The sequence below is a fragment of the Glycine soja genome, chromosome 3 (assembly GCF_004193775.1).
Source record: "Glycine soja cultivar W05 chromosome 3, ASM419377v2, whole genome shotgun sequence".
Classification (NCBI taxonomy): domain Eukaryota; kingdom Viridiplantae; phylum Streptophyta; class Magnoliopsida; order Fabales; family Fabaceae; genus Glycine; species Glycine soja.
In genome coordinates this window covers 32,883,413-32,955,501 of record NC_041004.1, presented here as the reverse complement: position 1 = coordinate 32,955,501, position 72,089 = coordinate 32,883,413, and the positions used below count along the sequence as shown (strand labels likewise).

The 72,089-nt window shown below is 31.6% G+C and overlaps 3 protein-coding genes and 1 non-coding gene across 4 annotated transcripts; 3 read left to right on the top strand and 1 right to left on the bottom strand.

Moving 5' to 3' along the window:
- The first annotated feature begins 24,222 nt into the window (after positions 1-24,222).
- Positions 24,223-32,461, top strand: LOC114406495 (probable WRKY transcription factor 12). Its single transcript, XM_028369204.1, has 4 exons — positions 24,223-24,915; positions 25,155-25,231; positions 25,856-26,017; positions 32,131-32,461. Exons 1-4 carry the CDS (start codon positions 24,601-24,603, stop codon positions 32,291-32,293), a joined length of 717 nt encoding a protein of 238 aa, XP_028225005.1. The 5' UTR covers positions 24,223-24,600; the 3' UTR covers positions 32,294-32,461.
- Positions 32,462-33,417: 956 nt separating this feature from the next.
- Positions 33,418-36,327, top strand: LOC114405163 (protein MAIN-LIKE 1-like). Its single transcript, XM_028367806.1, has 5 exons — positions 33,418-33,631; positions 34,716-35,068; positions 35,164-35,823; positions 35,905-36,069; positions 36,151-36,327. The coding sequence occupies exons 1-5, from the start codon at positions 33,418-33,420 to the stop codon at positions 36,325-36,327; spliced, it is 1,569 nt and encodes a 522-aa protein (XP_028223607.1).
- A 2,766-nt stretch (positions 36,328-39,093) lies between these two features.
- Positions 39,094-40,086, bottom strand: LOC114405162 (protein FAR1-RELATED SEQUENCE 5-like). The gene has a single exon (XM_028367805.1). The coding sequence runs from the start codon at positions 40,084-40,086 to the stop codon at positions 39,094-39,096; it is 993 nt and encodes a 330-aa protein (XP_028223606.1).
- Positions 40,087-46,015: 5,929 nt separating this feature from the next.
- LOC114407938 lies at positions 46,016-46,103 on the top strand. Its single transcript, XR_003665745.1, has one exon. It is a non-coding gene; the product is annotated as a small nucleolar RNA U36a (small nucleolar RNA).
- The last annotated feature ends 25,986 nt before the right edge of the window (positions 46,104-72,089 follow it).

The following is a 72,089-nucleotide window of genomic DNA, read 5'->3' as shown; positions in this document are numbered from 1 at the left end:
TGGCTCCACAAATTCAATTTCAAATTCAAGTGAAATTTGAATTTCCCTCCAATTTTGTGTGACACTTAGGCTATAAATAGAGGTCATGTGTGTGTATTTTTTTCAACTTTGATCATTTGAATATTAAACTTCAGATCTCAAAGCTCATTTAGAGCACAAAATTTCGTGTTCTTCTCTCCCTCTCCCTTCATTCATCTCCTTCTTCCTCCAAGCTCTTATCCATGGCCTCCTATGGTGGTGAGCTTCTTCTAGACTCATCTTCTCCTTGAAGTGGCGTCTCCTCTCTCTCTTCCTTTCTCCATTCCGCTGCCATTCATCTTCCAAGAAGCAAAGGAATCCATTGATGAAGAAGATCCTAGGCCTACAAGCTCCAATGGAGCTTGCATCATGTGGTATCAAGAGCATCTTCATCTAGGTGATGTTCTTTTGCTTCCTCTATCTTTTTGTTCGGTGAATTCTCTTTAATTCCTTGTTCTTCATCTTATTCTCCATGTATATCCTCCATTGTCTTGTGGTTTGGTGCTGTTTAGAGTAGATTAAAAAAAAAATAAACCGATTAAATCTTAGATCTACACTTGTTCTTGCATTTCTATGGTTCAAATTTTGTAGATCTACTCTTGAATCTTGTTTTTGTGTTGATTTTAGGTTCTATCAATTTTCATTCATAATATTCTTGTTCTGAACCTTTAGATCTAAATTTTGTTCCAAAATATTGATTAGAAAAAAAAAACACAAAAATCTAAGTGTAAATCACTTAATCCATGTTGTCTTAGATGTTTAGTCATAGTAATTGTCACATTATGTTCTAAGTTTGTGTTGAATTTTATTTTGTTGATTGAATTATAGATACATTTGTTCATGTATTCTTGTCATTCTTAGCCTATCTTTTGAATTTTTGAGTCTAATTCATGCATGTTATTTAGTTCATAACATGTTCTAAATCAATTCCTAGAAGTAGTCTTGTTCTTGAACTTTTTTTTTTGCTTTCTAAGTTTCCTACATGATGCCTATGATGAAGTTGAGTTGTGGTGCTGAGTTGTGGCTGGATTTGTGAATCAAAATAAGTCTTAAGCTCTCTTTAATTGTGTTATTCAAGATAATTGAGCATAAGCAAACACAAATTGTAACTATCCAAGCCTTAAGCAACATAAACACTACTCTTGATTTCTAAGCTGAAATCGCTGGTGCTGGCAGCTTGAACATACGAACTTGTATAAATTACTGGGAATTGGTCACTACGTTTTTTGAGCTGAAACTTTTACTGAATTTTATAGACATCTGGACCAAAATTAGAAAAAAAGAACCAAGCGATTTGGATTAAAGGAAAAAATAATAAAAATCTCACAAGTTGTCAGAAAAATCAGTGTCCAGAAAAAAAAAAGAAAAGTGAAAGGAAAGTGTGCTTGTTGTTTTGGCTCAAAATTTGTTCTATAATTGGTGCCTATTTTATACCAATCCTAGTTCTGAAATTTCAATTGAAAATTATTGTGAAAACAAGTGCCAAAACTAGAGGTTTCTTGAGTCTTTTTTTTTTTAGAGTTTTTCTACTCTACTCTAGAGCCATTCTAGGTTTCTCTTTGAGTCCTAGCTTGCTTTTTTGTGCTTTTCATTGCTTTAATTGTTGAATAATCCTTGGAAATTTGTCTTGTTAAAACTCTATTGGTTTAGCTTTCATTTCATTTTTTGTCTTTGGTTATTGCTTGTCTCTTTGTTTCCTTGCTTGTGAGTTGCCATATAGGGAATTGGAAAGGAGGATTGGTGCCATATCTTGAAGAATTTGAGTCAAGAAGCAAGGGGCCAACCACCTTAAGAGCTATTGGACTAAGAAGCACTCCAAATTGAGTGAAATACTAAAGAGAGAATAGCCACCACAATTGAGGACTTTTTTTTTGTAATTTTGTAATTGGCAATTTGTTTTGCTTTCAAATTTTGTAACAAAAAGGCCTTTCATTGGAAGTAAGTTGGGAGCCTCCAATAGGTCACCCTACTTCCATTTGTGTGTAATAGTTTTAGGCAATTTTCCCTTAGGATAGTGAGTGTTTTGTTGGGAACCTTAAATGAGGTCATCCAAACACTCTTAGGATCTGCCTAGTTTGCATTTCTTGCACTTTAATTTCTTGCTTATTTTCATAGCTTATTTCCTTTACCCTTCATTGTCAAACCGCCTAGATAGCTTGCCTTTTACCAATTAGTTTTTACCTTATCTTTCACACCTCTTTTAGTGTTTATTATGGCTAGTTTCAACCATAGTTTATTTTACCTTTTGTTTTCAAACCCCCAACAAGAAAGAACCATAACTTTGGAACCAACATGAGTCTTCATTCTTCATCTAGTGTTAATGGTGAGGGTTCTACTCCTAAGGACCCCTTGTATAAGATATTAGATGAGTTGAGATCCCTTAAGTTGTGGAAAGAAAAACAAGAGAGAAAAGAAAAAGGTAAAAAAAGAGTGGAAGAAATAAGTCAGGATGAAAGAAAGAAAATAAGAGAGGAAGAAAGAAGAAAAATAATGAAAGAAATGAAACGAGAAAAACATGCCTCCTATAGTAGTCATAACTCTTGCAAGAGCCTAAGTGAAGAACTTCGTGACTATTATGAAGGAAGGAATAGGTCACATCTTAGACCTCACTCCCATAGGAGAGAAAATGAAAGAAAGCCTCAAGAGGTTAACATTAAACTCTCATACTTCCATGGGAAGGACAATGTAGAGGCTAATTTAGATTGGGAAATAAGGGTAGAGCAACAACTTAAAAGGAAGTCTACTTCAAAATCTTATGGCTCTCACTCTTATCCAAAGAAAGACCAAGGTCAAGGAATCTTAGGGGTGAGACCTTCTAAGCCCAAAGATGATAAGGGGAAGACAATAGAAAAGCAACCCCTTAAGGCTAGTATGCAAGAGAAGACTAGCTCCATGAAGTGCTTTAAATGTCTTGGAAGAGGACACATTACTTCTCAATGCCCCATCAAGAAAACCATGATTATGAGGGGCCAAGACATTTATAGTAGCCAAGATGAGGCTACTACTTCACCTTCCTCTAGTAAAAGTGAAGAAGCAAAAGGGGAAGAATCTAGTGAAGAGATCTACCCCCAAGAAGAAGGACAACCTTTAATGGTTAAGGAGGAGTGTAAGGAGGTAAGTGTCTCCTCCAAGAGGTTAGCTATGAAGGAAAGACATTTTGAAATAAAGACAAATATTAAAGAAATTTCCCTTCTTAGACAACCTCCACATTTTCTCCTTTGTAAAAAGACACTTGTTAGCATTGCCACATCTCTTAGGCTTGAGTTTATTCCTCAAGTAAAGGAGTTGTTGGATGAGGGTTTGGTTCGCAAGAGATTAAATCCTTGTGCTTTGTTGGTGCCCAAAATAGGTATTATTAGGCACCAAATCCCTAAAATAGGTGGTGTGATGAATGCTTTGGGTGGTGCAACACTCTTTTGTAAAATCACTCGTGCACCCAACATCTTCATGATTTGTGTACATAGGGACTCATTAGGTAGGTTTGTTCTTATTTTTAGTTTCAATACAAACTTAGTCACTCATATGGGACACCTTAGGTTTGTCATACTTTTTGGTAGGAATAATCACCATGAAAATACAGAAAAAGGTATGTTCTATTGCTTTGCTTTTCTTAATTTTTTAAATTGTGAGCAAGGGGTTCCCATGAACCCTAAGAGAATAAATGTCATTCCTGAGTGGCCCGCTCCACCAAGTGTAAGAAAAATTTGGGGCTTCCAAGACTTAACAAACTTTTACAAAAGGTTTGCCCCATATTTCTCTATACTTGTAGCACCACTCATTGAGTTGGTGAGGAACCATGTTCCTTCATGGGAAGATGCCCAGGAAATGAGTTTTCAGACCTTACCTTACTTCAACATACTAAACACCACTAATACATATGTTTTTGTTCTTTTTACAGGTGTTGAGGAAAAAAGCCCAGAGTTTCAAGAACCTCGGGATTTGAGGTCAAATCCTTTTCAAGGGGGAGGGAATGATGCAATCCTACCCCGCAAGGGCATTGGATAGAAAACTCCAAGTAGATTGGGCCAAAGATGCAAGAGAAGGCCCTAGGGTTCTTATGAGCCTTAGGGTAGATTTCAGGCCCATGGGCTAAGTATGAGCCCACTTATCTTTGTAAATATTAGATTAAGATTTCATTATTTGTGGGCCTTGTATTTAGGGCTCCATAATGTAGGTAGGGTACCCTAGAAATATAGGGTTTTTCAGCCCTTGTATTTTAGGGCACCTAGACTAGTTTTTGTATTAGGGGTAGTTTTGTAATTTCACATGCACTAAGTGGATATTTGATGTGTGTGGTTGGAAATAAATTTAATTGAATTGGTAGAAGCCCAATCCAATTAAATTTTAGAGGGGGAGGTGAGCGTTTGCTTACTACACCCCATTGCCACATCATATAGTCACACTTTGTGCATGTCCTTCATGCTTTTCATGCCTCATGACACCTAAGCACACTTAGTGGAGAATCTTGGAATTGATCTTGGATTAGTGGGCTGAACCATAACTAAAATTCACTAATCATAATTAGTGAAATTTTGGCTCCAAAGTTTGGCTCCACAAATTCAATTTCAAATTCAAGTGAAATTTGAATTTCCCTCCAATTTTGTGTGACACTTAGGCTATAAATAGAGGTCATGTGTGTGTATTTTTTTCAACTTTGATCATTTGAATATTAAACTTCAGATCTCAAAGCTCATTTAGAGCACAAAATTTCGTGCTCTTCTCTCCCTCTCCCTTCATTCATCTCCTTCTTCCTCCAAGCTCTTATCCATGGCCTCCTATGGTGGTGAGCTTCTTCTAGACTCATCTTCTCCTTGAAGTGGCGTCTCCTCTCTCTCTTCCTTTCTCCATTCCGCTGCCATTCATCTTCCAAGAAGCAAAGGAATCCATTGATGAAGAAGATCCTAGGCCTACAAGCTCCAATGGAGCTTGCATCATATATTTTTTAAAAAAATTCTAAAATAATTATTTGAAAAATCGTTTTAAATTGTAGATATTTTAAGACAATTTTTTAGAAAATAGTTTTAGAATCCTAATTTTATTTTTAAAAAAAAATTACATTCTAACATAGGTTTTTGGAAAACTATCTTAGATTGTAGATATTTTAAAATGATTTTTTAGAGAACCTTCTTAGGATTCTCAATTTTTATTTTTTTAAAAAATATATATTTTATGACGGTTATTTTTCAAAAAATCGTTTTAGAATAATATTTTTTTAAGACGATTTTTTAGGAACCTTCATAAAAAATTTTAAATTTCTACAATGTTAATTACAAAAATGATTTAAAATTGTCTTTGAAAGTACCGTATAACGGACGTAAAATTCCCTTCTTGCAAGAGTTGGTGCATTTCCTAAAAAAATTGTACTTTGTGCGTTATTGTGAAAAAAAATATATACTCTAATTATATAAAAAATAAACTTAAAAAGTAATTAATTTAAGAGTACATGAATTTTATCATAGAGAGACAACGCAGAGATATTAAAATGAAAAGAAAATGAATAAATAGTTTATGTACTAACGTGTAGTATATAAAAAAATAAATTATTATTAATTACAAATTGATATCTATTGTAAGTTGATTTTTTATATAATAATTTTTTAGAATGTCGTACTTGGTATGATTTTTTATTTGGGTGACTGTATAATTTTTTTTACACAACAATATATAGAAATTAAACTCAAAGAAATTTAAAACAATCCATTTATTTAAAAAATGGTTTTTAACTGTTTTTTTTTAAATGTAGAAAGAAAGTTTTTTATATCTGTGAAACCCAAGGGCAACTAAGGAGAAAGATTAAATAAGTAGGCGTACTTTGAAATAAGTATATTCTATTTTATTACGTAGATGGATTGTATTATTGATATGAATTATCAAATTAAAATGGCATGGGATTACACTTTTTCATCATTAATAGTTATTACTTATTTTTTTTAAAAAAATATTTTTACTAAATTTATCATGAAAGGGCCACTTTGATATACTCTCAAAGAAATCCTTACTGATTGCAATTGAAAACATAAAATCTTTAGAGGTCTAAAAATTGTGAACACAAGAACGATGGTTAAATGTTTAATAAATTAATAACATATCGTGCATCATCTAGATGCACTGGAGCAAATTAGTTTGGTGAAGATTGCTAAGTTGCACCTGCAGCAAACACATTCGTTTGAAAGCTTTCAAGAACCACCGTTGTTGTGAAACATTGTAGTATAAAGAGAAGTATTTTAATTTTTTTATTTGAATATTTTAAAAGAGGTTTGAGAGACATGGGGACCCATCAAATATCTAATTATTCACTCCACCATCATGAGATTTTGGAAGACTATGGAAATTGATTGGGGAGCCATAATTGCTGCATGGAATTCAGCACATTCACATACTACTCCTTTTTGCTTCCTCATGATCACTGCCTCCTTCTTTCTTTCACACTACCATATTGCTTCACATCGTATCCCTGTTTACAGAGTATTTTTTATTGCACTTTTGAACTTTGTATTTAAACATCACCAATATGTCGGGTCCCTAGGTGTCCTTTCTTATTTTCTCCTCCTTCAAGGTAAAATATGTTTTGATTTTGTTCATATAAGATGGCCAAGTTTACGTTGTAACTACATCAATAACAGTAGTTTTTTTTTCTTTCTTTCTTCAAATAGGGAAGAATACACTCTTTTAAGATTCTAATATGTCAATGATGTCAAATGTTTGATCCTTGGTCTGTCAAACTTCCTTTCATTTGGACAAAGGGATTGATCCACGTTTGAATAGTGGGGTCTGGGGGGCACCCCACCGATAAAATTTCAAATTTCTATTCCCTACAACTAATATTATAGAATTCTCCCACACCTTTCAAAGATACTCTACGAAGTTCCTCCACCATTAACAATGACACAAATTGAAGAAAAAGAGAGCATGAATTGGTCTTTCATCCTATAGATTTGTTTAACTAATGTGATTAATTAAATTAATTATTTTTATGGGACATGAATTAATAGAAATTATCTTATAATTAGAGATAGAGGAAGTAACAACTTTCCCTTTTAGTCTTATAGTTTAAAATATTTTATTTTAGTCTTTATGCTTGCATTTTTTTAAATTTTTTTGATTCTCACAGATAATGTCAGTTTGAAGAAACATAAACAACTTTAGACGAAATTTGATGATGTTTTGTTACATCTAAGTTTGTTTCGTCATTTTTCTTATTTTTGTTTATGTTTCTTCAAACGGTATTAGTCAAAACTTGATGGAATTGATCAAAAGGATAAAAAAAATTCAACCCCAAGGATCAAATGTGATGCCTTAAACTATAAGAACTAAAAGAAAAAAAAAATTGTTTCAACGATAAAAGATAAATAGACCTTAATATAATAATGTTGGGATGTTTTGGATAGTAATTTGGGGTGCTAACATAATTAGGCTTCTTTTTGCCACTGTGATGCTTTGGATACCTTTTATGCTTGATAAAAAAAATTGAGGGAAAAAATTGCACATTTTATTTAAGTTTAATGGATAAATGAACTAAGTGTATATAATTTTATATTGCTAATCAATCATAAATACATCATTATATGATTTTTAAAATAATTATTATAAAAATTAACATACTTATCATACTTGTTATTAGCATATAACCTATTTTCTCCTTTTATAAACTATGCAGTAAAAAAGTATTCATAAGATAAAAGGATATTATACTAAGACTAAGGATATTATCTTAATTAGGACTGATCGAGGAGTGTTGTAACGCCTTAAAATTTTGCTAACTGTAAATTTATGTTTAATGTATTTCTCATGTTATATTGAATATGTGATTGATTTGGATGAGTTGAAGTATTGTGTGAATTAGTCATATGTGATTTGCTTGATATGGATGTTGAGTTATGTAGAGTTTTATTGACTTGGGTTAAAATTATGAGATTTCAAGCTTTACCTAAATTTGTACTAGTAAAACCATAATCTTGAACTTGTTAACCATTGGATCGCCTTCAAATTTACACTGTAGGTTCGTAACTCAGGTCTTCACGTTTTGACCGTTGGGATTTGCAAAATAACACATTTTGACATGCGCTAAGTGTAGTTTCAACCCAAGAGGAATTGCGCTCAACATGAAATGTCGCTCTCAGCACAAATCCCAGCCCGAGAGGAGTTGCGATTAGTGTGAAAAGTCGCGCTTAGTGCCAAAAGTAGATTCTCACTTAGCGAGATTTGTAGAGTATAAATACGTTATTCAGCATGAAAAACATATTTTCACGCCTCTTTCTCTCAAAACTCCGCCCAAACAACCCTAGAAACTCCTCCTCCACCACCCAAGACCACTGGTGGTCACCACGAGTTGTCGTTGCTTGCCCATGAACCACCGCATGGAGAGGAACACTCTAATTGGAGCAAAATCCTCAGAATCCACCTCAAGGATTCTGTGGAAAACAAGCTCCCAATTCTTTCTTTCGCAGTTTCTCTAAGGTAATCTTGACTCATATTCCTTTTTGCTAGTTAGTTTGAGTTTCTCTTAGTGTCTCTTATGTTTTGGGTACCGTAATAAAATATTTTTACACTTCCTTTGAAAAACCCTTGAAAATGAGACATTGTAGAAGTTACCTTTTTATAAAATTGATGTTATTTTCGTGACCTTCGCTGAACCTCCGTCTCATTGGCGTGGTCAGAATTTCAAAATGACGTCTCTTTGTAGTAGAACTCAAAATTCCCCTTAGCCCTTTTGTTTTGATAGGAGTGATTGACCCTGAATGTTATTATTAACTTTGTTTTTGAAATCTATACTAAATTCTCTTTGATTTGGTATATAAAACTTTGTGTTTGGACCGACAAGTGGGAACGAGAGAGGCCTCTGAGTGACGCAAAGAGGAGCTGACAAAGAGCTCAGGATAGGTGATGAGAGTTTATTATAATTTTATGGCTTTGATATCATAATTGGGGTCATGGAACCCAATTATGGGAACGTATGTTTGTCTCTGTGCATGTTGGTTTTCAAGAAAAATGTTGTTTTCGATTAATGAGATGTGATACATTTGTTATAGATGAATGCCATTATTGTTTTTATTAGACTTATGTTGTCTGAAGACCTAAGGAGTGTAAATCTTAGGCATGAAATTAATATGTATGTATGTGCGGAATGTGATTTATCGATTATATTAATTGATATGAGACAATGTTGGTGTTTATGATAATATTGATATGAAATGATGTTGTTATTGATGATCATATTGATATGAGATGATGTTGTTATTGTTGATAATATCATTGAGATGAGATGATGTTAATGTTGAGGATGACATTGAGATGAGATAATTATGATGTTGATAATGACATTGAGATGAAATGTTATTGATGTTGAAAATGTCATTGTGATGATATATGTTGTGTATGTACTTGGGGGGTGCAATGACCATGATGGATATCTCTGGTGGGAGAAATATAGTGATTAAAGAGTTCTAAGCATCTCTAGAGGGGGATGACTTAGAATCTTTAATTATCCACAGTCAGTGCATTGATGTTGTCCATGTTTCATACTTCATATTACATGAAGTAGCATAAACTTTGATAGTAAATACTTGTAGTTTCTCATGAGGGGAAATACTTGTACTTGAGGGCATGTTACTTAGTTTAGAACTCCTTTGGTACTCAGGCTGATAACCAAGGGGGAGTTGCCTGTGCACGACAATGTGACCTCGATACTTGTTGTCTAGTTTTCCCAAGTAAGAGTGTCGCTGGACTCACTTAGGATATTTCCTGACGAATGGTACCACATTACATTTAAGAGTCAAGGTTAGGTGCATGCATCATAGTGAACATGATTGATTAGAATTGTGAAAAAGTTGATGAATAATTATTAAGTGTATGTTGGATTGATTGATAATTGTGTATGAGCATGGTACTTATTATTGTTTCTCTTGCTAATTATGGTTATTTGATAATTGTTGGTTTCTTTTTTAATAAACTCACCATTGTAATTTTTGTACTGTGTGGTTGGTGCCTATGATGATCGCAAACCTTTGTTTGTGGGAACAAATGGACAATAATAGATTACGTGGAGTGAGATTATTTTGTTGGAGCCGTCAAACCGTCAAACCGATGTGATGACGTTGAGATTATTTTGGGAGCGAATAGTGTTTTGTTAATCAACTCCTCTATAGTTGGTTTCATAGTTCTTTTGAATTGAGGATATATATCACAGATTTAGTTATATATATGAACTAATTTATTTTCCGTCATGTGAATAATGAGTACTGATTTAAAAATTAAAATTTACGCAATTTAGAAGAGTGATATCGTAGCCACGAAACGGGTCATTACAAGTGTAACAAAAATAATTTTACAAAAATAAAAAAAAACCATTTTTTCTTATATTGAGGTAGTTGTTTTTTTTAAAGAGAGATTCAGTAACTAAATACAGAATTCTATGAAGTTAAACATAAATGTAATGTAATATGATAAAAAAATCTCTCTATATATAAAATTTGCAGAAAAGGGAAAATGGCAATATATACTAACTTTTTGTTATTCACCTTATGCAAAAATTATGCTTCTTTGAATTAAAGTAAGATAGCGGATAAACAAAAATAATACAACAATTTATATTAGTTCAATCTCAACAATAAAATCTGCATATAGTTCGTAAACTACGCTTAAGAAATCCTCGCTCATCTCTACCTTTGCAAGCCTTCCTATGTGATACTCAATCACATTGACTCTTAAATCTAATACTTAATAATAATTTATGTTGATTAATTATTTTATTTAAAAATAAAATTCATTAATTTAAAAATTATGATAATTTTTTTAACTTAACTGAAATTTGATCACTTAATTGATCAAATAATTTGCGATGCATTAGTAAAATGTTAAAATATCTCTTTTAAGGCATACATTGTGCATTCATATATATCATACATTGATGAGAAATACATCACAACTATCAATATGATTGTAGTTATCCAAAGCCATAAAATACGGTAATTATTATAATAAAATATAAACATAACAAAAAGATACATATTATCCCTAGAACCTAAATCAGAGTATGTAGTAGTACTATCTTCTAACTACAAATTCATCCTACCTAACATAACTACGTTAAATAACTAGATTTTATCCGATATATTTAATGTTTAAAGTAATTAATAAATAATTAAATTTTATTTGGATCCCTAATAAATTTTTTATTATTTTAAGTTTCTAACATATTAAAATTTATGTTTTTAAGTAATGATGTATTACCATACTAATTGATCTTCTTAAAATTATCAATTATAATTGTGTCACGTTATTACTTAATTAATAACAAGAGATTTAAAACAAAAATTTTAATACATCAAAAATTGACAATATCTAAAAAATTTATTATTAGAAAATCAGAATAAAATTCGATTATTTACTGATGATTAAACATATTTTAGCCTATATTTAAATTTTATTTTTTCATATTAACATGTGGTTTTGAGTATCTTTATTTGAATTTTATTTTTTTAAACATTGAAAATGGACACAAATGTTTGCCAAAATAACGTGACAACTTTAACGTTTTTTAATATCTAATTGATGTAGTAATTTTATCTTAAATTTGATTTGCTTTTATTTAATGGAATTAAAAAATTGGACAACATTTATTAACAGTATGTTTAAAATAGGCTAGACCACAACAAAAATAATATATCAAATGCAGTATTTTACATGTGTATAAACATATATAATGAAATTGAAGCTTATATTTAGTCTTTTGTTATTCATTTGATGTGATTAATTACTATGTAAAAAGATATAAACAATTGCAAAAGGCCATCACAACTTTTACTTAATTTTTTTAATCCAACTAACCATCATAATTTTATCTTAAATGTTATTGTCTTTATTTAATATTTACTAAAAATATATTTAAAATATACAAAATCATAACAAGATTGATATATCATGCATATTATGTCTTGTACATGCATGAAACACGCATATTAAAATTGAAGTATAATATTTAACATTTGTTAATCACCCAATATGATTTTTCTAAGTGTGAAAACATACATAAACAATTGCAAAAAAATGTGACTAGTGTTACTTGGATTCTTTTGTTATCCAACTAATCTCACATTTTTTTTTATCTTGAATGTGATTATCTTTATTGAAATGAAAAATTGAGCAATATTTGATAACAATGTATTTGAAATATGTAAAATCACAATATGATTAATACATAAGCTTAACATTTGACCTGAGCATAGTCATACATAATAAATTGAAGTGCAGTAATTTTTAACCTAATAAAAAAAAACTTGTTTTTATAATATATTTAAATATGCATGCAAAATCACAACATCAAGCGTATATTTTATTTGTTTTACTGATATTTTATGTGTTAGATAAAATTAAAAAAATAATACATTAGTTAAGTCATAAGATAATAAGCAAGAAAAATATATTTATATTAATAGATAAATTAAATTTAATACTTTTATTAGGAGTAAAACTTAAATTACTTTTTTTATACATGTGTAAGTTATATTTTTACTATAAATATGAAATAAAGAATAATTAAAATCATTAGAACAATAGCTATGAAACTTGGTTCCGCTCGGCTGGTCGGATTGGTCTAATTGGGATCCGGTGGTCTAACTGGACCGGTTCCACTATTAGATTGATCACGCAATTGACCTGGGATGACCCGGCCAAACCCGATCCTTTAGTTACCAGATCTCAGTTAGACCGGTCCGACTCGGCCAATTTTACAAAAAATAAAATAAAAAATAGATTACCTCTATGACATTATTTTGATATCTTATGATTATCAGTTGTTATTTTAAATTTTGAAATATGGATCAACTTTTCTTATTCAAACAATATTAATTATATACTTATATATAATTTTGAAGATTAAATCATTGACTCACTACCTCGCAAGTGAATCAATGACCGGGTCAAATTTCATGCGTATGATTAGAACTATATTTCCAGTAAACTATTTGAACGTAAATACATTGTGTACACTGATTTATCTTTTAATTATTTATTAAATTCTAATAATAACCTAATATAAATTATTATTTCAATATTTATAACTATAAAATAAAATAATGAAATATAATTTTTTTTATTCCAACCCATTAAGGTTGATATAGTGATTAAGGTTGGAATAGAATGCATAAGGTCATATGTTCAGATTTCAATGTGATCATTATACACTATTTTTTTTATTTCAAATTATAAAAAAATGAAATATTTATACAATTTTATTTCTAAATTAAAATTCATTTTTTAAAATTACCAATAATTGAAAATAATGTTGTATTACAATATATATGATTTATTATACATTTAAAATAAAAGTTTATTATAAATTTTATTTATAATATAATTTATTATAAATTTTAATTATAATGTAATTGATTTATTTGAAAATATTTATTTATTATGAATTTTAGTAATATAAAATAGACATATTATCTTGTGTATTGCAAATACTAAAATACTAATTTTTTATTACTGCACTAAAATACTAATTGTGTTAATATTTGGAACCCATCTTAACACAAGATGTGCCATAGAGTTAGCATTCCTAAATTATGCAATCACAACCAATTCAATCAATAGAAATCGGTTAATATATAACTTTTTTTTTTAATCTATATTCTTCTTTTATTTCACAACGTTAATTAAGTCTCTTCCCACACATGACATGCCCCATTGTTCGCGCGGTCAAATTTCACTATTTTAGTGACTACACGTTTCTTTTTCATTTTCTACTTAACATTTAGATTAAAGTTTAAAAACTTTAATTTAGATTAGATTTAAGTTTACAAATTGAGTTTGTAAAAGGTTTTCAAGCTAAGTCATGATTACTTCTCTCAAATTGAATTTCAATACAAAAATTTACTCTTAAATATATTTTTTAAGAGGTAACCAAATATGATCAAACTAATTTTACTCTCAAACATACTTTTAAAATTATCCCACTGTAAATCCAAACACACCCTAACAATTCTCTTTCAAGTTTAATAAACACAAACCAATAATTGGAGGCTATCAAGGCCACCTCAGCTCGAAGATATGCAAGTTAAATTGAAATTCTACTCTTTTGTTGTCATAAACTCAATTATCTATCCCTCTTATTTGTGGTATTTAGGTTGCTTTTCAAAAGCCGCTAGCCTACTTCACATTGAAACTTGTTAACTTAATTGGAAACTATTTTTAGCATATGTGGAATTAGAGTAACGAAACTTTCGTGATAAAATTTAATGTCAGGAATTCCTCTTTATTATTAATTAATAATAATATTTCATCTTATGTGTGGTATTATCACCGTATTTACTGACATTAACCGAAAAGGTGAAGAAAAGTAGACTGAACACACCATCTTTTATATATTTTTTTATAATAGTAATAATAACTAGCATCGAAACTCTTGCAATATACCTTTTTTTAGTAAAAAAAAAAAAGAATGAGAGAGAAAAAATTGTAGAATAAAATATATATTTTTTAAAATAAAATAAAATATATTAAAAAACAATAAAAATGTAAACTATCCGACTGCTTGATACGTGGTGAAGACCGAACAGTTTTTATATATCTATACACTATGGATAAAGAAAATTGATATGCTTGGACCGACCAATTACATCATACATGTAAGATCTTCATATTATATATTCCTTGGAGATAAATGATGCTATTAAACTCATCCATGATAAAACAGAGATGGGGAGACACGCATATATAGAAAGGGATAGTGATTTGAGGGAAACCTGCTGAGACCACTATTTAGATAAATGCCATTTTAAAACAGATCTTTCTCAACTTTTGGAATGTACTCGTTTCTAATATTTTTCAGATTTTTCTCTCCCGGTAGGGAATTTTCTTTTAAAGAGAAGAGAAGTTAGATTTTTTTTTGAGGGTGAAATTGAGGAATAGTTAGATCTTAATACTTATTAATTTGTTTTTCGTTTTCAGTTATTCGGCTGAATGTAAAATAAATAATTGATTTCGTCTCTCGCTATTTTAATACCGTAAATCTTTTCTTTTTTTCATAACCAATTAACCATGTTTAAAATGTGAAAATTCTCATTAGCATAATGCTTAACCACGGAATTGGAGAGTTAGCTAGCTTAATGAAAATTGAGATGGTTTGGTTTATTGAATAAAATAAAATATTTGAGCATTTTTTTTAAAAGTAAATGAGACTTAAATATTTTGATAGACACTGTGATTATGTTTAATAAAATGAAAATTAGAAATTTTTAAGTTAACATATTAAATTATAAATGTTTAATAAAATGACATATTTAAAAAATATAATAAGAAAATTAAATAAATATTTTAAGGATAAAAAAGAAATAAAATAAAAAAATTAAAAGATACAAACTAATGTTTAAAAAAATATTACTTCTAGTAACATTTTAAAATATACTAAAAATTACTTTAAAAAATTTATTTAATGAAACAAACTTTTCAACTAACAAAAAAAATTAAAAATTAAGTAAAATAACTTCTCAAACATAATCTATATAACCTATACTTATCCTCTACCATTATGGTGGCAAAACTTTGCCTTTAAGAGAATTTAAACTAACAATTTATTGAAATAAGATAAAATCATTTTGTAGGGTAAAACTCTCCCTCTAAAAGAACTTAAACTAAAAATAACCTATATAACCTATATGTATCCTCTACCATTATGGTGGCAAAACTTTACCGTTAAGAGAATTTAAACTAACAATTTATTAAAATAAGATAAAATCATTTTGTAGGGTAAAACTCTCCCTCTAAAAGAACTTAAACTAAAAATAACCTATATAACCTATATGTATCCTCTACCATTATGGTGGCAAAACTTTACCTTTAAGAGAATTTAAACTAATAATTTATTAAAATAAGATAAAATCATTTTGTAGGGTAAAACTCTCCCTCTAAAAGAACTTAAACTAAAAATAACCTATATAACCTATATGTATCCTCTACCATTATGGTGGCAAAACTTTACCTTTAAGAGAATTTAAACTAATAATTTATTAAAATAAGATAAAATCATTTTGTAGGGTAAAACTCTCCCTCTAAAAGAACTTAAACTAAAAATAACCTATATGTATCCTCTACCATTATGGTGGCAAAACTTTACCTTTAAGAGAATTTAAACTAATAATTTATTAAAATAAGATAAAATCATTTTGTAGGGTAAAACTCTCCCTCTAAAAGAACTTAAACTAAAAATCTTTAATTAATCTAGAATAACCCTGCGTCATTTCATTCATAATTTACTTCAAAGATTTTAAGTCTCAATCTTTATGAATGACAATAAAAAAAGAGAGATGACAACATTTTACACGCAACACAAAATGATGAGATAATTTATTCCTATAGAAGGAGTGAATCTAGTATTTATGGAAGATATAAGTATTATATATATTGTCTTATTGTACAGAAATTGTTGAACAAACAAAAAGGTAAACTACTCAAGAACATTTCGTTTTCAATATTAAAAGCCAGGCTAGGCAAGGAGATCTGAATGAAAAAATCTACTTCACTTTTTGGATACAATCCCCTTTCTGCTGAGGATTCGATGAGTCAGAAGAACAACATAAAATGTAATAAAAAGGAAAGGGCAAAAGAATAGAAAAAAAGAGAGAGAATTGTGAAGTAGAAACCTATATTAATTGTGGATATTTAGTTGGGAGGGTCTTTTCAAAGAGAGAGAGACAAACTGTAGATGAAGTAACTGGTGAGAGAGCAAGTGGAGAAGAAGGGAAGGATGATAGTAGTAGAGAAACATGGTGTGGGGGGTTATAATTACAGTGTTTCCTTTTCTTTCTTTTTTTTCAGAGAAGGGTGGTCTCTGAGTGGACACATGTGTACGTATTGGAATATGATTTGGCAAGGATTTGAAAGCCTGTGTTTTTTAGTTTCTTCATTCTTTCTTCAAACTGTCAGACATTTTTGACATCTATGCTGGTTTTTATGTGCCCCACCACCACTTATTTATCTTTAGACTTCCATATGCCTCCAAACCCTTAAAATATTCTAAGTTTCCAACTTGATCTGTCTTTGTTCCTTTTCATTTAATATACACATACTAAATTAACATATTTAATATCTTTAAGAGTTTAGTTGAAAACAAGAAAAAGACAGAATAAAAAAATGCAAATATTAGCCATCATAGATAATATTGTATTGTTAGTTGTTACCAAAATTTTGTGCAATTTCTATATGAAACAGAATTGAGATTTTCGAGTAAGACTGAAAATGAATTTGGAGTTAGATTTGACTCGATAAAAAATAATCCAGTTCAAAGTTTACTTTGAATTTAATATGAATTTTTATTTTTAACTGAACTTAACATGATTCAAACTCATAAATAACTTAGTTTACTTTGATTTAATTTAAAATTATAATTATTTTACATATGTTTATTTATTTATTTATTTAATGTAAAAATAAAATCAATATGAAATTAATCAAAAATTAATTATATCAATTTAATGATATAAAATATATTACTATATAAATATATTTTAAATTTATAATTATCGTACATACTTTTATTTATTTATTTCATAAAAATATATTAAATTAACTATATAGAATAATTATAGTAAGTCAATAATATAAATATTGGGGCAGCGGTAAAGTTGTGCCTTGGTGACTTGTTGATCATGAGTTCAAATCCGGAAACAGCCTCTTTGCAAGGGTAAGACTGCTTACAACATTCCTCCCCATAGCGAAGAGCCTCTGGACAATGGGGTACGAAAGTTTTTATATACATAAATTGATAAATAAATAAATAAATTTATATATCAAATTTATGAACTAATCGAGTTAAATTATATGTAGTCTAAGATCAATTTATTTATTTAATAAGTTCAATTTTAAACTTAAATTCACTTTATATAATTCTTAATTAAGTTAAACGAGTTAATTATTAAATTGAATATCTCTAATTATATTATGTTGAAATTGATTCGATGTATCAGTCCTGTTACCGGGTATTAATTTGATGCATATATTATGAGTTCTCGTAAGCCAGCCCTTTGATTAACCCCTGTAGCACATAATGTTGACTCCTAATGCTGGTCTTTATAGTCAGAGGGTCAAGGTTGCATTGAATCAGGGTCAAAGGGGTTATTATTTCACGTGGCACTGTTTTTTGCATTTTCAATTAGGGGAAGCACAATATGATATTGCTTTTGGAGTATTATATTTTGGGTTCTAGTATATCTTGTGCTATTGATCCCATCCTATTTTTTTTAGTAACATTCAATTTGCTTATGAAAATAAATAAATAAATAAATAAAGGAAATCAAGGGTTGCTAATTTTCTTAATTATGTTTAATTGACTGAAAGTCTAATAGCTGTAAACATTGCTTCAAATACTATAGAGGGCATACATCAATTTAAAAAAGATATAAATGAAATCTTTTCTTATGAAATAAAAGAATGAATAATATATGTATTGGTATTATAATTTTTTAAAATAATTCTTATCTAATCACAAACTATCAAATATGATAATGATAAGTTTCTTATTTTCATATATAACACTGTAATTACTTTTAAAATCATATCAATAATAATTTTTTATTATTTGATAGTATACATATTTTTAGAGTCACGTTGTGTAGATATTAAACTTAATAAAAAAAGACTTTTAAGTCTAAAAGAAAAAAAAGGTGGTACGGAAAGAAACAGTAGTCAATGAAAAACTATTTGTCTTCATTATAATTGAGGGAAGAAAAGCAACAGTAAATTTCCATAATAGAAATTTGACCTCCTACTTGCATGATGGAAAACTGCTATTCTAATTGGTGTTTATGACTGTTTCTCACACATTTTATGAAACAATTTAATTGATCTAATCGTAATCATGCTTACTTAAGATGAGTGCATAAAGATATAATGCTTTAAGCGATGAGGACTAATTAGGTACTTAATTATTAATTTAGTATAAAATGTCCTTTTCCTATGATTGATAAATTCTGATTCAATAATACTTTGGGGAATTTTGAGTATAGTGCGTCTACTGTGTAGCATTATAATTTACACTTTCTTTGGGACCTGCATATTTAGGAGAGTATGGAGAGACCAATCCCTTTAAGCTATCTATAAGAAGAAAACATTATAACATCTTGGTTATATTAATGGATCTGTTTGGTAAATGCTGGATATGGTTTTCCAATTACAATATTGGGTTCTAGTGTTGGTAAAAAAGACATTGATAGTTCAATTGTGTATATGACTCATTATATGAGGAAATTGAAAATTGAGACCTTTCAAGAAACAAAGCTAAGTGCGTTTATTTTCCCACGATTTAGGAAAATGGGTTGGTTCTCCGGACACTTCCTCTATCATAGAATTCTGCATAATAATGCATCTGTGTAAAAACAGGTCAATGCCGTACCAAAAGATCGAAAAAAAGATTGAATGATGATACTTTATTTTTGTGAATAAGAGTGATGATACCTTAATATTTTTATATATCAAGCAAGTTATTAATGTATACTATTTTTATTTATATTTTTTTCATCTTATCATATCATATAATCTATTATACTTATATTTTTCTCCTTTTCTCTTTAGGTGTCCAATAAAATTTGGTATTCACCAAACTTTTCTCAAAAAAAAAAAAAGAGAGAAAAATATTTCGATACATTCCCAAGGTACAATGATGCAGTTCAGTTTAGCACTCCATGCATTGTGTGAATTCAAGCTTTTTCGCACATAAAAGTGCTAATGAAGCTAAAGACACTATTCATTAGTTCTCCTTATGATTTGGAAAATGAAGCAATCATAGAAATCGAAAAAAAAAACCTAACGGCTTTATCCATCCATCACATGTTCGATTTCCTTATCGTGTATGAACCCTATCCAATACTTCTCTCTCTCCCTCTCTCTCTCACTCAGTGTGTGTGTCTGTCTTTCAATGGCTCAACGTTTAATTAAATGATTATACAAAGGCATTGGCACAATATATAACATAAAGGAAAATGATTCTAGCTCTTCAATACGCAGGTTAAAATGCAAATAATGGGACATTTATGGGTGAAAAAGGATGAGATAGAGTCAGATATGAAGAGCGCATAGAAGAAGGAAAATGATGTGAAAAAAATGATCATTACATTGAGATGTTTGGTATATATTAAAAAATTCAAAAAAAATGTTACAAAAAAAATTATCACAATTTTTCTCACTTCATGAAATTAATTATGAATAATATCTTGTGTATTACTACAATTTCTGGAAATAGCTCAAATTTGTTTAGTTAACTAAGAATATTTCAAATGTTTATATATGTTTCTTAATAATTAAAGATTCTTATAATTGATTTCAATAAAAAAAATCTTGACGTATAAGTGTTTATTTTAGAAATTTCCTTTTTAGTGAAGTAAATATATTAGAAATATTGGAACCAAAGAAATAGAAGATGTTTAATCATTAAAAAATCTCATAATTTTGATGATAACAAATATATGAAACTTTCATGGACTGATGGATGTTGATGAGCTAAGCAGGTTAATTATGTTATGTTTCCAATGCGTATAAGGTATAAAGCTATGGACATAGAAACAAAAATACGTTTTAGTTGAACCTACGTCCAATGTGCACAAGTAGACTTCCGTTCAATGCTTTCAAAAGAAATAGTATCCAACACTAAGATAACGAAATTGTGTCCAAAGATTTAATTTCATAAAGCATCCCACGCCCAATGCATTGTTTCCTTTCATCGAATGCTTAATGAAAAACCTACATTCTTATTTACATATTTACTTAAATTTTTCATTCAAAGTTATCACATGACAAGCTCGTTATTCCAAGTTTTGATCGGATGCTAAGGCTAATTGCTCTTATATTCTTAGTTTTGTGTATATGTTATTCTTTATTTTTTTCAATATACTCTAACAGTGGAATTTCAAACATTTAATGAAAAAGCAAAGTTTCTCGAGTACAAGTATAATATGTACATCCTATAAAATATTACATTTTGCCAGCTTATATTACCAAATTTTGAAAATTTAGAATGTGACAATATTAGAGTTAACTATGCATCATAAAAAAACTTAAAATTAAACATATGTAACAGAAAAAAAAAACTTGTACAAAGCTTTTGGCACTTATGTGCCTTACAAAACATGATCAAGTACATAAAACCAATTCTCACACATTAAGAGATATACAAACAATGTAAATATTCTTCAATGCAAACTATGCTAATTAATATCATTCTAATGACCGAGTTTGCCAAAAGACTCTAATGCAACCTTAATCTTGTCACTTTCTTCATCCATACTCACAAATGGAAATCCCATAAAGGCTTATATTGCTATCTAGCAAAATTGTATGGAAATGGCCAGGAAATAACAAGGAATTTATGTTCATAGTCAATTAGCGACTTTGATTTTAATTTAGCGAGGAAAATTAAGCATATGTAACATAAAAAATAAACTTGTACAAATTTTTTAACACTGATGTGCCTTACAAAACATGATCAAAGTACATAAAACATAAACTAAATTCTCATATATTAAGAGATACAAAGAATGTTAATATTCTTCAATGCAAACTTTGCTAATTAATATCATTCTAATGGCACAATTGGCCAAAAGACTCTAATGCAAACTTGATCTTGTAACTTTCATCATCCATACCCACAAATGGTAGTCCAACAAAGACTTATATTGTTATCTAGTGAGGCAAATTGTGTGAAAATGACAAAAAAATAACAAGAAATATATGTTTGTTGTCCATTAGCGACTTTGATTTTAGTGAGGGAATGATCCTTCACTATTCTCTTTAGCGAGGTACAAGAGATATTTCCTAATTACCTCACCAAGTACAATTTTCTTACAGTGTCTTATGTTCCCTCCTCTTCCATTTTGTACATCTTCTTTTCCTTTCTTTAGCTCTCAAACCTTCCACCTTATACTAAAATTGAGCCATCCATCATTATTCGTATGGTCTTTCGCTCTCCTTTCTTTTGGCACTCCCTTTTTCTTCCTTAATTACCATCATTCACCACATTATCTCCCTTATTGTATACTTCTTTGCTCATGCCCTTCTCCTTTATAGGTCAACAGATGGTTTTATAAGTCTTAATTGTTGGTGATTTTGTGTTCTCATTAATTAAGGTGACCTTGTCGAGGGTGCTTATTAAAAATCTTGCCGGTGGATCAATTTGCAAATGGAATAATTTTACCACAGATAGATGTTGTATAAGTTGAACAAATTGAATCTCAACCACTAATAATAAATCATTATATTTAATGCTCTTTATTTTTTTTAGATCCAATGCTCTTTATTTACTACCTTGTGAGACATTTCCGTATGTTTTGTGGCAAATTAATTTTGTATAAGGTGATATTATCGAGGGTGCTCATTCAAAAATCTTGCCAGTAGTATTATTTGTGGCAAATTTTCCGGTGTATCTCAAATGACTAAGTGTACCCTAGAAGTCACAAACAAATGAAGTGTTTGTTTATCTGGTGCACTTGTGGCAACATAAAATTCGATCGCTTCACCACATAAGCATGAGTGATGTTACTTCTCAAAACGGATGTTCGGGTTTGTCCCACTGAAAATCCAAACATAAGCTGAGCTAGTTGATATATGAGGAAAAGCACTGGAGATCAAGTCTCATATTGGTTAGTTAGAAACAAATTAAAGAGTAAACAAACATGAACACCATGAATGCAAACTGTCTAGACCTTCTTAGAAAAACAAGTCACGTAGGCAAAGACCACTAACACCCTCTCATACTCTTGATTAAGGATCAGCACACAAATTCCAATAAATAACATGATATAATAAAATTGATTTTTTTTAATTACTAATTAACTGGAGCTTTCTAAGATTGTTTCTTCTTCTAATATCACACTTTCTAATCCTTTCCAGCTAGCACGTACACATTCTCAATTATTTACTGAAATTAATTAGAAATTACAAAATTGTGTAGATCTTATTATTCAATTAACCTCATTCATGATTTTGTAACTTTTAATAAATCTTAACTATTAAAAAAGAGTGTGTCCAAAAGAATGTATATATTGTTAGAACACTTCAAAAAATAATGCTCAGCTCAAAGGACCATTAATAATTCGTGTACTAATAATTTTAGCAATTAGGAATGCAATTCAAATTCAGCAATAATTGCCTAAGATATAGACCAATTTGTGTACTCACGAAGTTGGAAAGTATAACAATGAGGTCAAAGTAAAAAGAAAAATGGTTTCTCATTTGAATGGTTGCATTAATTAGCAACTACGGTTTGGAAGCAATGAGATAGGATCTCCCATAAAACTTTGCGTTACGCATCACCATAAAATTAAAACCAAAATTGGCTACTGTGATGATAACCACATCGCAGAATTAGCGTTTTATAGATAATCTGATCAGTGCAAGTTGATCACGTAACTGGTCATGATTGAGTGTGCTAATCAAATTAAAATTACATTAGTTTCTATCAATCAAAACATTTAAGCCAATCAGCCATTAATATATTACATCATGATAAATTTTTATATGTTTTGTGTGATTAATTTATTGTGTGTTATTAAGTTGGTTCAATCCATAGAGCAAGAAAAACACACGTTTCAACACCTTTAACTCTATTATATTTTCTATTTTTTATTTGGTTATTTTTAGATAAAAAATAATTGCACACTTTACACAATCTTTTTCTATGAAAATATTAAAATTGATATTTACAATCAAGAATTTCCCACATAACATTTTCACACTAATTAACTAAGCACAACAATTATGGTTGAAGTGTATCATCTAGTCAAGGGATTTGTAATTAATTACTGCAATACAGACTCAATAACAAAACAAAATTAACAATATATATGGTCAAACATTAACTAAGTGATTTATATATTGTAATTAATGTTGAATTGTTTGAATATTATCTAAATTTGACTTTTAATGAAAACAATTTTTTACCAAATGTTTAGTCAAGTTCATAATTTAAATGTGTAGTTAATTAATTAAATACTTGATGAAAAAATATCATTCATATAAATCTTATTCAACTTAAACATAATTATGTTGTAAAAAGAAACATATGATGTCTAACAAGAAACTAACAATATCCATGTACACCAAAAAAAAAAAAAATTACATCGTTGATGAGTATAATAAAACTAGCGTGATGTGAAAGAATCATTTTCATATAAGAACGACAATACCTAGTTTCATTTTCTTTGATATAGATTCCAAATGAAAAACACTTGTAGGACAATGCACGTGTAATTAAGAGAGAGAGAGAGAGAGAGAGAAAGATAGTGTGTACTAGACTTTGAATAGACTCCCTTAAGAAGAGGGGGAAAGGAATTATTTTCCTAGAAACATTCCCTTCAGAATTTAATTGGCAAACAACACATACACCTTGTTGTTGACCAAACTACACACCTCAGTGCCCCAGTCTTCTGAATAACCCTCTTTTCATATTCTCTAAGGTCACAATATGGCATAGAATTTATGCTACACCAAAACTAGAAGATCCAGCTAGCTAACAATTAGAAGATAAGACCAAAGAAAAAACCAAAATCAAGGTGTGGTTTTTCAAAAACCAAATTCAAATCATCAATAAAAAGGGGGGGTATGGAAGGAGGAGAGAGAGGTGTTAATCCCAATAATTATGAGCTCCAAGTTTCATTCGCAAACACCCCTCAAGCCATCCATGAAATGGGTTTTGTTCAATTTGAAGAAAACCAGGTTCTTAGCTTCTTGGCACCCTCTGCTCAATCCCAATCTTCTCAGCTCTCTCAATCTCTAAACGCCGGCAACGGTGGCAGCAATACTGCTGTTGCTGCCGCTACCACAACCGCCACCGCCACCACCTCCGGATCCGGAGCAACAATTGGTTTCAGCCATAATGACCTTGTATCCAGAACTTGTTGGAATAATAATGAACAGGTGGTTACTTTGTGATATCTATGTATCTATATTTATCAATCTATTTATCTATTCATTAATATCAACTATCAACTATGATCTACAACCTTATAATTAATTATCAGTTTTATTTCTTTTTGTGTATTTATTTATTTATTTTGTTTTTATGTCCTTTTCAATTTTAAGGTATTTTGTTTTGATCTCTTTCCTTTGAAACAATTTTGCTTATATATGTGGATGGTACCATGAACTTTATTCAGGTGCGAACACTGGATCCCAAAGCTGTCAATGATGAAAATTGCACCGGAAATACTAGTGATGGTGGCAACAACTCATGGTATATCCTCCTTGCAACCACTACTTTCTGTTTTCAATATCTCTCTCTTTCTCTCTCTCTGCATGCACGTAAATATTTAATTTAGATACCCAAGAAGATATTCTTTAGGTTTCTGCGAAGAATCTGAAGGTCTCTACCATATATGGAAGTGACTGCTTCTTTTTTCTTTCTGACCTTGCTTTTGTACTCCAAGTTATTCTCTCTCTCTTGGGGTATGAGGAGATGCAAGAGCTTGGTACTCAAAAGTCTTGATACTCATTGATACTCGAATCCACTATAGTCCATCACAGATTTCACATATTCTTCAAATCATCACCTTTTTTTTTCTCTTTTTTTGTTCTCATATTTACTTTATCATTAAGTTTGTAGCTTAAGGTTAATTAATCTTGCTTTAAAGTAATTAAGAAAAAGCTGTTTAATCGAGGAATATATAGAGTATTTCTGGGTAGACATTGTTATATCCACATTGATGGGAAAATTACACTTTTCAAAGCATAAAACCCAAAGCAAGTATGTTGTAGCTTTGGCCTGAATGTTGATTTCGTGCTAGATTCAACTGTTTTCCAAAGTTGGAGAGTTATATGAATAAATTAAAATTATTATACCGTTTATATATGATGGTAGGTGGAGAAGTGCTGGCTCAGAGAAGAACAAGATGAAAGTGAGGAGGAAGCTGAGGGAGCCACGGTTTTGTTTCCAAACAAGAAGTGATGTAGATGTGCTTGATGATGGTTATAAATGGAGGAAGTATGGTCAGAAAGTTGTCAAGAATAGCCTTCACCCAAGGTAATATATATATAATCCTTGAACCTTAATTACCCCTTGCTTTCTTAATTATATAGTTTTGCTCAGTTTTGCAAGTTCTTTGAATAAATTTGAAGATCATACATCTAAGAGGATGCAAGTTGCTTATGAAGTTTCATAAAACTTAATAGTTTTTATGCAGTTTCATTGTTAGAATAATTCATGTGGCTATATATTCTTGAATAAAAATCGATCGTTGCTTATATAAATAATTATAATTCTTAATAGTTACAAGACAATTGTAAAACTTATTTTAAGTTTTTAATAAGAATTGCAAATACCGGAGAAAATACTTGTTGAGACTTTAAATTTCATGTGGCATTATAGGACATTAATTTCAAAAGTGAGTTAGGAACTTCACTAATTAATACTCCTATTTTAGCATGTAATAAAAATATATTTATTCATCTAATTAATGAAGCGTTTTCTTCCTTATTTTAGCATTTAAAAATATCATTGTCAAATTCACATAAATATATGATTGAGTGCACTGGCTACATCATAGGCATTAGCCGGAGAAATTAAGGTAAGATGTCTTTTTTGGGAAAAATACATGTGTCGGTGGTGGAACTACCAAATGAATCTAAATTCACAGACAAACCAAGTGTAGTTATCCTAGGTTTTGTCTCAAATTTTAATTAAGGATTGAAAACAGTCAACAGAGAGAGGGAGAGAGAGGGAGAGAGAATCTTAGCTAAAACTGAAGGAATGATTCAAGATGTTACTTTCAATGGACTTGTGAGTAGAGAAGATTGATGGTACAGACTGAAATATAGGCTTTTTCTTCAGGTAATTAAAAATATTAATTTTTTTGTGAAGTAAAAAGAAAAAAGATATATTCGTGAGAATATTTAGTGGATTATTATTATTAGAGTTTTGACAATAGTGTACACTATAGGGTCCCCTCTTTCGTCCTCTGTTCCCAAACCATCCAACGGTCATGCTATATTTTCATCTGACCAACTTCTTCCACCCATGGTATCCATCACTAAAAAGGCTTCACTTGCACCTAAAGTTTTTCATTGTAACTACTTTAAAATTTACCTAATTTTTCCAATCCAATTTCTCTCATGGCTAAAATTTGAAAGAAAATCCCATGCTGTTTTTTGCATCAAATGTACCTCCGTGTTATAATGATTTCTTTCACACTAGCTGTTTTCCTTCTTTTTGTTTTTGCCTTAATTATCATATTACAATTTACCTTCATATTTGATTAATTTATAAACTCACAGTCATATTACTCCCCTACATACTAGTCTATTTCATTTTATCACTCACGCAGTGATTTATATCATTACTGTTAATTAGGATGTCGTAATTAGCAAAACCAGATATTAAGATACCAGCCCGTTTAGCCTACAATAATTGACAAAGAAACCCTTGTTATGATGATAAGTTTATAGTCAAAAGACATACATTATTACAAAATTTAATCATTTTTAAAATAGAGAAAACTTTTACATGGCCGTAATTAAAAGTATCTGTTACCATTTTAATTATATATATATATATATATATATATATATATATATATATATATATATATATATATATATATATATAGCTTGTTTGTCTTCCAATTCATGAGGTCCTAAACACATGTTCGTGTAGCAACTTGCTTTGCAGTGGGTCCAACATGTATCTAAACACATTAATGATATGTTTAGATGAGAGAAAGATAATAGAGAAAAGATATAACAAGAATAATGATGCATTTTTTATTTAGTTGAAGAAAAATACTACTTTTAAAATAAAATACAAAATCTTTTTTCATTTTTCTTTAATTCAAATTTCAAAATTTCTTTCTCTCCTCATTTTCTTTCCTCTAAAGTTAGAAGGTAATAGTACCCATGATCAAAGATACAAAAGAGCTGTGAAAAAAATATTTCATCCTCTACTTTTATGTAAAACAAAAAACAGATAAATATGATAAAATTTTAGATAATTAATTTTTTGGGTGTATAACATGGGTATATTTTCTCAGTCGATAGACTAAAACTAATCTGTTTTGAAGGGTAAAGATGGACAAAGTTTTTTTTTTCTTTCAAAAAATTTAAATCTTCAAGAATTGAACATGGTGTGGTGACAAAGATCTTTAAAAGGCTACAACAATCTCTCACACGCATATATATATTAAAATAATTTTTTTGGTAAAAATATTTTAAGACTTGTATATCATATTAACCTTTAAGATGTACCCAAAAAAAATATTAATCTTTGAAGAATCAAGTGTAGAATTTACTCTTTAAAATAAAACTCTTTTAATTTACCTCTTTTGAGTTGAAGCATAATGGCAGAATTTAGCTTTAGAAGAAACAAAATAGCAAGCAGAAGTAAAGAAAAAATTAAGAAAAAGTTGTGGAGGTGTGTGAATGAATTAAATGAAGTCCGTGTAAAGAGATTCAGAGTTTGATACTAGATGTTTAGACGTTAATTAATAGAATTGTGCATGCATGGATCGATATTATGATATGTTTGCTAGAGCCAAGAGGGGAATTATTAATGAATAAGCTACATACACTATCATCAAATCCAAGTATATAGCAGATTTGTTGATTTTTATTTGAAAGCATTCGGTTTGAAGATAGAAATTGAAGAAGAACATTTAATGAAAATACTAGAAATATTGAAGAGGCACATGCCTCTTTTGATATTTGTATTTGATGAAAAATTGAAGAGACTAGAAATTGAAGAGGCATATGCCTAGCTCTTCAGATATTCCTCTTTTGATATTTGCATTTAATGAAAAATCCGCACATATCTACCTTAAAAGTAATGAACATTCGGTTTGAAGGTAGAAATTTGAAGGGAAAAAAAAAACAGAAAATCATTAAATACAAATATCAAAAGAGGCATACGTGCAGATTTTTCATACGCAATACATATATAATGTTAAGATGTTAACCTGTCAACCTATAGATGCTTGTTTGATGATTTTCACGTATAATTTAAAAACCAAATTTCAGTAAACTATAACCTAAGATACATACATACATATAAATAGATAATATATATATATATATACACCAACACGACCTATTTTTCAACGAATTTGTGACGATAATGAAGTAAAAAGTGGCAATTAGTTAGTATATTAATTTGTAGCACCACCTTAATATAATTTCCAATCGGTTCTTTTGAGAGCTTAAAGCATATTATCTTTAAGGGGAAAAATTATCTTTACGGAGGAGTTAGGATAGGAAACATGATAAATAAAACAAATACTAGTATTTGATGAAAACCAAAGTTACTTAGACTGAAGGTAACTAATAATTTCGAGAAAGAAAAACGCGGTGGCAACAAACAGATCACTAAACCCAAAACATATATATTATGTGTATGCTAATGTTGCGTGCATGGAAGAAAGTTCTATAGTTTTATTGGACTTATACTTTATGAACCAAAGCAAAATGGGGTTAAAGTGGTATATCGTTATTACAAACCCAAGCAAGAAAGTGGTGGTAATTTGCTTCGGTTGCAGACCATCATTACAAAATTGTACTTAAAGGTATGTACTTAGAAGTGGAATTAGGAAGATGAAAAAGTTATTTTTGGAATGGTCACTTCAGGAACATAGGAACTTATTAAGAACATTAACGGGCCAGGTGTTTGAAAAGTTTAAAAAATGACAGTGGGACTTGTCTGAATCTTAACAAGTGTATTTTAACAACCGAAAACTTCCCGAAAAGATGCAGTACCAAACTTGGATTAAAGAAAGAAAGAAAAAAAAAACATACTGAAATTAATAAGAAAATACAAATAATAAAGTAAGATAAGCTAGTATGTCGTAAAAAGGAATACTTGTCTGATTATGTTCATAACAAAAATAAAAGCATACTACGTATTTAAATTTTGTTTTGTCTATTAGTTAATTTAGATAACATTACTACGTGAATATACATATCACATGATTTTAGGAATTTGTTTAGAGTGTGTTTTATAACAGTATTGATTACGAAGCAAAAATTAAATAAATTTAGATAAATATAAATTATTTCGTACATCAAAAACATAAAAATATTTGATAGGAGATATAAATACTTGTCCGAGAAGATGGTGTATGACTCTGAATGTAAAATCTTTTTATACAAATATTTAAATAACATTTAATCATTTACTCTTATCTCAAAAAAATTAATCATATACTGATATCAGTTTTTTTTTTTTGAAGAAATACTGATATCAGTTTGATCATTCAAAAAATTATATTAATTAAAAAAAAAGTTAATCAACCCTATTTACTTCACTCTCCTTTATTTACCTTACTCTCTTATCTCAAAATCAACTTTTCATTTTTTTTTCGACCTCCCTCCTATCTCAAAACTCTAACCATCCACACAAATAATAAATAAAAGAAACTCTAATCATCCGTCCACCCTTTTCGCTCCACTCCCCTATCTCAAACTCCAATCTCTTTTTTTTTTTTCAGTCAACCTCCTCCATCTCACCCCCCCATTTCAAGTGTGGGAGTGGGGTGGATTTGGGTGTAGTTACTCCAACACTGATTAGGAAAGGGTTCAGTGAAGCTATATATAAGTGATGTGATTTATATATCTAAATATCTTTAAGATTTTAGGTGGAGATGAATGTAGTACGTGTTCAATTTCTTGATAACCTTTGTTATCATTCCATTAACATTTCTGAGTGCTCCTTGTTACTCCCCCAACAAGTGGTAATAGGGCCTGGTATGAGGGGGAGCAAGAGCAAGGTTAATTGATAAGGTTGGTCAAGTGACTTGTCTCGTTGATGAATTAGAAATCAAGGGGAAGATTGTTGAAAAATCTAGGGTTAGTAGCAAAAGGACTCAATGAAAGATATGTAACCCATTTACCTAGGATTTTATAAAACATTTTTTAGCAAGTTAAAAAATCATAATTTTTTTATGTTATTCTTTATTTATTGCAAGTTGAATAACTAATTTTATAAAGCATTTCAAATTCATTAAACTAACTAATGAATTATAAATGTTTTATAATTAAAATTAGTTATTCAAATTGCTAATAAATGAGGAATAACATAAAACAAATTATGATTTGTTATAAAAATTATTTTTTATTTGTAAACAAAATTATAAATTTATCTAATTTTGTTTTATTCGTTTATTTTAATAGTTTTGAATTCTTATATTTTTTTTTAAAAAAAGAATATTTTAATAAAATAATTAGTGTGAATAGTATAATATTGGAAGAGAGAATAAATGAGAAACTTTATTCAAATATTGAGGTTAAAAATGGAAAAATAATAATAAATTATAAGATCATATCCTACTTTAAATACAAGTAGTACTATTTAAAAAAAACTATAAATTCATAAGACAAATTTGTTTATTAAATTGTCAGTCATTTTAATCAAATAAACTTATAAATTATTTGAATAAATTATAAACTAGTTAAAATGATTAGCTAACTAGCTAGCTAAATAAATTATACATTACATGCAACGTTCAGTCATTAATATATCACATTGTTTTTTATTATAGCGTATATGTGTCTCTGGGCAAAGAATATTTAACAATGATTTATTTTTTATTGTTAAACATTAAGGAGAAAGCATACAGAATAATAGACGTGAAATATATTGTAGATACTTAACGTACAGGTTGTGGATTGTTTTTGTTTGTTTTTTATTTTCACAATTGTAGCATAATTCAATAAATAATACTATGGTATAATTATTAAAAAGATTTAACTCAATTAGTTGAATAAGATATATATACGAATTATATAAATCTTCTTATATCGTGTTTAATTTCTACTAAAAAAAATGCAAGTATAATCAAAGAATGAAAGGCATGCTATATATTCTTTTGTATTGGTTTTTAGTTGTTATTAAAACATATGTTTAGATACTTTAACAACTATACTGTGAGATTATATGTGACATAACATGTCTATATGTAAATCATGTTATTAATAAGTAATAATAGGAATCATTTTCAAAAGTTTTAAAAATCATAAAAAATAAAACAAACAACTTTTTTTTAGGAAATTAAAATCAAATTTAATCACATTTTCATAGAGTAAATTCATATTTTACCCTAATTTTGAATGTTTCATGCTTATCCAATTGACATCTCAATTGTGTGATATGAGCAGAAGTTACTACCGCTGTACCCATAACAACTGTAGGGTGAAGAAAAGAGTTGAACGACTCTCTGAAGATTGTCGTATGGTAATAACTACCTATGAAGGCAGACACAACCACTCTCCTTGCGATGACTCAAATTCATCGGAACATGAATGTTTCACCTCTTTTTGAACAATGTCGTTTCAATAATTATTATGTATTATTAATAATTAATTAGCTGTACGTGACATTTTCATGAAGGATATTGCATTGTACTTATATTGTTACTATTTGTTATTGAGCTCAGTCACTCTTTCATGGATGAACTCATTTGTCTATAAAAATTAAAAAAGTTCTTTATATATGTATAAATTTATATATATATATATATATATATATATATATATATATATATATATATATATATTAATATAGCATATTTCTCCAATATGCCCCCGCCCCCATATATATGCGTTAAATTTAAGATTCTTCAACCTTAAAGAAAAATCATTTTGTTAATCTTACATGTGTCTGACGTCCTTAACATGATTATGAGTCTTCTCCTGTTTAAGGCAATTTAATTAGGTAGATTTGTTCGCGGAGCACGTGTAAATATTTAAACAACTTACAATATATAAGTTAGTTTAATGTATAATGAAAAAGCTTGTTTAAAAGACTTTGCAAGCAAAAGAGTGTTGAGTCTAACCAAGAAGCTTTTCAAGTGTGTTCTAGATGTTGAGTGGGAAATTAAGAAAAAGTGATATTGATAAGTTATAGTAGCATTTTATGTTGAACTACAGAAAGTGAAAAGAACTTGGAGTTGGAATTGAAGCATAAGATTGGAAACTGGAAAGTCGATACTACACGAGGAAACTAGAGAAAATGTGACATCAAAGCAGGGGATAGAGAAGAGACATGTAAGAATAATTATATCCGAACGCATGCACAAAAGGTAAAAAAGGGGTATGAAACCAACAATACAAACTTAAAAAAAAAAAACAAAAAAAAAAAAAGACATTTCCATGAATGTTGAATTCTATGGCTTTTGGCTGTTGCTAGGTGCACCCAGCAAAATTGCTGCTGCACCCAGCAATTGAATGAAGTTCCTAAAATACCCTTCATTTAAAAAATAAAAGTTAATATATTTAAAAAAAAAACATTTTCTTCTTCTTCCGTTTTAAAAAACGTTTTCTTCCGCGGTTTCCTTCTTCTCCCATGCACCCAGCAACCTCCCCGCAAGCTTCTTCTTCCTTGGTTTCGTTCTTCTCCTTCCTTCCAAAAAGGTTCGTCTTCTTCCTTCGTCTTCTATGTATACAATGGCAAGGGGAGAAGGTTCTTCCGCGCGTTCCGGCGGAAGAAGGTTCCAAAGGTTCTTCCGCTGGATCCAACGAAAGATGGTTCCGAAGGTTCTTCCGCGGGATCCACGGAAGAACTATGTCTTCCGCGGATCCCGCGGAAGAACCTGCGGAACCTTCTTCCCCAGGCAACATTTCCTGATCGCGGAAGAACCTATGGAACCTTCTTCTGCAGGCAAGCTATCCTTCTCACGGAAGAACATTCGAAACGTCTTCCGCGTAGCATGTTTTGGTATTTTTTGGTTATTTTTTTTTTTTGAAAATTTTGTCTGAACCACCAATTTAATGATATTAGTAATTATTTTTCATTTATTTGCTATTACAAAGTGTATATGGTATTTAACTTACACAAACTCCCTAATTTTGATACATCACCTATTGTATTTTGCTTTCATTTGGTTAGGATGTCTAAATTGAATTGTTATTTGCTGTCATTTGGTTAGGATGTATAAATGACTGTATACACTGCATAAATTATGTGGATTAGTTAGGATTCTTTTTCCCTGATGAATGAGAGGGTTAAGAAAAAAAAAGGTAAGTTAGGATACTAATATGCAACTATTAGACTACTGTTACACTTGTAATTAAGAAAAAATATGAGACAAGAAAACAAAGTTCCTGTGTTACTCTGTTTCTAAATTTATTTTGATATTGAAAAGAAATTTGTCTAATCTAATCTAATAGCCTGCAACCTGTCAATTACAATGGGAATTCTTTTGATATTGAAAACAAATTTGTCTAATCTGATACCTACACAATCTAAGCAATGTTATAAGCTTGTCTAATCATGTTTGAGCTATAAAAAGAATTTAAACATGATCCAAAAACCAAAAATTCTGTCTATTATATTTCCCTTGGAAGTAAATCTTATAATGTTTGATTTGATTATTCCCTTGGAAGCAAACAATTTCATTATTCAATTTCAGCTTTTAGGAGAATTGTGTCTCCTAAATTCTTTGTCCTATTTTCAAAATACTAAACCAAAAAACAAAAAGCATGCCTTGGTTCTACATGTCCCTCATAATGAAGCATAATGTCACAGATATCCTAAATGAGAATGTCACACATATCATGAGAACATCATGTCCAAGAAACATTGAAAACTTAATTTGACCAAATTAGTAAGAAACATACAAAACATGTGTTTGAACAAATTTGTAATGACAAAGCTTTGTTACCAATTATTTGAATATTTAATTTGACCGAAAAAAATAAATGTTCTTCATGATTTCAGATCATGGTTAGAACACGAGGTTTAGGTCGTGCGTTAGGAGCTGGTAGAGGTAGAGGCATTAGTGAGGATACGCATGAGGCTGATGTTCCTCTGCGTCGCAGACCTACTGCTTCAGCAAGTAGACAACAAGTTCGTCTGCGTGAGGACGTGACAGAGAGACCTGAGGATGTGCCTCAGTTGCATGAGGATGTTCCTCATGTGTCTGATGCCACCCCAGAGATGACAGGCGCCGCCGATGCTGTTCAGACAAAGGGAGTGGCTACTGATGGGAGCTTGGGGTCACCTGCTGCAGATGAGGGTTTCCCCAATGGACCACGCGACCCATCGATTTTGACCGATTTTGCTGAGCATGTCGCACACAGCATCTGGAGTGGACGAGTACGTAGTTTTTAATGTTGACTAATTACATAAAAATTATTTGTAGTTGGATTGTTTTTTATATACACGTTATTGTAAATTGTTATTCAATTTAGGAACGACCCGATCTGAAGTTGGTCTCCCACGGTAGAAAAGTAGATAAAATTGGGAGACCAACGCCTAAGATCGAAGGGTTGATTGCTGGCACCGGATTGAGTCCACTGATCAGGTGTTCTGTTATCACCACTGATCCTGGACTGATATCCGCCTTCATCGAGAGGTGGCATCGTGAGACTAGCACGTTCCACCTACCAGTAGGCGAGTTGACGATCACGTTGGATGGCGTGACGTCACTCCTACACCTTTTCATCACTGGCGCGCTGCATACGTTCGAGCCGCTTGTTACTTCAGACGCCATTGGTCTACTGACGGAGCTTCTTGAGGTCAGTCATGAGGAGGCTACATTTGAGACCCGACAGGCTGGTGGGCCTCATGTCCAGTTGGGGTGGCTTCGAGACTTGTATCAGAGCCAGTGCAGGATCAGACGATGGGTTGTAGCAGCCCGCACGTATCTACTCCACTTGGTGGGTTGTACTCTTTTCGCCAACAAGAGTTCAACCCATGTACATGTCGTGCACTTGGAGGCTTTCAGGGACCTGGCCCAGGCAGGGGGATTCGCCTGGGGGGTAGCTGCATTAGTCCACATGTACGACCATCTGAATGACGCGTCACAGGCCTCTACACGGCAGCTGGGCAGTTATATTACACTTCTCCAGGTACGTATTATCACTGATAATTTAAATTGAAGTAACATTGAATCTCTTTTTTTTGTATTGATGTTGACTATGTCTTTGTAGTGCTGGATATACGAGCACTTTCCTACAGTGCATACATCCGTCGTTCATGATGCTTATGATGAGGGGAGCCCACGGGCCTGCAGGTGGCTTACGGGTAAGGCTCATATGACGGGGATCAAGGGATCCCCGTATCGGAGACGTTTGGATGCCCTGAGTGTGACTGACGTGTGCTGGATGCCCTATGGTGAGCACCGGGGAGTCAAGGCCTTTGACTTGATATCATCGTACACTGGCCAACTCAGATAGGGTCAGATTGTGGTGTACGTTCGACCTGACCGGGTTCTTCGACAGTTTGCCTACCTTCAGACGGTCCCTCCGCCGTCGGTTTGTGATTCTTTGACGGGTGATGATATAGATGATCGGTGGTTGAATTTTCCAGACCATTTGGTGCCTTCAGGGGAGCTCTGTGTAGTTCCTGGATAGGTGGCGGCAGACTACATGGAGTGGTTTTTTCGGATATCGCACCCATTCTTCACGCGGACCGAGGAGACTGCTGCGCCGAGACATCCACCTCCCCCTCATCATGAGGAGTTCGTCGAGCCACCCATCCCCGAGGTTTCACTCGCGACCGATCTCCCTACGCATTCAGTGGTAAGCATAACTTCTGTAGTTTTTCATAATTTAAATTTTTTTAAAATGTGATACTGACTTTGTTATTTTGACTGTGACAGGTTCACTGCGAAGGATGTCAGGGGATGACTCAGGATTTAGGAGCGATTGCTGAGGATTTGGAGCGGGTCATCAACCTCAGAATGGTCACTGAGGGCACTGACTTGCATGACATCATGACTCGTTGTCTGAGGAGAGCTAGAGGTGACACCGCAGATGGAAGTCTTAGGCCGCCCCAGAGACACCGCATAGATTAGGATTTATATTTTTATTTTACTTAAATTATTAATTTTTGTATTTGTTTATGTATGTCATAAAACACATTTACTTACATCATTTATGATTTTTGTTTGTCTCTCTATAAATACATGGTTTGAAATTTAAATATAAACCACACACATGAGTCACATTTATAATGGCATTTGAATATATAAAATAAAGAAGATAAAATAATTTGTAATTTAAATGTTAACATTTATAACTATTCTGAAATTATATATTTTAACCATATATATACATACACTAAAGAATAAAAAAAATTGGTTTTGTGCCTTTTAGAAACATGCCTAAGTACCCCTGTTCGGGTTTTTTTAAAAATTATGTGGGAGCTGCTTGAGACTGTCCAGGGCCGCTATTTAGCATGTTTGCACGTCAAGGAATCCAAAAAAAATAAAAGCATCACCTCGTTCCATCGAATCGCACCTCAAACGGAGGCACCAAAAATCAAAAAAGTTGGTTTTCGGCTTTTTAGAAACATATAACTACCATTCAGTTCAACACAAATATAACAATTTGACACAGTAACACTTGTTCACGGAACAATTGATTAATTACATGAACATAAATCCAATGTACATATACATACATAAATATTACAAGTTCAGTGTCCGCTTAGGTCTACATGCATTGTATTAATTGTCATTAGGCTTAAGTATTGCTGCATTCTACCTACATATGCAGTTGGCCATTGTTTTGCCTCCGGATACGCATTGCTTGACCACAACAACGCCATAGGCGATAAGGGACAACGATCTTTCAAAAAAACCTGTTGTAAGTGAAATTACAATAATAAGTTAAACAAACAAACCAACACATTCAATAATTGAAATTATTTGAGTAAACGAATTTTCAATGGACCTGAACAAAATGACTGCCATACACATGGCCGACGCATATTATGCGGTGCGCAGCAGAATTGGCTGGTGGTCGACTTCTGAGAGGAAAAAATGTGAAGCTCTGTTGTCGTGACAATGATAAAAGGATTACATTATATCTTGACGCAATTACATATCCCATATCCGTTATATCCATCCATTTGTCCATACTAACCTAAATCACATAACAAATTCACGTGTCAGTCATGTAAACATTACTTATATTTTTAAAAAGCATAAAACACATACCTTGGATAACCCATCCACGTGTAGGGACAACCTCAGCTGTTCATATCTCTCCGTGCCACCAAAGATCTTTATGTAGTCTTGCGACCATTTGCCAAGTTCTTTAATCAATTCATTACGCATTATGGCCCAACACTCTTCTCCCATACCTAACAAAGTGGAAACTGACCGATATCCACAATTACCATCCGCTTTCACATCAACAACATCCTCAATGAAACCATGCATAAATGGCAGAAATTGATCCAACATGGGGATCATCCTTGCTGGCTTTGGTGGTGCAAAAGATGATGCACTGGGTCTGACTAAGGTGTTGCTGTTTTGAACCGAATGATAAGCATCAACATACTCCCAATAAGATGGATCACGCTTTGTCGATCTTTCGCTTCTTTTCATTACCTTTTTCGGGGCACCTTTCGTCTTAACCTTTGTTGGAGGAGGACATATAGAGGTCTCATCGGGAAACGCGAATTCTCAGAGTTTACTCTTGAAAGTAACTTTCCCACAAACATCAAGTTCATCGAATCTTTTATATATTCTATCAATCTCTTCCTTGATGCTCACTTCGGCCTCACATAGCCCCTGGTCTGAAAAATTAAGTCTCCTCCAGTACATATGGACTGCATCCAGTGGGATGCTGCCACCCTCATACCTTTGTAGCTCGCATGCACAAGGAAGACCTAGCGTGGTTCTCAAGACACACCCACAAGAAGACACATTGTCTTTCAAATAACGTACGCGCTCAAACTCAACCGAAATTTCATTTAAAACGTACCTTGACACCATTCCCAGAAGCCTCTTGTATAAGGTTTTCTTGAAAACATGACCAACAACATGCGTACTTGTTTCGAATGATGCTCTAATTTCAGTGTGTTGCAGCGTCATCATGTTGTTCATTGCATCCCAAACACTACAGAGGTCTCCAACGCTATTCTGTAATATCCTCTTCAAAGACCAATGAGCAGATTCAACCCTACATTTAAAACACACAACAGAGAAGACAAATTAATAGCAATAATCCAAACAATCATTAAAAGAAACTTGACTAATATAATAAAACATTTAAATACTTATTTGTTGTTGTGTTGCCTAGGTGCATCACCTTATTCGTCCAGGCCAAGATAAATTTCTCCTTGTGTGGGACAATCCATGTCTCACATACGTAGTCAGTAAACATTGGTCACGGGGAACACGCTACTTGAAACCTTTGAAGGTGCTCAAGGAACTCCTGTTCCGAAGGACAATCTACTAGGTTACCCCAGCTATCCATTACGTAGTCCCAAGCATTCTTCTGACCAACAAGTGATTTACACTTTGCCTTCACATTCTTGTCTATGTGAAACCTGCACAACAAATTCTTACACTCCGGAAACACAACTTTCACAGCATTCATCAGGGCTAGGTCTCTGTCTGTGACAATAACAACAGGAAGACGATCGTTTCTTAAAAAAAGGCATCGAAACCGTTCCAGTGCCCATACAAGATTGTTCACGCGCTCACCCTTCGGATATGCAAACCCAGCAGAGAAAGTCATCCCGGTTGGTGTCAACCCCACAATATCAAGCAATGGGAGCCTGTACCAATTTGTTTTGTAGGTACTGTCTATCAAAAAAACAAGATGACATGCGTTACATAACTTAACTGCATCTGGGTGACACCAAAACAAATCACGCACCACATCTTCATCCTTCAATCTATGCCAATGAATGTATTGGTCACATTCAAGGAGCCTCATTAGGTGTTGCATTTCACTGTCATCTCCTCTGATTGAAGAACGGTATGCACTTCTTGCATTGTAGATTTGTTTGATTGTGGTGCAACTGCTGCTGTTGTGCTCCTTCAACGTTAGCAGGATGTTTCTTGGTTTCATATTCGACTTCATCATATCAGCAATGATATTCTTCTCATCATCTATCAATCTCCCAGCATATGGATGTCCAACTAAGGTCTTCGCCAATTCATGGTTGTGAATCCCACATATCAGCTTCACCGCCCAACCTTCACCTTCATGCACTGGTTTTCCACGAATCTTAAATGGACAACCACATTTTCTAGTACCTGTGTCTTTTCTAACAAATTCTTTCTTCCTACCCTTGTACTTACCGCTCCTTTCACACCCAATTAAGACAAATGAAGTTCTTCCTCTGCTGCCAGTATATGTATCAGACCTCATAATTACTGCAACAAAACCATTTTCATGGGCAACCGTTCGAGCCCACTTCAAAACATCTTCTCGGGTTTCAAAGACCTAGGACACAACCTCGACATATTAATTTTTACACAAATCATACATTAGACCAAACAATTAAAACTAATCGACATGATTACCTGAGAAGTATTAAAAGCATCTGAACAATCAACATGTGCTTCATTCACACCACAATCTTCTTCTTCATTTTGAAAATCCATATCAACTTCTTCGGACATCGCACTGTAATATGCCCATTGATCTTCGTCCATCTTAATTCAAAGTATAACTATCACCTAATTCAACATTCAACTAAATAATTTGAACAATACAGCAACCCAAAAAAATTTACAAACTATCAATATCAAACTAATTCAACATTTGACAACCTCACACAAATATTTAATCTACATATACATAACCAAATTCAACTTTTAATTACATAATTCCAAAATTATAACCTACAAAGCTCATTTAACCAAAAAATACCTCAACTTAGGCTAAAAAAATCAACAATTCAACCAACAAATATATTTTTATGTTTCACATAAATTACAAATAAAATTAACCAAAATAACATTCAAAATAATCTTAAAACAAAAAAATAATAAAACAAATTACTCCATGGAAGAAGTAGTCTTCCGCAGTTGTAATATCAACTGCGGAAGACTGCTTCTTCCGTGGAATCTCATGGAAGACGTCTTCCGCGAGACTCCACGGAAGAAGCTATCTTCCGTAATTGTAATGTCTTCACCGGAAGAAAATTTTTTGCATCCAATCTTACACCATTTTACTACCAAAAATAAACAATCAACCACACAAATCAGCTACGTACCTTACTTGACAGATATCACACTAAAGCAGAGCACAAGCACAACCAGCACCGACAAAAATCGCACAGCACAAGCACCGGAACGGAGAAAATGCACCAGAATGGAGAAAACGCACACCGGAGTGGAGGAAACGCAGGAGAGAGAAAGCAAAAAGGAAGAATGAAAAAAAAACTAATTTTTATATAAGGAAAATGTACAGGGGCATTTTTGGGTTTTTAAAAAATTGCTAGGTGCACCAGTAATGTTGCTGGGTGCCCCTAGCAATTCCCATGGCTTTTTAGAGTTGTGAAAAAGGCTTTGCAATCCAGCCTGATCCTATTTTGCATGGGCCAAGAGAAAAAAAGACCCACATTAAAAAGCCCTCACGGACAAAAAGTTCCATAAAGCCCTATGTACCAAGGTCGGCCATGGGCTTTAAGTTTCATTAATATGACATACATTTAAAAATAATCTTACTTTAATGTCAGTTAAAGTTAATCCTAATCGAGGTTAGCCAAAAATATCTTGGTCAAGGTTGACAAAAAAATAACCTTAGTAGAGGTCAACCAAAAACTTCTCTAACTAATTGATGTCGGTTGAAGACAACTCTTGTCGAGGTTAGTCAATAATAGTCATAATCAGGGTTTGTCAAAAATAACCATAGTCAATGTTAGTCGAAAACAACCCGATCGAAGTCGAACAAAAATAATCCTAATTGAGGTCAATAAAAAATCAACCCCAATTGAAGTTGGTAGAAACTAATCCTAGCTAAAGTCAGTAAAAAACAACCCTAGCTGAGGTCGACCAAAAATAGCCTTAGCACGTTGACAAAAAAATAGTCTCAGTCGAGGTTGGCCAAATTTAACCTATCCAAAGTCAGTCAAAAATTGCCCTAACTAAAGTTGGTAAAAAATAATCCTGACTGAGGTCAGCTGAGAACAAACTCGACCTAGGTCAGGCAAAAATAACCCTAACCAAGGTTGACCAAAATTAATCCTAATCGATGTTGGTAAAAAACAAACCTGTCTGAGGTCGACCAAAATAACCTTGACCGAGATCAACCAAATTTAAAATATATATTTTGGACAGTTGAAAAAAAAAACATTTTGAAAATAACATAATATGTGGGCTAGCCCTAGCCCCATATTAAATAGGATTGTGTGGGTTGGGGCCTTGTAGGGTCTCTCACTAGATGGGCTAAAGCCCCCTAGGGCCATAATGGAAGGCCAAGTGGGTTGGTCCAAGGTCTAGGGCCAAATTGACAACTCTAGGCTTTTGATAGCTCACATGGCAATTGTGAGGTGGAGTAAACCAAGAGGGAAACATGATGCAAGCATTACATGCAAACCAAAGACACAATTGAGAAATAATCAAAGATGAGAATCCAATAAATATATGAACTAAACACAATTTTTGGCATATGGACTAACTATGGCCCAAACAGGAAAACAAGTGGGTCGTTGCTACGCGCATCATGCATGGGTTTCATTTATATATGTAAACAAATTAATTATTAGATCAAAATTAATTATCATAAAATTAATTATTTAAATTTACATGTGCATTAAATATACATTAGAAATTTTATTGTTATATATAGCAATATTAATTATTTTATAACATAATTGACCTATTAGCTAAGTTGGTTAGAATGTCGGGTTAATAACATGAAAGTCACAGATTTGATTCTCGTATGGATCATCAATTTTAAATTAATGCTTAAAACATATTTTTGGAAAAAAAATTAAAAATAACCATTTGGGCCTCATATGGATTGACGAATCCGTATGCCCAATATGAATTGTCAATCCGTATGAAAAGACAAAAAATGGAATTTTATTGTTTTGTTGGGTGTATCGACAATTGTGTTAGGTGCGCTTAGCAACGGCTAAACAAGTGTCAATCATTCATGGCCCAAATAGGAGATTGAAAGAATAAATCCATTGTTGGTGCAAGAAATTAGTGTATTAATAGATGAGGATCATAAGGCATAAGGCTTTGTTTGGATTAGAAAAGAAGAAAAAAAGTGAAAGGAAAAGGAAAGAACAGGAAGAGACAGTGAGATACTTTTTAGGTTATTTGGTAATTAAGAGAGAAAATGAAAGGGAAAAAATAATGCATTTTTTACAACTTAACAAATAATATTTTGATCAAAATTTTATTATTTAATTACTAAACACAAAATATAATTATTATGCTATTAAACATACCTCGTAATTTGCGAATAATTTTAAATTGTTTTTCTCTCTACCCTTTCGTGTTATTTGGCCAGATTGCATTTTTGAGTAGGGCTCACTATTGTTTTTCTTTCTTGCTTTGTTTTCATGCAAACCATTCCTTTTCTTTCCTTCATAACAAATGAACGCATAGTGTTAGAGGGTTTGGCGAAGAGTAGTCAGGAAAGTTATTGTCTCAAAACAAATGCATGCTGTATGTATTCAAGAGACTAAACTAGTAAATGTGGATAAGAAATTACGTGGCGCAATTTGGTGTGATAATGAGGTGGAGGGGAAAGTAGAACATGTTGTGAATAGTGTTAGAGATTCATTATGCTTGTGTAGTAAAGATGTTTTTGAGTAGAATGATTTTGTCTAGAGTTGGATTTCTTAGGTTGAAAGAAATATGGAAGGAGTCCAAAGAGTTTGTGTTACTATCAACCAGGGTCAGTTAAGGTCCAAACAACCCAAGTAACTTCAAAAATAAAAATCCCAAAATCTTTTTTTTAGTACTAATATAACTCAAAAAAATTTATTGTAAAATTATATTTGAAAATAAATTTTAATTAAAATATTATAAGTAATTGTTAATCTTTTTATTAGTACTGTAAGTAACAATTAATGAGTAACAACTCTTCACTAATATCATAACTTTGTTTAGAAAAAAGAGATTTAATAGTTAAAAGCTAAAGAAATTCAAAAGCTTTTCTTTTATTTCTATTTAATTTATTGTCTTCCTATTCAATTCTAATTTTGTACTGTCTTCTTTTCTCACTTTCTCATACTTCTCTGTCTTCTCACATGATTCTTCAGTTCACTTGATTATTATTTCATTCTGACACATTAGTCAATAGCTCCTCAATACCTATTTGATTATTATTTCATTTTTCTATTTGTTTAATAAATTATTTTATGAATAAATAAAATATCACATTCTTAAATTTGTTTTAGATCTCTCAAGTCCTTGAACTGCCTCTCTTGTCAACATTTATGCATCATGTTACTTGTGAGAGAGGAAAACTAAGCTGGAGGAATTAGAGAAGATAAATAAAAAAATAGTAGTAAATAAGTATGTTGCTTGATGGGGATTACAACTTTATTAGGAACGAAGAAGAGAGGAAAGGTGAAGTTGCTAGTGCATAACATACATAATATGGAAGTATAGGGTATATCAATATTAGGGCAAAATGTATACACGGTTTAAGTCCAGCAAGAGAGTCAAAAGTATATTGAATAAATTTTTTAGTGACTATTAAAATTAAGGACTGATATTCATGACCTAACATATACTACAAAAAGCAGTTTTAACATCGGCTTATTAACATCGATTTTGGATAAAACCGATGTTAAGTTAAACGTGATGGTATATTTGTAAATAAAGTATCCTTCTTAACATCGGTTTTCCAAAAAACCGATGTTAATGCCTACACGTTAACATCGGTTTTTCAAAAAACCGATGTTAACGTCATTAGTTAACATCGGTTTTTCAAAAACCGATGTTAACGTATGATATGTTAACATCGGTTTTTTTGAAAAACTGATGTTAATGCATACACGTTAACATCGGTTTTTCAAAAACCGATGTTAACTAATGACGTTAACATCGGTTTTTGAAAAACCGATGTTAACGTATGATATGTTAACATCGGTTTTTTGGAAAACCGATGTTAATGCATACACGTTAACATCGGTTTTTCAAAAACTGATGTTAACATCATTAGTTAACATCAGTTTTTGAAAAACCGATGTTAACGTATGATATGTTAACATCGGTTTTTTGAAAAACCGATGTTAATATAAACTTTTTTTTAATTATTTATATATTTTTAAAAAAAATCATATATTGCGTTATTAATTATATTTTAATTAAAAAATAAAATAAATAATAAACAATAATAAATTAAAAGGTAAGCATTTAAAAATTAAATTAAATTTTTAAAATGAATTTCTTAATTTTAATTTTATTATTTCATGATTATCATTTAAATATAACACACATTTATATAAATTATTTGATATTAATTAATTTGAAAATAAAAAAAACTATTTTTAATAATAGAGTTTAACTTTTATAAAATTTTTATAGAATGTTGGTAAAAACAATTATATCGTAAAAAATTAAAATTTATTATTAATATATTTATTTAATTATTATAAAAATAAAAAAATTAGTTTTTTTCTTCTTAAAAAGGTAAATGGAGAATATTGTTTAAAAATTATATGAAATCTTACTATATTTATATTATCGTATTATCTTTAAATTTAAAGTAAATTAAAATATTTGTATATATTAATTTGATTTATTGAAAATATATGTTATAGTGGTTTAATTTAAATAATTATAGTTATCTCATATATTTGTAAGATTTTAAAAAATGATATTTTCATTATTTTTAAACAAATTTTTCAGAACAAAAATAAAAATATTTTCATGAGACACGAAAATTATGTTTTAAGTCTTTAAATTTAGAGTTAATTATAATCCACATGTAATTTATTTTTATTACATTTATTATTTTTTTTAATATTTTTAACCTCATTTGTTAATTATGTGAATTTTTTATTAATAAATTTAATAAAAAAGGATTTGATGTGCCTATATAAAACCTCGCAGCGAATAGGGTTTAGCCCCACCAACTCAAAATATTCACGACTCTCTCGAAATTAGTTTAGGTTTAGGGTTAAGTTTTCTTTTCCTTCAATTCCTCTTTTCGAACACCACACATGTTCTCTGAAAACGGAGCTAGACCTAAAGGCGCAAATCGAAACGCGATCGTTTTTCTCCTTGGGGCGAGGGTTCTTCTTTTGTTCCTCCGAAAACAGTCATCACATAACTCCCTCAATTAAGGGTTTATTTGTTTATTTTATGTTTGTTTTGGAATTTCTCGGCGATGATATACCTTATACGCGCTTCTGAGTTTTCTAGATGAAGCACAATTGGTTAAAATATGGTTGAATTTCTTGATACGAGCCATGTTTTGTGAAATAAAATATTTAGTTTTAATTGTTTTCAATTTTCACATTGTGTGCTTTGCTTTTCCAGTTGTTACAGGTGTCGTTGGTATGCTTATTTCACAGTTTTGATTGATTTGCAGGTGTCTATTCCATCTTTCGGGGAGAAAAGTTCGCAATTGCATAGCTTTCCCCTTGCTTCGTTAGCTGATGAATGTGAAAAATTCTATGAATTGGAAAGTAGCAAGGCCTTCGATGATTATGCGGGAAACTACTTTGTGCTTGCAACAGTGTTTCCTTCTAGTAAGTTTCATTTATCTAATTATTAGATTTATCTAATTTTGCATTTCATAATTGTTGGATAGCCAATATAGCTTCGAAAACAGCGAGTAATATGGTGCATGAGTTAAACTTTCTATTTCATTCTTACAAATAAAAAAATTATTTAAATAAAATTTAATCTAAATCCTTAAAGATAGAAATAGTATTTTTTTTACCTTATTTTTAACTAAATTTGTTTTAATCCTTGATCTTTTAAAATATTTTTTTTCAACGACCGTAATTAGGATTTTTTTCTTTCTTTGTGGAACCCGAGGTATTCAATTTTTTTTTTAATATTAATTCATGACATTAAATATTATTTGAAGATTCAGCAGTTAGGTGATTCATGTGCAGATATACCACGTAACTTTCAAAGTAATTAAATAGTCTTGAAATCAAATAAGATGGGATGATCTTAGAAAATATATATTGACTACTCAAAAATAATTAAAAAGAAACTAAAATCCAAGTTAAAAAAAGATATTAATAACTCTCGTTACTATGTTTTTTCAATTTGTAGATTGATTTGGAAAGCTTCCCAGTTTATGATAGTCTTATTCAACTTAAATAAATAAGCTTTAGTGAAAGATAAGTGTGGTTTAAATTTACCAGCCACATGCTGTCGTTTTCCTATCATATTGGCATATTATTTTTAAACAAAGAGTGGTTAAAATACGTAAACATATATTGTAACATATTCAAATAAACAAGGTATAAATTAATTAAAGTATTATTCTCTTTTTATATCATTTTATTTGTCATTTTGGTTTTATTTTTCCTGTCATTTTACAAGATCAATAAATTAATTAAAGTATTAAATATTTTTCTATTATATTCTTAATTATTTATTGTTAAGTGGGAAAAAAGGTATGAGTTTGAGATAATTGAATCAATATAAAAGACAAAAGAAATATTAAAAATATCATATAATATTTTTTAATATAAAGTCTAATTATTTTTATTTATATTGTATCAAAGCTTTAAATATAAAAGAATAGATTAGGAAAATGCTGTAACAAAATGAAACCGTAGTACACAACGATTACAACAGCCTCTAATAATAAATTAAGGATAAACTTCAACGAGAGATTTTGAATCCACATATAGGAATAATTTTCCATTAAACATAGTCAACATCACTAAATCATAGTCTAGCTTCAATTCAGTCATTTCGCGATCATGACCTATTTCATCAATTGCTATGTCTATAATTATAACCTTTCCTTCTTTCCCTTTCCCAAAATAGCTTCTTTGTCGTTTTTCAATATCTTCACAGAGAGTTCATCGTTCCAATCATGCAGAACCCACTGCAACACAGTTGAAAATTCCAACTCTAGGTAATATTTTCATAGAGAGTATTTTAATGAAGTTAGACCATTGGAAACAGAGACAGTATTATCTAAAAGTTAGAAATCAAACATCGGATGTTAGACAACTATGTAACTTAAGTTACTTAATTAGTTTATATACTTTGCATTACATCTTTTACAATTGTTGTTTCATTTTAACATTGAATAACCTTTGTTGATAGCTAGTTTTTTGCTAAAATCTATTTGAAAGCAGATTGCAAATGATATATGTTGTGTTGTGTGGTTTGATTTGATATATGTTGTGTTGTGTGGTTTGATTTTAAATTTACAGGTTAAATTTTGGTTTTTTTTGTAAAAACAAAAACATTATTTTAAAAAAAATTCCCGAAAACATCGGTTTTTTGAAAAAATCAATGTTAATGAATGTGTTAATGTTGAAAGTTAACATCGGTTTTTTAGAGAAAACCGATGTTAACTGTCAACATTAACACATTCGTTAACATCGATTTTTTTACAGAAAACCGATGTTAACTAACGTTAACATCGGTTTTTTCAAAAAACCGATGTTAACTGTCAACATTAACACATTCGTTAACATCGGTTTTTTCAAAAAACCGATGTTAACTCGATGCTAACTGTCAACATTAACCATTAGTTAACATCGGTTGTTTCAAAAAACTGATGTTAACTGTCAACATTAACACATACGTTAACATCGGTTTTTTACAAAAAATCGATGTTAACTTTCAACATTAATATACATTTTTTGGGTGTAATTTATATTAGCAACATCGGTTATTTATATAACCGAGGTTGATAATTTAACGTTAACATCAGTTTTTTAAAAACCGATGTTAACGATAATACTATCAACGTCGGTACTTTCAACATCGGTTCAAAAACCGATGTTGAAAGTCATAAATAACCGGTGTAGAAAACATATTTTCTAATAAGTCACTACTCTGGAGATTAATGCAAATTAAATATTTAAAAAAATCACAAAAATAAGGTAAGAAACCTAAAAGGAATATAATTATTTAAGTAAATTATAATAATCACATGAGGTTTCATGAAATTACATAGAGATTTTCTATTTTTTAAAACATCATAGTAGTCTTCCTTGTAGGGGTGTTAATTAGTGTAATATATAAGAGAGTGTCAATTTAATATTTTCAAACATTAAGAGGATGTTAGTGCATTATTTTCAAACATAAATGAATTAGTGTAGGAATAGAAAAAAAGAGTGATGCTATACTTAATTTTTTTTTAAAAAAACTCATAGGTACACAATATAGTTTGCTCTAATTATTTTTAAAACTAACACAAATAATCCCTAATTATTTTTCATTGATGATTTTCCAATTGTAAACACACCTGCATAATAAGTTTTTTAGTTATAGGAATCAAAGACATATATAAGAGAGTTTACAAACACTCATGCATCCTACTCAATTAAAACCTTACTTATACCCCTTAATATCTACATAATAGAATAGCCTTGTGTGCTACAATCATTGAAATATCCACTCATGTTTAGCTTTTGTCATCTGCGATTCATTTGCTCCTCAATGAATTTTGCCTTCTTCCAAAAAAAAATCCTCGATGATTAAAGGAATTTAACAAGTCAACATTGATATATCAATAATATGATTTGGAGGGGATAACAGATTTAGACGAATTCTCTTTCTTAATCTCCACACAGTACTGCTATAGTTTTTGTAAGTAAATTTAGAACTAAAATTCCTTTATTTTTTTAAAAATTCTTTTGGCATTTTGGTTCAATGGATTTAATATCTGAACTGATTCTATCCATAAGTTTTTTTTTTCATTTGAGTTTGAGTCCTGTATATTATCCAAATTAGGATTTCAATAAATATTGACAATATTATGGTATGTAACTTAATGTGAATATTATCATTATCTATAACAATATGTAAAAGAAATATACTTCTTGGTAACTATTCTTGGTGTACACATTTACTTTTACTTAGACTAAATTATCATTTTAATTATCCATAAATTATCTCAAATCAATTATAACTGCAAACTCTAACGTGGGTCTCATGTAATTTTTCATTTTATTTGCTTATTGGTTTAATATCTTCAAGATTTAACTGCATACTGTCAACGTGGGGCTTGGTGGTTTTAATTGAAGATCTTATAATCATTGCACACACGACACTTGATTTCTTTTATCCCGTGAAACGGTTCTCTCACTCTCATAGGGTATACTTCTTAATTTCAGGTAATGCTTTTATTATTAATAGGGGTGCCTCGCTAAAATTTATAAATAAATAATAAATAAAAACAGAAAATAAATATAGAAGTAGTGGTTACTGTAGGTTAGCAAATAAATTTGAAAATTTAAGTAATTTAGGAATAAAATTGTTCAATCAAATATGAATACCAAATGGGATATTTCTTTTATTATTAGTATAAATTATTATTATTATTATTATGGTATTTTTTTCCTTTATTTTTTTTTTCTCCTTATCATGTGTTTAGGTTGATCATTTGTATTTTTTTTTAGACAGATTCTTGCCTTGGTTAATTTGGATGGTTATATGTTGCAAATGGAGAATTAGTGCCTAGAGTGTGACAGGATAGGACCATTTCAATTATGGGTTTAGGTAGCATGTTCTTAGGGGAGGGTGAAATGGAAAGGTGTCAATCGGGGAAGTGAATATTGAAAAGATATCTTCCTTCATTTCATTCTTATTCTTCCATTGTTTATTATCTTCTTTCTTTACTTATTCATCTTTTCTTCGTTACATTGTTTTCTTTTATTTATAAAATAAAAGAAAAATCATTTCTATAAACGGTACTCATTAATGTTGTAAAGCTCTCAATATAGGTGATAATTTACACCATTCACTATCAATTATTAAAGATTTTTTTTATTATTAACTGATGTTGTACTACTTACATTAAAAGTATCAATATTAATATTGGTTTTTTAAAATTGATACTAAACTAAACTAATAACATCATTTTCCTAAAAAACATATGTCGTATAATAAGAAATAACAAAAAAAGTAAAATATGTGTAAACCAACTTCGACTTTTAGAAAACCTGACGTTGCCAATCAACCACAACGTCGGCTTTTCTGAGCTAAAAACAATATCGTTCTTTTAGAAAATTGATTTTTTAATATCTTGTATATTTTTTTAATTACCTCAAATTAACCTTCAAATTAAAAAAACATAACCAATCCACATAGTTTTCAAACAATTTTTATTATATAGTTCAAAATTTGTCCATAATAATTGAATATTTACTATTAATTAAAAGAAATATTTAAAGTAATGAAAGTCAATACATAAAATCATTTGTAACCTAATCTAAATTAACATAACTCTACAATTCTAAAATTTCTTAAATAACTAGTGTTTCATTTTTAACTTTTAGATAAGATGTTGCCACTAAATGTGAATTGTCTTTTTTCTCTTTGGTTCTAATGGTCTTGGATCAGTAAAGTATTACATGATATAATAAAACATAAGTTAATAAGTATAAATAATAACAATTATAACAATTGAGTTAGTTTACATTTAATGCATTATGTAGTACCTGCACTTAGTTCTTCCTTTTTGCTTATGACACTAAATTGAATAAGATATTCATATATTCAAAGTTAACCGAAAATTACTATATAGAGTAATAAAATGTAATTTTTAAGGCATCAATCAATGTTTAAATGACTTATTTTAGCTAGAATCCATCAAGTCGTAACCTTGGATTTACTTCCTTGACTATCGTTAAACCCCTTCAAAACATTGATGAAGAGAAACATGCATGTGTATTGTTCAATTAAAATATTGATGTCAAATACTAATTATAAAGTAAATGTATTACATACAACTGACTTGTTAATAATTCTTTTCAAATAGCTATCGGGCCTATTGTGCAAGTAACAAAACCAAATGACAGCATTGTCCTTAGGACATATAACGACTATTTGTCAATGAGCACTGCATTTGAGAACATTAAGTAATTATATTGCATACATTATTTAAATTGATTTATTCAATTTAACTTACTCATTCAACTAGGCTCCTGGGTAGATATCTCTCTTTGAATTTTGCATCAATTTATTAATATAATTTTTTTATTCTAATTGCAATTGCCTAGATCTCTCTGTGTTAGGAATTTTATAATTCCTAATTAATTAATTAGTGTGGGCTACATATTATATTTATCATTTATATTAGTTATTTACATTTATGGGCTCAATAAAAGTGATCTAATTTGGTGAGCCTATTGGACTATCATCAGAAAATAATATGGGTTTGATAAGCCAAAACCAGCTTGGCCCATTAGGGATTAATGGAAACTCTAATAGGTTAAAACCTAAAGTAAAGTTATGGTCCCCAACACACCAAATCAGAAATTGTATTCTCTTCTCCACATCTGACAAGAAACTTAAGGTTCCAAAAGGAAAACGGTGATTTGGTTGAGGAAGAACACAAAACCAACAATTCCTCAGACTCATCAATTCCACTGCTTATCATGGATCCAGGTATTTTTCACAACCCTTCTTGATAATCTGACGTAATGTATTTTCGGTGATTATTGATATTTTATTAAGATCCCTAAAATGGTAAACAAGTATTGTTATTAAAATAAAATAAATTATGTATGAATTTTAAACAATTAGTTAGCTAATATACAATAATGTTAAGTGACTTATAGAATCCATAATTGTATAACAGAGATGCGGAGATATTGACCTCCATGTGCTATTTCAGAAAGATCTTCATGTTTTATGTACAAGGGGAAGTTATCATTATACACCCTAAACACGATAGCGTCCCACGACACCTACAAAGACTTGAGGAAAAGTTATGGGATGGTCAATTCTCAGTAAATAACAAGAAGCATCAAAACTCAAAAAGAAAATAAAAGGTAACAGAAACACATACCTCGACGCCAAGAACGACATCGACAGCTCCTTTCTTACACTCGTCAACGCCACGGGGAGTGGCCACTGAGAGTGACAGTGGTTGTGAGTAGGAGCGAGACTAGCTGCGAGTAGGAGTGAGGCGGAGGAGTTGAGACGTGAGAGTTAGAGTACAAGAATGACACGAGAGAAAGAAAATGGATGTGCAAGAGGCAACTATGAAGTGGAGGAGCGAGAAGCGGCAAGAATGATATCGTGAGTGGAGAAGCTAAGACAGAGAGGAAGAGGCAGGCGTCAATGGAGCTGCGATGGAGAGGAAGAGGCATGAGAGAGCAAGTAAATTAGGGCGTGGAAGCAATATATATTTTTAAAAACCGAGTTTGTTAACATCAGTTTTATCTAAAAACTGATTTTAACGAATTCATTTTATTTATAAGTATGTCATCGTGTTTTTGTGAACATCAATTTTTGATAAAAACCGATGTTAACCTAACAACGTTAAATCTATATTTTATAGTAATGATCATATCCTTTGATCGCAACAAAAGTTTTGATTTTCATTAAGGACAAAACTTATAAAAAATACCTTATGTATTGTTTGTATTGTTCTCCTATAATAACATAACACATGGACTATTTTTTTTCCACGTATGTTAAGTGAACAAACACACAAACAATCTCGTCAGTTGTTTTCGTTATCTTAGTGAATATGTCTCTATAGAAGGAGTATTTATTTTCAAATGTTGTTAACTTTACTTAACTTTTATATATAAGTTCTATTAATCAATTTGTGCACGAAAAAAAAATAGTGCATAATGTTAAGCTTTTTATTAATGTTATATTTTTTTGTATTTTATATGTTCTAATTTGTCTTTGCTTATTTATTTTTTAATGCAAAAAATGTCGTCTCTTTAAATTTGTTCTTCCAGTTGCCTAAATTCCTTATCCTTTATTTTTACTTTTTCTTTTATATTTTTGTACTATGAATACCTAATTTTATCTGGGTTCGATTTTATCTTTTAAAAATGTATTTTGAATATTTATGGAAAAAAGAAAAAGAGAGAAAATATGAAAAAGACTTGGTCAAAGGAAAATCAGTAAAGGCAACAGTGTCACATAGTGAGTGAAAAAAAAAATAGTCTTTATTAATCATGTAAAATACTATAAGGACTGAAAGTAATATTTAAGAGATTGTCAACATACAATAATATAATAACTACTAATTTTATTTAAGTATGGCACACAATTTACAAGTCGTTTACACTCTATAACTCAACAATGGAGTTTACTTAGTTGAAAAAAATGTATAAATATTATAAATCTCGGACACTGTATTTAATTTTTATTGATAAAAAAACACTTTATAACTCACATAATTAATAAATAAAATAAAAATATGAAATAATTTGATTGTTTGAACTTTGGAAAAAGAATATTATTATTATTATTTAATTAAAATGCATCTATATTGTAAATATTTTAATTTATAGTGCTAACCAATCCTAAATCGTTAAACTAACAGACATTTTGTTTTATTTTTATCATAATTATTTTAAAATTCATATGTTATGTTATTGATTCATAAAATAAAAATATTTATATTAGCAGGGTATATATCATCATTGTTGTGGACCCAATCAATTAAGTGCACATATACACAATAGCCATCATTCATCAATTAAAAAAGAAAAAAAAATAACATAAATTACTTTAAAAGATATTGATGGCCTAACATAAGTCATAACTATTTCATACAAATAAATTGAAATTCCAAAAGATAAAAAATGCAATAACCGTCAATTATTTTCAGTAATGGGTTTCAATTGTGCCCATTTACATAATAGAACAACTTTTATTTGTGTTATAATTATCAAAATAATAAGTTGTTGCTATAAAGTCCTCTCCTAAACCCTCTCCATCATCATATTGATATTCTCCTCGAAGAAGGGAGCTTGTAGGAGAAAAATGTTTTGCATCTGCCTCCATATGATGGTTGGAAGGGTTTGAAGAGTCATCAATAGTATGCTTTGGAGAGTTTGAAGCATTCTCACTGCTAGATTCCTCCACATGTTCTGTGATCTTTTTCTTTCCACGTTTTATAAATTTTGAAATTATATTTTTTCCAAAGCTCTTTATCTTTTTAGTCTTTTGGCCTTTTTGCTTTGAATTCAATACTCCTACTTTGTTTCCTTCGTTCGGATCCTGTATATTAGTCAAATGAAAATTTTCATAAATGTTAACAATATTAAATTATATTAAATCACGCACAATACGTAACTTAATGTGAATAATATTACTCCATTAAAAAACATGAATAATATTAGAAAGCAAAAACAAATAGTGATATAAGAAACTGATAGAGAATTGATCATGAAGGGAAAAATATATCATTGTAATAGTCCTATATTAAACGACGAAAGTGTTTATTGATTCCAACTAATCCATCATCCTGAAAATTAAACAAACTAATTTAGATTGTTTCTGATAATTAATTGGATAAAAATCAATTTATTTTTTATTCTCCTTGATTTTAAAAGTGTTGATTTTTGTTATCAGGATAAAAAAAAACAATAAATTATCTATTGATCTAAAAAAAATGGTTGTTGATCAAATTGATTGGATTTGAATTTGACAAAAAAAAAAGATAATTAATTTTGATTTGTTTCTTTTTTTAACACCAAACCGATAATTATGTATAGCATAATCAATAAATCATTGAAAGATAATTCTAGAAAATAACACATTATCTACTACATAAAGTTTTTTTTATGCAATCTACTACATAAAGTTAAACACCCATTCCTATACACAGTTTTAATTGTATATATTGAAGTTAAACATTATTTCCTTTCACTCACATGTCACCTCTTCATAGTTAATACACTCATTCACCTCCTATTCCTATATGTTGAATGATTTACTATGGAGAATATTTACCTATCTAAAATTGGGCAAGGAATAGCTAGGCTTGTACTAACATATCAAAGAATGCAAACATGACATGCAAGGGCGGAGAAGTATAAGAGAAATTTTATACAATGGAAAAATAGGAAACAATAGTATATAAAATTACCATGGAAATAGTAAACTACAATTTTTCCTCCTTTTGTTTTATTTCCTGTTTTCTGTTCCTCTGTTTGCGTCTTTTGCTTTATTGTTGTTCGTACAACATCCATACAATATTTATAACACAAGCTAATAAGCTTTCAATAAAAAAATTCAAACCCGTTATCAATCTCAATTAATTTAATTTAAATGATTCAAATTATTGTGATTAAATTACAAATCTTTCATTTACTCACAAACCGCCTGTAATTAGTTTTTTTAATGTATCAAAAAACATGCATGCGTGTGTTAAATCATACATAAATTACATTTAATATTACATTATAAATATATCAAAATGTTATTTTAATATGAGAAAAAAAGTTATGCATTCACATTGAAAATTTTTACGTAATAATTCAATCACAAAAATTATCTTAAAATAATAAAAATAATAATTTATGATTAAATAATGATATAAAATTATTTTACACCATACATATATAACATTTAGCTAGCCATTAAATTTCACCATAAAAATACATTTAACCATTACATTATTCTTAAAATTATTAATTTTACTGAGTGGATGGATCAATTGATAAATAGTTGATTGGAACACGATTTGCACCTCTAAGACTAATGGTGTGGAATGGGACTGAGGAAAATGCGTGATGTCAATAAGGCCTATGATGAGAGCTAATTGGAGGTTCTGTCAACAAGAGGCACCTTGTGGTCCTCACTTGTCAGAAGCAAGTATAAATGTGGTGATGATAATTTTCCTTATGTTGATAGAAATAAACCTCTGGTAGTAATTTTTGGCGAGGTATTTGCTCTTCATGGGATACTTTTAATAATATATCATATGGAGAATAGGATATGACACTACAACTAAATTTTCGCGCCACAATTGGATACCAGATTGTAGAGTTTTGTTGGATTTAGCTGCAAATAGTTTACCAGATGCAGAGTTGGAGAACTCGGTGTAAATGGGTGTTGGTTGTTAGATAGTTTCAAAGATTACACTCTTGAGCATATTACAAATAAAATTGTATCCATATTACCTCCTGGTGGTGGAAGTCAAAAGGAATAAATCTAGCCATGGTTCATTCTCGATGAAATCAACCTATGAGACTATTAGAAATTTGGTTAAAATGTAAATTTTCTTCCTTCAATTTTTCTAAGACTATAATTTTAGTTTTAATTTCTTATTTTATAATTTATATTTTGTTTCTCATTTTTTTTAAAATGTGTGATTTTAGTTAGTTTTTTTTTTAATTTCAGACTAGATTATGTACCTTTTAATTATTTTTTAAAAAAATTAAATAATTAAAAAATATATTTATTATGTAGATAATAAATAGACATATTTCAGTTAACATTGATCATAATGATTAAAATAATAAAAATTTTAAAAGTGAAAGATCAAATGTCTTGATTAAAAATGAAAGATTAAAATTATAAACTTTCTAAAAATAAAGAATAAAATATTTCAATTAAAAAAATAGAAGAATTAAAATCACAAATTTTAAAAAATAAAAGGACGAAAATTTTAGCCTAAAAATTTTAATATGCTCATTTTCTGTTTAAGCTGGTGAATAACTGGAAAGATCCTGAAAAAAATAAAAGCATTTCTTGGGAAAGTTAGTCATGAAAGCATTTTGATTAATGTTAGCAGGAACAGGATCGGGATGGATGTAGATAACTTGTGTACAGTTTGTGAGAAACATGAAGAATATGTTCGTCATCTGTTTAGGGACTATTTGGACTCTAAATTGGTGTTGCAATTTTTCTTTCGTACATGGAGTAGCAATGCTTTCTATTCTACGAATGTTTGGAAAAATTGGCTCAAGGGTAATTTGTCTCTCATTTAGTTCATGGTGTGCAGTAGAATTCCTTGTTTAATTTGGATCATTCTTAATTTTTTTTTATGGCGGAGAAGGAAAAGTATAATTTTCCAAGGGGAGCATTGGACTATTCAAGAAAGTATTCATAAAGTAGTTTGGTGGGGGAATATGCTTTTAAGAGTTCTATGTATTTGCCTTTGATGAAGACACATAAGATTCATTCAAATATTGTGAATATTAGGTGGCTGCATTTGCAACTAGGAAAAATGGTGCTAAAACTGTGATAGAGTTGTTTCGCAAGGGGGTAGCAAATTAAGCAGCTTGTGGTGGCTTGCTTCAAGATCATGCAAGCAACTTTATTTGTGGTTTCACTTTCACATCTTTTTAGGTGATGTTTCTGTTCTTGTTGCTAAACTGAATGCCATATTGTGTGCTTCATCCTTGTTACAATATAGTTCAAGCAACTCATGCAGTTCATTCTAATATGGGGGAAACTTTGTGGAACCATATTTTTAGAGAAACTAATCAACCAACGGATATGGTATGACTAAACAGGCTCTTAGGGATAAAGATGATTATCATGTTTAAGAGCTGACAGAGCTCAAGTTTGTTTCCCTAGAGGATTCTAGTTTTTCTTTTTGATATATTTCACCAATAAAAAAAAACTTAATAGGTAATATCAAATATGAGTACATGATGTATTAAATATTTGGTTGAAAAGTTTTATTACCTATAATGGATTTAGGTCAAATAGTGTAATCTTTAAGGAAAATGGTAGAAATACATTTTCTTTAATGATCCTTCTAACACATTTTTTAATTGGTTAAAATTTATTAAAAATGAAAAAATATGTAAGTGTGTTCAAAGAAATATGTTAAAGAATATTTTTTTTTCGTTGAGTTATGTTAAAGAGTGAGTTTCTAACACTCGTCTTGTTTCTAATGTGAGAGATGAGAGAAGATCAAGGAGAGAGGATATTCTATATCCTTTGATCCCTTCTACAAAAGACAAAGACAGATATTTTGCTCGTTTTCTTGATATTTTCAGGAAATTGGAAATCATCATCCCCTTTGGTGAAGCGTTACAGTAGATGCCAATGTACACAAAAATCATGAAAGATATCTTAATGAAGAAGAGAAAGTACATCGATAACAAGAGCATTGTGGTAGAAGGAAACTGCAACACTATAATCTAGCAGCTCCTACCACAAAAGTTTAAAGATCCTGGGAGTGCGACTATCCCATGATCTACAAGAACAACTTCAGTGGGAAAAACTTTCATCGACCTGGGGGCAAGCATCAACTTAATGCCTCTCTCTATGTGTAAAAGACTTGGAAATTTAAAGGTGGTTCCAATCAGAATGACACTACAACTTGCAAACCACTTAATCACGCGGCCCTATGGTGTGGTTGAAGATGTCCTGGTAAAGTTAAAGCAGTCCACCTTCCTTATGGACTTTGTTATAATGGACATCGAGGAGGACACCGAAATCCCCCTAATCCTAGGTTGACCTTTCATGCTCACCGCTAATTGCATGGTAGACATGGGAAATGACAATTTGGAGATGAACATGAAGGACCAAAAGGTTTCCTTCAATTTGTTTGACTCAACAACGTCCACTAGTATTGATGACATCTGCTTCACCAATGGAACAATCAACCCTGACCCATGAAAGTCCTATGCATCAATCTAGTGACGTTAAAGAAGCACTTACTGTGAGGCAACCCAAGATTTCTTTCTTTATTTTCCCTTCTCTTATTTTCTTCATTTATGTTGCTTTGTGTTCGCAACATTGGCAAATGTATCGATTCACACAAGTAGTATATTAAAATGGTAAGATCGAGTATCGTATCCACAGGAAATTTATTTCACTCAGAAACTGTACATTCAGTATGCAAACATTTGTACAAAATTAAAAGTGAGACAAATATCAAGTTGAATTTTTGTGCTAAAATCTAGTTGAATATAAACTAAATGTCTAAAGTTTGAGAAGTAAAAACAGTCAAGTAAAAAGTGTTGGGTCGTTCTATTGAGTTTTCCTTGATGTTGTTATGTATTTTTCTCTATTTTAATGCTATCCTAGTGTTCTTATGGTGAGAAATTACTCAAATCAAGATTCCTCTTGTGAATGAACCTAACTCTCTTTAAACCTCATCCTTGATCCCTCAACAAACTCAGCCTAAAAGAGTTGCATTAAGTCTACAACATAATATGGACTAGATCACTGTACTCCATTCCTAGACATACAGTTTTCTTAGTGTGCTCTACCAAGTTCTAAGGCTTTAAAGCACTTTCCAATGCTAAAAATCCTAACTATACATACAAATAGGTGATCAAGCCACAGGCATGTAAAAATAAGAATAGATAGAATCAATGAACACATAAAAACAACATTAAATAGATAGTGAAAGAATATTACATCAAGGGTTCAGCAAAACTTCCCAACCAAGAGGCTTAGCCTTCCATTACAAGAAATATGCTCTCCATACAAGGAAGAATAAAGTTTAGTGAAAGAAAATGGCAAAGAAGGGTTAAGGATGTCTCCTCCAACCTCTAAAATCCTAATCTCATTCCTCTAACTTAAGCTTTCTTAGCAGCTCGAATTTTGTCGCTTCAGCTTCTCTTGTGCTCTATTTTTCGACTCCTCCCTTAGTTTCTGCCAACTTTAATGTTTTAAAGGCTCCTTGGACGTTTCAGCTTCTGAAGGCCCGCTTAGCGAGATTGGCTCGCTAAGCAAGAGTAAGTGAATTTTGGATTAGTGAGTTGGGCGCGCTAAGCGAGAGAAGAGACAACCGACTCGTTGGGTGAGATGGTGGCGCTCTGGGCGAGCACATCTCTGACTGATCCTCTTCTAGGGTTTCCCAACACGCTAAGAGAGTTGTATGCCTCGCTTAGCAGATGTCACTCACTAAGCGTATCTGCCTCGCTTAGCGAGACATCAGCTACTTGAACCTTCTCTTCTTTTAGCCTGAAATTGAAGTGGTTTTAACATTAATTCACAAAAATGGAAGTATCTATTGTATAAAATCAAACTAAACATGAAAATATGTACAATTCCTACAAAAAGAACCATAAATTAGAGGTAAAGCGCTATTTTTGTGCAAATATTCAATACAAAACTTAGTCGTGAATAGCGACTAACACTTTGACTTTTGAAGATTGATAATTTGTTGTTTTGTGAACATCCCTTGACTTTGACGTACTTTGATTGCATGATCTTGCTTGATGTTGTGCTTAATGTGTTGATAAATTAATAAAGCCCCGACTAAGTCAAAGTTGTGATGTTAATAAGTGATGCCCTATTTGTGTTTTTTGCATTTTTACTAATATGCATTAAGTACGAGGTTATGTGCTTAGCGAGCTTGGTCTATCTTGATAGTTGCGCTAAGTGCATAAGCCCAAAAACATCTTTATCTGAATATTTTGGGAATTGGGCTTAGCATCATAAATGCTCACTAAGCACACACTTGTTTTTATGCACTCACACTAAGTGCCCAGAACGCGCTAGGCCAAAAATCTTCTTTATTTGATTATTTTTTTTTGGAATTGGACTTAGCACGAAGTTTTGCACTAAAAGCAACATCTTGCTCTCCAGATCTCGCTAAGCACACCTAACGCGCTAAGCCCAAAAACCTCTTTGTCTTGAATTCATCATGGATTGGGCTTAGCACGAAAGTAAAGGCTTAGTGTGCCAACACCCCTATAACTTTGGGAAAAAAAATTCGCTTAACATGATATTACCCGCTAAACTATGTGCTAAGCAGAAGTTGTAGGTAAATTTTACCTGCAACTCTTGATAAGTCGAATACACAAGCACGAAGCCCAAAACTCTCTCGAGTTTGCAATTCCATGAATTGGGCTTAACACGCAAACACGCGCTAAGCATGCCATTAATGTTCTAATAAAATGAATGATGAAGGAGTCAAAAGGAGGGAATATCAGGGGTCATCGCCATTATGCGCTAAGCAGGTAAGCTCCAGCTAAGCTCGATAGACGATTACCTCCTAAAGTTGCTAAGTGAGACACTCTCGCTAAGTGTGATAATAATTAATATGTCTGAAAATTGTCAGACTTGAATGCTTAGCGCGAAGCTCGTGCTAAGCACCTAACTCATAATAGTTACAAGTCTTTTCTTCTTCCTCTTCATGCATTCATTCTTCCTCATGCCCTCACGCACTCATTCTTTGTGCATTTTCAAGCTTCTCATCCCTCGTGCATTCATTCTCATGCTCCCAAGTACATTCCATTTCTCCCTTTTGTCTTTTTTATTTTTTATTTAATTTTCATAATATTTTTTATTATATGTATATGTGTCTCAATTTCTTTTTGTTAACTAAGTTTGTATTGTGGTTGCATGACAAATTAGTGTATATTGTGTGCATATATATGTGTTGTGTTTGTTTGCATTGTTCATGTGACTTTGGTTTCTGAAAATTGATGAACTCGCTAAGCCGGATGATGGAAGCTTGCTTGTGGGGCTTCTATGAAGGCTGGATCTTTGAGCTTCAATGAGGTCCTTTAATGGTGATTTTCCACCATGGAGATGCAGCAGAAGACAAAGGAGAAGAGGTGAGAGGAGGCGCCATCCACTAGGGAATAAGCCATGGAAGAAGGAGCTTCACCACCAAGATGAGCCTTGGATAAGAAGCTTGGAGAGGGTGCTTCAATGGAGGAAAAGAAAGAGGGAGAAAAAGAGAGAGGGGGGAGCACGAAATTGAAGGAAGAAAAAGGGAGAGAAGTTGAACTTTGAGTTGTGTCTCACAAGACTCTCATTCATCAAAGTTACAACAAGTGTTACACATGCTTCTATTTATAGACTAGGTAGCTTCCTTGAGAAGCTTTCTTGAGAAAACTTCCTTGAGAAGCTTCTTTGAGAAAATTTCCTTGAGAAGCTAGAGCTTAGCTACACACTCCCCTCTCATAACTAAGCTCACCTCCTTGAGAAGCTTCCTTAAGAAGATTCCTAAAGAAGCTAGAGCTTAGCTACACACACATCTCTAATAGCTAAGCTCACCTCCTTGAGATGAGAAGCTAGAGCTTAGCTACACACCCCTATAATAGCTAAGCTCACCCCCATAACAAAATACATGAAAATAAAAAAAATTCCCTACTACAAAGACTACTCAAAATACCTCAAAATACAAGGCAAAAACCCTATAATACTAGAATGACCAAAATACAAGGCCCAAACGAAGGAAAGTGTCGTGCTCAGCGCGACCTCTTCGCTTAGCGAATTAGAACTGCTCAGCCCAAGCAAGCCGCTTAGCGCAAGAAGCCTCATTTGAAGATAGCTGTCAAGAGCAAGCATGCTAAGTGCTCATCCTGCGGCTTAGCGTGTGGCCACTTGATCCAGCTGGACATGTACGCTCAGCGCGAGTGTCACGTTAAGCGCACAAGAAAGTTCTAATTGACCCATTAGTTGGTGAAACATATAAAAAGAAAGGAAACATTTGATTTCCTTAATAATGAAGAAACCTTAAAAGCTGAGGAATAAGAAGAACAAGGAGTAAAGAAGCCATTTCTCTTCCAGAGCTTTGGTCCATCCCTTTCACTTCATTTCTCTTCCATTTTCGTCTCTTTTATCCCACTTTTTATATTTGTAAGTCTCTCATGACAATGAGAGGCTAAAACCACCTATTTTTGGGAGCTTTGCAAATCAAACTCTCTATTTAATGTAATAATTTTAAACTATATATTAATATGATGTTGATATTATTGTCAATCTCTGTACTCATTCACACGTCTTTGGTCTGATTATCCATTTTCATGAATTATTTTAGGATTTAGGCATTAGGAAATTTTTATATGCTAAGAACTAGGGAAGAACATCTAGGTAATCTATGTCTAGGGATAAAGTGGTATTGTCTAGCTTATGTATGCATCTCTTCACGTAATACAAATTATTTAATATAACTCTTAAGAAATTAGGAGCGATATTAGGTTATTTAGGCTCTCTCAGTTGAGGGATCATGGTTAGAGTATGTTAGAAGGTGCGGGTAATAATCATATTCATGTTTAAAAGAGAAAAATCTATTAAGATTACATCATGAGTAGTTGTGCCAAGCAGAATCCCCAACATATTTCTTAACTCATCACAACACCATCTCACAACTTCAAGCGTTTGTTTTCTTAACCTTTCATGCTCCTTGCTTTGTACTAAATTCACTTAGTGATATTTGTAGTTAATCAATAAACAAAATTTAATTTGAGTCATTAATTTCTTAATTATTAATTATATATATATATATAAGCATAGTCCCCAGGATAAAGATGAACAAGAATTTACTTCGACATCGATCAACACTAGGACAGAGATGTCCACTGACCACCAGAAAAAAAAATCTTTGTTCATAAGGGGGTGTATGATGGCAGGTCAGGAGCATAAAATGCGAATAAAAGAAAAGTCACCAAAAAAAGGAGAAATTATGGATAAAGTAGAATGTTTTGAGGAAGTAGGTGGAAGGAACGGGGAATCTTTTCACCAAAGAAGCACATTGTTCATATGTGGGGGATGGGATAGCTCTAGATGACATTCTGAAAGAAAAAGATTTTGCTATCAGATTTTAAAAATGTAGGCGCTGCAATGAAGGTTTCGAAGGAGTTTCTAGGTAACATGCAGGAGGTAAGATAAACTCAAGGGGTGGATAAGAGCTTGCTGGAGGTAGCACATGTAGGAGAAAATATTCCTTCTGGACTTGTGGATGTTGGGCCTATAAAAAAACAACCAAATTAGGGGAGAGAATTTGGGCCTAAATATAATAAGGGCAAAGGATTTGTGTATGTTGAGGGTTCATTAGGGGAGGCACGAAACCTTTATATAGGCTATGCCAAAAGAGGTGATGTTTCTAAACAAGCTTGACATCCAAATTAGCCTACTTGGTGGCCTAGCTAGGAAAGGGGACCCTAGTCTAACGAAGTCAACGTAGGGAGCAACAAACCACATCAATAAAAGGAAGATTAAAAGGCCTTATGGTGAAAGAGGGAATTAAAGCCTAGAAGAAAGAGTTTCATCAATTTCAAACCCAGGTATAACTGTTTTATTCACAAAGTCCCAAGAAACATAAGCTTTTGGTGCGCAAACATGGGACGTTTTGAGTGCCCATACCCACCTAATCGTCTCAGGGGAGAATAAAAAAAGTGAATTTACTACTTGTGTGGGCTTTGTTAGGAGACGACAAAGGCATTCGAAGGGATGTGGTAAACATGACTTAATTAGGAGAAAGCAAAAAATGTGTCTCTAAAGGGTTTAGATCACCTTATTCTTCTTCTCATCTTGGCTTACCAACTACCTAAACCTCTTGTTAGTTTTTTCTTCTCTATCTAAACAACTGCAAGGGTGTCTTAATTCTTAGAGATGATCAAGTTGAATCATTTAAACTCTAGGAGTTGTCTAAGCGCAGTGGGCGCATCAACAAATGTTCTCGAGTCTAAAACTATTAAAAAATTTGTAGAACTAGAAGATAGAGATAAATAGGATATGGAGAAGCAAGGCACGACTAATATGCAAGGTGAAATGGTGATACATTTATGATTGTGCTCTCCTATAATATTCATGACCTAGCAGGATATAGGCTTAGGTGGAGGGTGATTAAGAACTTGTTGAGGTTTGAGGCAATCGATTTGATGATGCTACAAGAAACCAAACTCTAGGCAGTATAGGCAAGTCTATGTAGTACTATTTGAGGTGATAATGATCTGGAGTAGGAAGAGTTACCTGCAAAAAATATGGAAGATGGTTTATTGTGCGTCTGGAAGAAAGGAGATTTTGTGTTACTTGATGTGTTTCTTTGGTTTAGGGTACCTTAGTCTGATAAGGAGATGGAAAGGGATAGATCAGAATATAGTGGTAGTGAATGTGTATATTTTGTGTGATAATGCTGGGAAAAGAGTATTGTGGAATGATATTATACAAGAAAGACTATGTAGACAAGAAAAGATATGGTGCCTAGCGGGTGATTTTAATATAGTGAGGAAAAAGGACAAACGAGTAGGTGTAAGTGGTGTCTCACATTCACAAAGAGGTAGATGGAAGAGTTCAACGAGTTTTGTGATTCCATGGAACTTCTTAACATACCAATGATTGGAAGGACTTTCACTTGTTATAGGAACTACAATTCGTCTGAAGTAGATTATATTAGACAGATTTCTCCATTGGAGGAATGGATAAATCTCTGGCCATATTCTTTACAATTTATTCTTGACTGATCTTTCTCGGATCATTGTCCCCTAATCTTGAAACAAAAGGCAAAAGATTGGGAACCGAAGCTGTTCACGGTCATTAATGATTGGCTTTAGGAGAATGGTTTTCATGAGTTTGTTAAGTTAACATATGAGAATTTCCAAGTCATAGGTCGAGGGCTCTACAAGGTAAAAGAAAAGTTGAAAGCTTTTAAGAAAGAAATAAGGGATTGGAACAAAGGCAAATTTGACAACCAAGAAGAGAGAGTGTTTAAGATTCAGAAGGATATAGTTGTATTCGATTTAAAGGATGAAAAGAATAGCATAATAAGTGAAGAGACAAAGAAAAGAATTCATTTATGGGAGGAGCATTGGGAGATATCTGAGAAGTTGGAATCTCTTCTACACCAAAGATCAAGATGCGCAAATGGCTACAAGAGGGTGATTCTAACACCATTTTTTTTCACTTAACCATGAAGTGTAGGAAAAGAACAAATGGCATAAAAGGGGTTTGGAAGAATGGGTCTTGGCTAGATGATCCGAAAAAGGTTAAAGAAGAAATAAAGACTTTTTCCCAACAAAATTACAAAGAAAAAGTCGATGTGGCTATCAAGCTGGATGGAGTGTTCTTCAAATCCCTTGGCGTGGAGGATAACGTATCTCTTACTCGTCCTTTCTTTGAAGATGAAATTAAGTGTGCAGTGTGGGATTGTGAGGTTAACCAGAGTCCAGACCTAGACTGCTATAATTTTTATTTCATTAAAGCTTTTTTTTAGGGTTCTAAAAGATGATGTAGTGTGTGCTCTTAGAGAGTTCCTTGCAAATGGAAAAATTCCAGGTGGGGGTAAATTTACCCTTCATAGCATTGATTCCAAAAGTAGACAACCCCAAAACCTTGGACAATATCGACCTATATCTCTTGTAGGCTGCCTATATAAGATAATTTCCAAGGTGTTGGCAAATAGGTTGAAAGAAGTCATCAACAAACTCATACATGAAGGGTAATTGACCTTTGTTGGAGGACGAAATTTACTTGATCGAGTGGTGATAGCAAACAAAATTATAGATGGGGCCAAAAGAATGAAGAATCCAACTTTGCTTTTCAAGGTGGATTTTGAGAAGGCTTATGACATGGTCTGGTGGAGTTTCTTGTATTATGTTATGAATTTTAATAATAGGTTGATAAAGTGGATTAGATGTTATGTGGAATCCATGTCTATGTCGGTTCTAGCCAATGTGAGCTCGATGGAAGAATTTAAGGGTGAAAGAGGTTTAAGTCAAGGGGACCCATTAACTCCTTTTCTCTTTATCATGGTGTCAGAGGGCCTTGGTGGCTTGATGAAGGAAGCGGTAAAAAAAGAACTTTTTGAAGGTGTCCACTTTGGAGAAATGAATTTTTCAATATTCATCCTCCAATTTGAGGACGATACTCTTTTTGTAGGGAAATCAATTTAAAAAAATGTTCTCACGGTGAAAGCAATTTTGAGATGCTTTGAAGTCGTGGTGGGTCTTAAAGTTAATTTTTTTCAAAAGCAAACTTGGAGGAGTGGAGGTGGAGCAAAATGTCTTGTGTAGACTGATGGCTTGCTTGAATTGTAAGATAATGGATATTCCCTTCAACTTCTTGGGGATTCTAATGGGGGGAAAACCTAAGGAGAAAAAAAGACTTGGTATTCGATTATTGAAAAGATGAAAGCAAAACTTTGTTCATGAAGCTCTAAATTCATTTCCTTTAGCGGACGCATTTGTCTTCTTAAGTTGGCATTCTCTTCCTTACCCTTATTCTTCCTTTCCTTTTTTAAAATTCCTCTCTATGTGGAAAAATGATAAATTATTTGGCAAAGGATTTTTTTGTGTAGAGGTTGTGCTGAGGAGAGGAAAATTTATTGGGTCAAATTATCTAAAGTGTGTCTATCTAAGAAAAAGGGAGGTCTAGGGGTAAAAGATTTAGCCTTGTTCAATAAGGCGTTTGTGGGAAAATGGGGTTGGAGATTGTTGATGGAACAAGATTCCTTGTGGGCTAGAGTCGTCTATTCTAAGTATGGACACCTTCTTGAACACAATATTACACAATCCCAAAGACTACAATCCCTATGGTGGAGTGATGTGAAGTACTTATGTCTGGGGGAAGAGGAGGAAATATGGTTTAAAAATAATATCATGAGTTTGATGGGAAATGGAGACTTGACTGAGTTTTGGGAACATTGTTGGGTAGGGGAGAGACCTTTGAGGGATACTTTTCCCAGACTGCATTCTATTTCTCTCCAAAAAGAATTGCGGATTAGTGAGGTGGGGTTCATTAAAAGGAATGCTTGGGTTTGGAACCTTAGGTGAAGGAAGGAACCCTTTATGTAGGAACATGATCTTTTTAACAAGATACTTACTATGATCCAACTATTCCCTGACAGCATCTATGTTATGGATAGATGTGATGGAATTTTCGGATGGGTCCATGTTCTCTTGAACTGTTTTTTCCCGTTGCAATTTTTTCGGGAATTTGTTTTATGAATCTGGTCCATTTTCCTTCCACGTTCAACCCTTATCTCTGCAACGTTCAGTAACAAACTCACGTCCCTATCCTCAAGCCCACGTTCTGATAACGAATTGGTTGAGCTCTGTGATGGACAGACTCTATAAATAGGATGAGCTGCTCCCAGTTTTGTATCATCAAGCCTACTTCTCTATTCAAAAAAATACACCATCTATTTAGAGTAAGTAAGGGTCTGGAAAAACAAAGTTGCCTTCGGGTTCGTGCTTGCGCCGCTCCATGTTTGATCTGTAATGGTTGGAGCTACGCTTGTGCTCCTTTTATCTTCTGTTGTTTGATATGAATATGAATTTAAATTCATTTGCATGTTTAGATAAGTATGTGTATAAACTTACATTTGGTATCAAAGCACTATATGCATCTATCTTGCTTCTATTTTGGAACTATATCTGAGTAACGTTGTTCTATTTGGTATGGCTGGAGTCACGAACCCATTTATTGGCTGGAGGCCGGAGATGTTGGCGTCATTGTCATTCAAGTCGGAGAAAGCGGCGGCGCCGAAGGCATCCACGACAGACTTTAGAGTGAAAAGTGTGATGCCGTTGGAGGAGAGAGAAACAAAGGGGTGAAAGAAGAAGATGAATAGTATACAGAAACTTATATATATATATATATACACACACACATAAAATATAATATAATATAAAAAATGCTCATCTACAGGAAAAAACATATGCGTTGTAAAAAGCATATTATTTTATTATTTTTCTACTTAATCAACATGATTAAAATATGAGTTGTAAAGTGCCTTTTAGTGTGTTTGAATTATTTATTTATTAAGATTAATTGTATGTTTATTTTGGTATTTAAGCCTGCAATATTAAGCTAAATAATTTATGCACATTAAATTTAATGGTTAAGAGCTTATATGTTTTAAATATTGGATAATCATATGAATATATTATTTTTTTACTTTTGAAGTTTTGTGTGTATGATTTTATACATGCGAAATTATCTTGAATATTTTTATGCAATGTTATTCAATCTATTTACATTATTTAGAATATCATGTAAATATTTAGCTCTTATTAAGAATTAATGTTAAGTTATTAATATGATTTAATTAATTAAAGAATAGCCACAACATCTTTAATTGATTAGGTTAATATATTAAGTATATAAAAAAAATCACATTTTAAAAACATTGGTTGTGATTAATCATATTTAATGTGATAAAATATACCCACATGATTTTTGTTATGTTTGTATGATTAATTAGGATAAAATATCAGGTTATATTTCTTAATTTACGCACAAGAATTGAGGAAAGAAACTTAATTTGATAGTTTTATCATAAGTATGAATCTAATTAAGTAGGACTTTGGCCCACAAGCAAGTTGTATGTCACTAGGTTCATGAACTAATACATATTTTACATTGGTAAAACATGGCAATTTATTGAGTTTCAAATTATGAATAATGAGAATGTATTCTTGAACTCGCAGTTAATCAATCTGCAAACATTTTTTATATTAAGTGTGATATTCCCGAATTGAAAGGGGACAATTATAAGGTTTGGAGGGAGAGAATTCTCCTTCATTTAGGGTGGATGGATATTGACTATGCTATTAGGAAAGACGAGCTGCCAAGCATTATTGAGACTAGCACTCTAGACACTATCGATCTTTATGAAAAGTGGGAGAGATCTAATCGTTTGTCCGTAATTTTCATAAAGACTAATATATCTGCTAGTATCCGTAGTTCTGTCGATCAGCATGAAAAGGTCAAGGATCTTTTGAAGGCCATTGATGATCAGTTTATTACATCTGATAAGGCCCTTGTCAGCACCCTTATAATGCAGGTCTCATCCTTAAAGCTCCAAGGGATAAGGGGTGTACGTGATCACATCATGCGCATGAGGGATATAGTGGCTCAACTAAAAGCCTTGGAGGTTACCATGTCTGATTCTTTCCTAGTACACTATATTTTGTGTACTCTGCCCTTGCAATATGCTCCCTTCAAAATCTCTTAACTATTAATGGAAAGAAGAAAGGGGATCAACCCAAAAACAAGGGCAAGATTCCTGCTCAGCCAGTCATAAAGAAAGAGTCCAAGTGTTTCTTTTGCAAGAAGAAATGGCACATGAAGAAAGACTGCTTAAAGTTTAAGAGTTGGATGGACAAGAAAGGTACTCCATTAGCTTTTGTTTGTTTTGAATCTAATATGGTTAGTATTAATCATAACACATGGTGGATTGATTCTGGTTCTACAATCCATGTTTCTAATACCTTGTAGGGTATGAAAAACCTAAGGAGGCCAGTGGAAGTGAGCAGCACATCTATTCAGGAGGTAAGATGAGCTCACATGTGGAGTCCATTGGGACATGTAATTTGGTTTTAAGCAGCGGTTTCATTTTACATTTAGAAAAGACTTTTTATGTTCCAAGTTTTTCTAAGAATTTGATATCCGTATCGAGACTTGCGCCATTGGGTTTTTCTTTTAATTTTTTGGATTCTGGTTTTACTTTAATTAATAAATCTAGAATTATTGATTCTGGTGCATTACTCAATGGTCTTTACTATATTGAATTGCAAAATGATGATGCTTATAATTCTATGCATGTTACCACCGGGGTTAAACGATGTTTTGTGAATGAGGAATCCTCTATGTTGTGGCACCATAAATTAAGACACATCTCTATCGAGAGAATTAAGAGATTGGCAAATGAAGGAGTACTTAGTACTTTGGATTTTGCTAATTTCGAGACTTGTGTGGATTGCATTAAGGGTAAGCAAACTAACAAGTCTAAAAAGGGTGCAAAAAGGAGCTCAAACCTATTAGAAATCATACATATAGATATTTGTTGTCCAGATATGGATGCAAGTAGTCCAAAATACTTTATCACCTTTATAGATGATTATTCATGATATATGTATCTCTACTTACTTTGTACTATGGATGAAGCTTTGGATGCCTTTAAAAATTTTAAGGCTAAAGTTGAGAAACAATGTGGAAAGAAAATTAAGATCGTGAGATCTGATCGAGGTGGAGATTACTATGGTAGATACACGGAGAATGGACAAGCACTTGGTCTATTTGTGAAGTTTCTTCAGGAACATGGGATTGTTGCCCAGTACACTATGTTTGGTTCTCTGGATTAGAATGGTGTGGCAGAAAGAAGACATCAAACTTTAATGGACGAGGTAAGAAGTATGAGAAGTAATAGAAAACTTCCTCAATTCTTGTGGATTCAAGCATTAAAGATGGTTGTGTATATATTAAACTGAGTTCCAACCAAGGTTGTCTTAAAAGACACCTTTCGAGTTATTCAAAGGTTGGAAATCGAGTTTGTGACATATACACATTTGGGGATGCCCATTTGAAGTGAGAGTTTATAACCCATAAGAGAAGAAACCAGACCCAAGGACTATTAGTGGGTATTTCGTTGGATATGCTGAAAAGTCCAAAGGATATAGATTCTATTGTCCATCACATAGCACTAGGATTGCGGAATCAAGAAATACAAAATTTCTTGAGAATGACTTGATTAGTGGGAGTGATCAATTTCAGGACATTGCTTTTGAAAAATATCACTATGAAGCTCAACCATCTAGCTCAAGTGATAGATTGATTGTCATTCACACCCCTTAAGTACAAACAGGTGTTAGACAACCAATGATTGAAAATCCACAAATTATTGGAAACAATCATACAAATCAAGTTATTGATGAGGAATATCAAGATAATGTTGAACAACCTATTGAACAACCAGTTGAGCAACAAGTTCTTCAAGAAAGTGATGAGGTAACATTAAGAAGATCTACTAGAGTCAAAAGGTCAGCAATTCCTAGTGATTATGTAGTGTATCTGCAAGAATCAAACTACAACATTGGAGTTGCAAATGATCCTGAAACATTT

Coding starts and splice junctions, on each gene's coding strand:
- LOC114406495 (XM_028369204.1), top strand. CDS start 24,601: ATGGAAGGAGGAGAGAGAGGTGTTAATCCCAATAATTATGAGCTCCAA. Junction 25,232..25,855: donor GATGGTGGCAACAACTCATG/GTATATCCTCCT, acceptor ATATGATGGTAG/GTGGAGAAGTGCTGGCTCAG. Junction 26,018..32,130: donor AAGAATAGCCTTCACCCAAG/GTAATATATATA, acceptor TGATATGAGCAG/AAGTTACTACCGCTGTACCC.
- LOC114405163 (XM_028367806.1), top strand. CDS start 33,418: ATGGCAAGGGGAGAAGGTTCTTCCGCGCGTTCCGGCGGAAGAAGGTTC. Junction 35,824..35,904: donor GTTATATTACACTTCTCCAG/GTACGTATTATC, acceptor ATGTCTTTGTAG/TGCTGGATATACGAGCACTT. Junction 36,070..36,150: donor ATGCCCTGAGTGTGACTGAC/GTGTGCTGGATG, acceptor CAACTCAGATAG/GGTCAGATTGTGGTGTACGT.
- LOC114405162 (XM_028367805.1), bottom strand. CDS start 40,086: ATGAGGTCTGATACATATACTGGCAGCAGAGGAAGAACTTCATTTGTC.